Here is a 57,918-nt window from a genome sequence, read left to right as displayed (position 1 = left end):
GTGTTCTTTGGAAAGTGGTGAAATACGCAGTGGGGAGGGTGTGTGAGAAGAACCTGGTACCTGAGGGTCCTTCCCAGGGGGTGCCGGGAGACCCACCCCTTCAAGTTGAAGATAAGACACCTGTATGGGAGCAAGATATGTTTTCTTCTTCATGTATTTCCTGTTTTTCTTTGCAGAAAAAAGTACATGGATGCTAAAACAGATAACCAGCAGATGCAATCAACCCGAGTGCAAAGGTGTGGCAGGTTTCCACCCTGAGAAAGCACCAGGAGCTTCAAGGTTGATGGACTAGTACGGTCGTGTACCCACCTCTTGTTTGACAGACAGGGCCCTTGACCAATGAAATGCCTTGGATCAGAGAAGTTTCTAGGCCACTGCCATAAATGAGCCCAACTCAGCTGATCCCAGTTGAGTTAATCATGGTCTGAGTGACGGCTCTGCAGTGGAAGAGGTTCCTCCTTAGATGAGAACGCTCTCTAGGGATGGAGACACCTTGCTGAACTGGTGAGTCTATGTTGAGAGTGGATAGGTGCACATTTTGTGAATCATCGTTTTGGGAATCATCACTCTCGAGTTTTGGGATCCCTTGAGTCTGACTCAGCTTTGCAGCAATTAAACTGGTGCCTGAGTGTTTATAATGTTGGAGTGCTGAATAATTTTGGGTAAACCCTTTTTAGTTAGAACAAAGTCTGTTTGGAGCTTACCACTTGGCTAGATTAATTTTTGGGGTGCTTTCATGAGATGTGGATTGGTGCCAAAAAATGGAGGAATTAGATGGGGGGGGGGGCAGGACACAAATCGCTGGTTCGATCCCGGCGTGATCGCGACCGCAGAAATGTCCATAAGCAACGGGAAAAAGGGGAATTTTGAGAATTCTGAGAGATAATGCGGGTAAAGGTAGAATTTAAAGCGAGGGGGGGCGGACACGTGCGCTGGAACAAAGGGTCGCGATCGCACCGCCCCCGTGTCCCCCCGTGGTGTTGAGTTTGGGTGCGAATCCCGAGGGATCGGGACGGCGAAATCTGGGGAAACCCCGGCGAAAACAGCACCGAAAAGGGAGGATTTAGGAGGAAAAACGTGCGGCCGGGAAACCCCCGGCTATTGTCTGTGCGGTCCCGAGTTTAGTGAATTGCGAACTAAGTTTAGGCGCAGATCGGGAGAAGCGGAGCCTGTTAGGACGAGCCGGGGGGTGCGGGGGGCCCGGAGGGCCCTGCCCGCAACTGTAACCTGATCCTTTCCGCCGACTGAGGCGTTAATTAATTAGTTTTCGGGCCCCCCCTCCCGGGGAAACAAAGGAAGCGCCGCCATCCGGCGCTGGGGGCCCGAACTCCCCACCCCGGGGGTCGAATTTCCCATCCAGGGGGGGATTTGCTGGAGGGGAAAAGCGGTTTGGCAAGTGCAACCCCCCCCCTCCCGCTTTAAGGGGGAAACTTGACCCTTCCGTGCCTCTGCGGGGGGAGCGAAGTGAGTTAAAACAAGTAAAAGCCGCGGTTTGGGGCATAGGCCGCCAGCCCGGGTGGTGAATTAATGCCAATGGTCCACTGAGAACCTTCTATGCATACTTGTCTGTGTTAAAAGTGGGTAAACTGAGTGTTTTTTTCATTAATAGGGGAGCGGTGGGGTGGGCTGTGGTGCTAGTTGGGAGGATTTATGTTGGTCAGCCTATGTATTTGTGGGTGAAGCTGTTGCCTTTTCATGCCTTCCTGGGGGGGGGTTTGGGGACTGTGCAGAGCGGCAGCAGACTAGACTTGGTTTTTGCTGGTCTGAGCTTGCAGAGAACCTCTAAGAACCCTGCAACAGCACCAACCCGTACTGACAGGTGTGCAAGAATCCTCAAAATCCTCATTTTTCCTTGTATCTCTGAGCTGTGATGGGCACTGTCCCTCTGGGGTTCCTTGCTCTTTGGTGCAGCATTGCACTGCATAATACAGAAAGGTGTGCGATGCTCTTTCTGTCCTTGCAAATCCTTAAAACACAGCTCTCTACAACTGTCCGAAAAGAGGTTGGAGTGTGGAGGGGGTTGGTCTGTTCATCCAAGGAACAAGCGCTAGGAGCAGAGGAAACGTCCTCAAGTTGCGCCAGGGGAGGTTGAGGTTGGATGTGGGGAACAATTTCTTCCCCAAAGGGCTGTGGGGCATTGGAACAGGCTGCCCAGGGCAGTGCTGGAGTCACCATCCCTGGAGGGTTGGACAGACGGACATGAGGTTCTCAGGACATGGGGCAGCGCCAGGGGTGGGTTATGGTTGGACTCGATGAGCTTGAGGGGCTTTTCCAACCAGAATGGTTCTGTGGAGACCATGGGAGGTTCTTGCCTAATTTAATGTGTCTGTTTCCCTGGCAGATCTACAGGCACAGGGTGTTCTGCAGCCTGGTGCGGTCTGTCCATTCCTGTTGTGTTCCTCAGTCTCTGGCGTGGGGATGTGATCGCTTCTAGTGTCAAACACAGGTGGTTTTTTTAGGGGGAATGGTGCTGAGTAAGCGCTCCCTTGTATTTATCACCCCATTTTCCGTGTCTGATGAGGGCAGTGGGAGAAGGGGGTGCGAAGGAGTGAAAGGCGTTCCTGAGCCATAGCCGTTCATACTCCGGCACGTCAGCCAGACAGGCGTGCACGCTCCCCCAGCCTCCTGATCGCGTTATTATATTACACCTGACATTCCTTTCTTCCACTAATATGTTATTTTTGTTCTGACAGCTTTATGAAGGAGAGAAGAGAAACGGAGAGAGACACACGCACCGGGACAGATACAGACAGTATTCATGCCTTATCAGGGAGGAACGGGTCTGACTCAGACACGAGAGATATGCTGGTGGAAACATCTGGCTGTCTCCAGCAGCTCCCGATCTGCCATGGAAAGGAGGTTCCCAGAGCACGCAGAGAGGAAGGGACAGGATCAGGTCCTCTGGGGATGTCACCTTCCTGAGATGCTCCCTGGACTTTCCTTTCTTTAGTTGTGGTCAATGGGGCAGAGTCCAGTTGAGGCCTGGATCCAGTGCAGTGCCTCAGGGGTCAGTACTGGGGCTGGTATTATTCAATATATTCATCAGTGACTTGGATGAGGGAATAGAGTGACTGTCAGCAGGTTTGCTGATGGAGGAGTGGCTGACACTGGAAGCTGTGCTGCCATCAGAGACCTGGACAGGCTGGAGAACTGGGTGGGGAGAAATAGAACAAGGGCAAGTGTAGAGTCTTGAATCTGGGCAGGAACAACCCCAGGTTCCAGTGTAAGTTGGGGAATGAGCTATTAGAGAGCAGTGTAGGGGAAAGGAACCTGGGGGTCCTGGGGACAGCAGGGTGAGCATGAGCCAGCACTGGGCCCTTGTGGCCGGGAAGGCCAATGGTACCTGGGGTGGGTTAGAAGGGGGTGGTCAGTAGGTCAGAGAGGTTCTCCTGCCCCTCTGCTCTGCCCTGGGGAGACCACACCTGGAATATTGTGTCCAGTTGTGGCCCCTCAGCTCCAGAAGGACAGGGAACTGCTGGAGAGAGTCCAGCGCAGCCACCAAGATGCTGAAGGGAGTGGAGCATCTCCCGTGTGAGGAAAGGCTGAGGGAGCTGGGGCTCTGGAGCTGGAGAAGAGGAGACTGAGGGGGGACTCATTCATGGGGATCAATATGGAAAGGGGCAGTGTCAGGAGCATGGAGCCAGGCTCTTCTCGGTGACAGCCAGTGACAGGACAAGGGGCAGTGGGTACAAACTAAGCACAAGAGGTTCCACTTAAATATGAGAAGAAACTTGTTCCCGGTGAGGGTGTCAGAGCCTGGCCCAGGCTGCCCAGGGAGGTTGTGGAGTCTCCTTCTGTGCAGACATTCAAACCCGCCTGGACACCTTCCTGTGGAACCTCAGCTGGGTGTTCCTGCTCCATGGGGGGATTGCACTGGATGAGCTTTCCAGGGCCCTTCCAGTCCCTGACGTTCTGGGATTTTGTGGGATAGCTGGTTTGTGGTAGAAACCAGGCTCCTGCCTATCTTGAGATGTTGCCAGATGTGGCGAGAAGTTGGTTATCTGGTTGCCCACGTTGTCACTTTTAGTCCCAGGTTCTTGTGTCGGGTAGAGAAGGTTCCACAGGCACTTACGGTTCATGGAGAGATGTCCACTCTGCCTGGGGTAAAGGTTGGTGGACAAGCGGTGACCCCAGGGTGTTGGGAGGCCTGGTGCTGGTTTCATTTTGCAGAGAGGAAGAGGGGAAATGAAAAAGCGCGTGTGTGGGAAATGCCGTGTCAGACACGGCTGCTGGTTATTGTGTTCCGTTCAAAGGCCAGCGGGCAGAAGGAAGCGTGTGTGGGAAGTGGGAGAGGCAGGGACGAAACCTGGATTGTGAAAGTGGAAAAAAAAGGCGCCTGAGACAAGCAGGAGTTCATTTGAGCTGTGGGTTTGCTGGCAAAATGTAAAAAGGAAAAAAAACCCGGGGTTGAAAGTGAGGGGAAAAAATGTTCTAATATGAAAATAACGCTGATGCCATGTCTGCTCTTCATCCCGTGATTCACCAGGTGAACTGGAAAAGCCACAGTGTCCATTCTCATGGCTGGAGAGGTGACGGGCCCCCATAGGCCAGCGGTCAGTAGGGGGTGACCCCTGGCACCAGGTCCTTTTGGGTGCACCGATCCTGGAGGGCAGCCATCAGCTGGAAAAAGAAGTAAAACACCAACCTGGTATCCTATACATTATATGCTTCTCTGCCTTTGGCCTGTATGCTTTTGCCAGGATGCCGAAGCTCTCTGAACACCTTCTGCAACAATATTTGCATTGTGCTGTCCCCAGAATAGCCCGTTTTGCTGGCTGCACGCTGGACTGTGTTCATCTGCCAGGGAGAAGCCGCTTCAAGCCTCTCCGTTCCCACATTGCAGCAGAAACATCTCCTTCCCAAGCATTGTGGGAGAAAGGCCGATCAAACAGAGCAATTAATTCAACAAACAATACAATTAAGCCACGATCCCAGTGTAGTTTCCACCCAGAAACAGAATAAACAGCCTTCCCAGCATGGATAAATAAACTCGCAGATGGAGGCTTTTGCGAGTGGCGAAGTTTTCCCTCCGCAGCCTTCTGGAGAGCACATAAAAACCGCAGAGTACATAAATCTCTGGCTCTCCATCCTCCGGCTCTCGAGGAGGGAGCGTCATGCCAGCTGTGGGACAGATGTGCGCTGGCTGGAGAGCCAGGGCAGGGACCTGGGGACACTGAGGCGTGTGCAGGGAGGCTGCTGGCAAACAGCTGCCTCCCGGTGTCCCCTGAGTCCTGTTCTCATCGCAGCCCTGACAAAAAATGCATGGTGCAAAAAGCCGTGAAGGAGGAGGGCGACCTGCTTCACACTTGGCTGCACTCACTTGTTACTGTGGGAGCTGATGGAAATCCCCTTTTTTGAATCCCAGAATGTCAGGGACTGGAAGGGCCCTGGAAAGCTCATCCAGTGCAATCCCCCATGGAGCAGGAACACCCAGCTGAGGTTCCACAGGAAGGTGTCCAGGCGGGTTTGAATGTCTGCAGAGGAGACTCCACAACCTCCCTGGGCAGCCTGGGCCAGGCTCTGCCACCCTCACCAGGAACAAGTTTCTTCTCATCTTTCAATGGAACCTCCTGTGTTCCAGTTTGCACCCATTGCCCCTTGTCCTGTCACTGGTTGTCACCGAGAAGAGCCTGGCTCCATCCTCCTGACACTGCCCCTTTCCATACTGATCCCCAGGAATGAGTCCCCCCTCAGTCTCCTCTTCTCCGGCTCCAGAGCCCCAGCTCCCTCAGCCTTTCCTCACACGGGAGATGCTCCACTCCCTTCAGCATCTTGGTGGCTGCGCTGGACTCTCTGCAGCAGTTCCCTGTCCTTCTGGAACTGAGGGGCCACAACTGGACACAATATTCCAGGTGTGGTCTCCCCAGGGCGGAGCAGAGGGGCAGGAGAACCTCTCTGACCTACTGACCACCCCCTTCTAACCCACCCCAGGTACCATTGGCCTTCCTGGCCACAAGGGCCCAGTGTCTTTTTGAACCGGGTTTTGAAGCTGGTGGTGGAAAAACGTGTTTGCAGAGTTGGTACTCGAAAACAACCAAGTGAGTTGTTTACCCAAGGAAAAGGGAAATAAATGTTCCCAGGGATGCCACTGGCTGTGTGGAGATGATGGGATCCAGGCCGGCTGCTCTGACCTTTTCTAAAATCGGCTGGAGGCTTCTGGGAAAGGCTTTTCCGTGACAAATCAGCCTTTTTGCTGAGCTATGGGAGCCAGTGAGGTGTTCCCCCCTGTGACAGCAGGATGGTCATGGCACCCTGGCGTAGGAGGTGATGAGAATTTGGGCTGGACACCTGTGGGAAGAGCAGCTGGAGAGGAGATGCTTGGCTGGCACCAGGGGTGGAAAGGATGGAAAGGGCAGCCTGAGGTTATATTGCAGCTTGTACTGTATTTGGGCTCATTTCTTTCAGAAGCAGCCAAGACGGAAGCAGGAGGGAATTGCGCCGTTTCAGAGAGGTGTGAAAAGCCTGTGCCGTGACCCTGTGGTGAGCAGTTGTGGCAGTCTGGACAGACAAAGGCTTTTTTTCCCCCGAGAGGAGCTTATGTGGTTCCGTATGGTCATTGTTCTGCTGGGGAGGGCTGGTTGGAGACCAGGGAGGAGATGGGAGCTGCAGGTGAGCTCCAGCTCTGCAGAATCCCCTCTGCTCAGTGGTTTGGGGCTGGGGACTCACCCAGCAAAACTCCCCGAAAAAAGAGCTGGAGCCAAATTCTCTCATTTTTCCTGCTAGAGGATGTTTCTGTTGTTCTTTCCCTCCTGTTCCTGGATGCGTTACTCATGAACTTGTCGAACACCCAGATGGTTTGATTTAGCGTACAGGGTCCCCGAGCAGGGACTTGAGGCAGCAAACCTGGCATCTGTCGCTGCTGTTGGAGCCTTGGCACGCTGCCGTGCTAATGATGAAATTAGCTGGGGAAATTATTTCCAGCCTCAAATCGGGTCAGTGGGAAGAGTTGTGCCAAAGCGGTTCAAGTTTTGGGAATGTCCAGTGTATGGCACACGGAGCTGAGCGCCTGCAGGTTGGTGCAGAAGCAGGTTTGAGTCCATTAATGCTGTAAAAGTTGTACAGATGTTGTGCATCAGCTCCTGTGTTCACGCCAAGGAGGTCCTTTCACACCGAAGGCCACAGTCTGGCTTTAGGGAGCTGCCTTTCAAACACAACTGGTGGATTCTCAAAAGCCTTCAGATGGTTCGTTAAGCACAAGTCCAATGATGATGGTGTGTGTGCTGTCACCCAGCCAGGGGTTTCCTGGAGGTGTTTGCTTGGACTGATGGTATTAATGTGTTTTCTGGAACCGACCCTGCTGTGGCTTCACATTTGATGTTGCTTTTGTATTGCTGTTAGCTGTTACGCAGTGGTTTTGATGGTAGCACAGCAGATTTTCCAAGCCTACGTGTACCCTAGGTCGGGTTTTGACTTGGAAGAAGAAGAGGGAAAACATTACTTTGGTCCTGATGAGTGACTCGCGTGGGCTGAGACCAGAGCTCTTCCACTTCCAAATAGGAAACGGCTGCCGTGGTGTTGGTTCTCCAAGAGCTCCCAGCACTGGCCGCCCTCCAGTTTCCTGCAGGAGCACCCCAGTGTGAACTGGGAGGCCACAGCTGGTCCAGCTGCTGTGACCCTGCCCTGTCCCCAAGCCCAGCGCTGACACCGCCAAATCCTGGGACGGAGGACAAGAAACTCAACGTTAGAGGCGTAAACCACATCTGGTTTGAGAGATTTAGCAAGGGAGCAGCCACGTCAGATTTTCAAGGCAGATGCGTGATCGTGCTCTGAGCTGGCCAGGAAAAAACGTCCTCGTGGCTACAGTTCTGTGGTGCTGAGCTAACTAAGCTAAACCTACACCGAGTTTAACCAAGAAGCCAAGTACGTGGCTTGTGCTCGGCAGGACTCCAGTTTGACTGCGTGACTTGCGGCCATCTCCAAGTGACCTCAGGGAAAAGTCACGAGGCTGTGCTGAGTCCTACGGAAAAGGCCAAGGGACTTGTTCTTCAGCACCATCCTGGCTGCTAAAGCTCCATGGGAGGCGTCTCCATACAGCGTGGGTCTCGCTGTATACAGGCAAACGGGCTCCAAACCCAGAATATGTTTGTTTTTTTGCACTGTGGCTGGAAGCCTGGGATGCAGCTGATGATGCTGACCCGGATCTGTCCTCTCGGTATTAGAACTAAGGTGGGAACCCACCTTCCATAAGCTGGAAAGGCTCTGGCTGAGAAAGAAGCTGCTCTGGCCACTCTGTGGACATCAGTTTAGTTGGTACTTCAGCTTCTGCGTGGAGCACCAGGCTCTCTAATAAAGTCCTAAAAGGTGGCCTTGCTCTTAGTGAGGTGTTAGTGTTGTTAAGTGCTCGGTGCTATTCTGGACGATACCTGGTCAGAAGTGCTGCTGGATGATGGGACGTGGTCTGCACTGGTGTACAGAAGCCCCAGAGGTGTTGGTTTGTCCCTGTTTGGCAGGTGAGCCCTGGCGGAGCTGTGTCCCCTGACCCTCAGTCCTTGCCATTACCTTTCTGTTGTCACTTATAAATCCCGGGCCCCCTTTCAGCAAATACTGTCACCTTCCTATTGTCATTTACAAATTCTGGGGCCCCTTTCAGTACATACCATCAGTGCTCCGTGACAAAGCGCGTTCCTCTCCTTGGCATCCCTTTTCTGTTGGACAGACTGTTTGTACTCATTGACATGAAACACGCTCAGCTGGATTGGAATCGTTTGTAAGAGTCAAGGAGAGGATTTGGATATTAGCGGTTCGTTTCCTGCCACATTCACCAGGCTGCAATTAACAGCGACCTGAAAGATTTCACAGTTCCACTTGTCCTGTTTGTTCTCTTTCATCCCTTGCTTCCTTTTTCCTTCCTCATTTCCTTCCCTTCCGTGCTGGACATATTGTATGTCTCTATTTTGACGTTTTTTTTCTTTTTTTCTCTGGTTATTTAATTGTGTTTTACTTTCTTCCCTTCTCGTCATGCTTTCTGTTTCTTTGCTTACCTCATCCTTTGTGTTCTTTTCTTTCTCTTGCTTTATTCTCCCTCTACACTTAAACCCAGGCAAAAACAAATTATTTATGAAGGGCTGTAATTCATGATGCGTTCTTAATGCCTTGGAAGACACAGATAATTTATTTAATGAGTGAAGACATGATAATTCACAGATGATGATTCCAGTCAGAAAATTAGTTTCATTAATTTGCTGTAAATTCTCTGCCTTGATTTAGTGCAGAAGGAGTTCCTGACACCCAGTGCAGGTCTTTGCCACGGTGATTTTTGTCATCACTGAACAAGTGTGCTGGTTTCCCTACCCCTCGCTGTCTCCGTTGCACTCCTGCTTGTGTCCTACCAAAAGCAAAACACGGTTAGAAACCTGTTTTATTCATTTGCAGTGTGCGTGGTTTGGAGGCTGGGAGAAAACAGGGATGGAGGTGGCATTCCCCTTCCAGGAGACGATAAAACACGTAGGACGGTCTCGGTGCTTCAAAAATGCTGTTCCCTGAGCTTTTACCTGGTAAGTTCAACTCTAAGAATAAAAAAGTCGGTTTGCTTTTCTTTAATAGAGTGTAAAAGGTACTTTTTCAAATAAATTTCAAGGTAGATGATTTTACAGTAGAGTCTTGCTGATAACTGCAGTCTATATAAATATTATAGGAAACCTATAGAAGTGATTCATGGCGTGCTATTGATCTAATCAGACTTAACTATGTGTTTGCATCGTGCCTTATTAATCACAGATAACAGGGCTCCAAGGACACCTTGCAGAATCAGGGCTTTGCTCTTCCTGTGGCTTTATCATGCTTGGAGCACTGTAGTGCATGGATGTTCCCCAGGGGTGAGATTCCTTACCTGTATTTCACATTTTTTTTTAAACAGGTGTGTCAGTGGTGCTCTAAACCACCTTATTAGGGACACTGTTGTTCTAAGTGATGTCAGGGTAGGAAGGTTTTCGTCCCCTTGTGCTAGGCACTGGGGAGGCCAGACCTCGAATCCTGGGGCAGTTTTGGGCCCCTCACGCCAAGAAAGCCCTTGAGGTGCTGGAGCGAGTTGAGGGAAGGGAACGGAGCTGGTGAGGGGCTGGAGCACAAGTGTGATGGGAGCGGCTGAGGGACCTGGGGTGTAGAGGAGGTTGAGGTTGGATGTGGGGAACAATTTCTTCCCCAAAGGGCTGTGGGGCATTGGAACAGGCTGCCCAGGGCAGTGCTGGAGTCACCATCCCTGGAGGGCTGGACAGACGGACATGAGGTTCTCAGGACATGGGGCAGTGCCAGGGCTGGGGGAATGGTTGGACTCAATCTTGAGGGTCCCTTCCAACCTAAATGATTCTGTGATAGTGGACACTATTGAAAGGCATTTATAGAACAGTGTGATCAGGCAAAGTCAGCATGGCTTCACAAATGGAAAGTCCTGTCCACGTCCATCTTTGTCAGTGATCTGGATGAAGCACTATTAGCAAGTTTGCTGAGGATACTCAAGTAGGAGATGCTGTTGCTTGCCTTGAGGGATGGGAGAACTTAAAGTTCTAATTACAAATGGGGAGAGGAGGGGCTGGAGGACAGCCCTGCAAGATGGGACCTGGGGGTGCTGGTCGGCAGCAGCTCAGCAGAGCCAGCGCTGAGCCCAGGCACCACCAGGGCAATTAGTGTTGGTCTTACCTCACCTTGATTGCTGTGCACAACTCTGGGCCCCACCATTTAAAAAAGGATGTTCAGGTACTTGAATATGGGTGGTCAAACACTGTATCAAGCCTCCTAGAGAGGTGGTTGATGCCCTGAGCCTCTGAGTGTCCCAGAGGCATTTGGACAATGCCCTTAATAAAACGTGTTAACTTTTGGGCAGCCCTGAAGTGGTCAGTTGGATGAGATGATGGGTTTAGGTCCCTCCCAACTGGATGGTTTGTAGCCCCATCCCTGTGGAGGAGTCCAATAGCAAACAGGTATTATCGGTGCTGGTGGTGCTGCACGTAACAGAAAACTGAGCTCAGGGTGGGATTCAATTTCCTCTGTACAGGCTGGGAATAGGCTTGTTCTGGGATGGATGTTTTGAGTATCTAATCTCTGTGGACTATAATACACAATTCCAGGACAAACTGTGTCACATGCGGCTGTTGGCACTCGCTGGCTGCCTGCCTGATTGAAGTGAGTTACAGTTCTCCTTGGTTTTGCCCTGTGGCTTGTGTGTTTTGATAACCACAGCTGAGTTGACGTAAGCAGGTCTTGAAGAGATGTTTTAGAAGGTTATGAATATGCTTCAGACTGGGAGATCCGTTCCCCTCCCCAAACGCACTCTTGGTGCCTATGAAATCTTGAACAGAGGATTGCTCAGGGCTGTGCTTTGTGGAAGGTGAAAATTCACCCTTCTGCTGGGGCGGTTAGTGTGAAGTGAAAGCCTCCAGGAATTACAGAAAATGCTTGGAAAGCGGGGGATCAAAATGGTATTAAATGTCCAGACCCTTCTGAAAAACAAGCGCTGTCGCTGAGATTTGATTGTGCAGCTCTGCCAGGCTCCTCTGATCAGCTCAATCAGCAGGGGCAGCTGATGAAGAGAGTTGCGAAGGGCGATTCCTTTCAGTACAAGGTCCTGGGGGTCTGTCACCTATTTGCTGCCTGGTCTGGTGCATCTTGAGCTTGGAATTGCTTTTTTCCTTGCTTGTATTGTGTGAGCCCGACCCTTGTTCACCGTGAGGGCGGTCTCCCCTGGGTTTTTGCACTGCGTGAGCGCTGAAGCAGCCATTGCTGTTTAGCAGGGGCTCTGCTGGAGTCAGGGCTGTGCGGGTCAAGGCCTTAGCTGCTTTGGACATGTCTGATGCTTGAGCCTTTTTTTGGTGAGTCTTTGAGCCAAAATGGTTCAGTTTTGGCCTAGCAGAGCCTTTCATGACTTCAGTTGCTTCTCGGGGAGTGTGCACCCGTGGCTGACCCCATCTTGCTTCCTGAGGTGCTCTGAGCACTGAGCTGGGCGTTCAGATGAGCCACGGTGTGTCCTTTGGAACAGGCACTTTCACAGCTTGAAGTGTCCTCAGACCACCACCTCGAGGTTATTTCCTAACAGGAGAGCAGTCTTCACATCGTTTCCAAAACTGGTTCATTTGGAAGGAGATTTGGGCTTCCCTGTGCTAGAGGGACCTTGTGTGGATGGGTTGTGTGGCCTGTGTGCTGGGCAGCAGAGAGGGGTAGGACACAAAGACATCCATCTGAATTCACACCTTGAACCTCTGTGTAAGGGACCTACATCCATCTGAATTCACACCTTGAACCTCTGTGTAAGGGACCTACATCCATCTGAATTCACACCTTGAACCTCTGTGTAAGGGATCTGTGCACTGTGTTTCAGATTTGCTTGTTTGCAGTTCAGGCCTTGGAAGGCCTGGCGTTTGCGGGGCCTCAGTGGCAGGAGCGTTCAGGGTGAAGGTCACTGTTGCCTGGGGCAGGTTGTGGGTTTAAAGGCTGCTCATGGCCTGGGACAGCGTGATTTTATTGTGCTTGGCTCCGCTGCCGGCCGTGGCTCAATCATCCTTTACTAGCAGTCATCACAACGTGGCCCGATCGCATTGTTCTGTACAAGGAGCAAGAGCTGCATCTTGGCAGAATTTGTCTTCCCTCCCACACGCAGGGATGAGGCTCCACAGGTGCTGTCTCAAGTGTGCACTTGAGCGCTGGAAACCTCTGCTCAGAGCTCGGCGGATGAGGAATGAATATCCCGTGCAAAAATGTCTCGCCTTCCCCCGCGGCAGCGGTTGAGCAGCACGTTGGGCCCAGCTGTACAAACACAGGAGCACGGCGCAGCCATGAGCACGTTGCTCGGCTGTCCTCCTTCCTCCCCGACACGTCCCCTCCATCTCTGCTCCTTTCTGAGGCTCCAAGTTGGTACATCAGGTCTTCAGGTTGGTGATACGGCCCCTGCCTGTGGCCGGGGTGAATGACTGGTGGTGTTGCCCATCCCAGAAGCAGTGGCTGCCCCATCTTGAAGCAGAAGTATTCCTGACTTCATCCCTCCATACAGCTTTAGAGAGCTTGACGTATGGCTTGGATACTTTGGGTTTGGTAATAGGCCAGCTGCTCTTCACAGAGGTCAACAGGGGTACTGTATATGAGTTTTCTGCAGAAAACAGGATTAAATGCTTCCCTCTCTGCACCTGTCTGTGACATGGCCCGTTGGCCACATCCAAAAGCAGCGGGGTTTGTCTGCTGTCTGCTGAACGTCATGCACCGCCGCTCCTGCCTCGACAAGGTCTCCGTCCTGTTGCTCCCGAGCTGTGGCCATATGGAGCTGCTTCAGCCGAGCGGGAGAGAGGAGGGCTTGTCCTTCAGCTGCTTTTGTGCTGTTCTTGGTCTCCTTCAAGCTCTCAGATAAATTCACCTTTTTCCTACCAGCAGCACAGAGCGCAATCCTGCTGCTTCGCTGGTCATCCCTCGGGTGTCTGCCCCTGAGCAGCATCTCTTTGTCCCTTGTCCCACGGTGGTGCCTTGGCCATCGTTCTCGCTGCAGGACACAGGCTGCCAAGGGCTGTCCCTGCAGGGTAACACTCATTATTCCCTTTCCTGCCTTCTTTTATTTGTTTTTCCTAGCTGTTTCAAAATCTCCTTTCTCGTGGTGGCATGATGCAGCCTTTGGTGGTTGTGCCAGTGTCCTCAGCAGTTTCCTGGGCTTCTTCCATTTGGAGGAATCTCCTCTCTTCCCCGTGGATCCCACTGCAGCTGTCGCCCTGCAGAAACATCCCACCCCACCAGTCAGGTCTGGTGACCTTTCTTTCGGGTGGCTATTGCTTTTTTGACTGTTGCAGCAGAAACTAGTGCAGAAATTGCTTTTTGTAGCTGCACATACACACCCCCCCTGCCTTACTAGAGTCTTGGCTGGAAGTGGGGTTGTTGGCTTGCAGAGGGGTCCACCACCTCCTCCTGAAGGTGTCAAGCTGCCCTGGGAGTTGGGAAGACGAATCCCCGAGGCTGTCGTGGTCCCAAACGGAGCAGATGATCAGACAGGCTCTCCGGGAAAGGTTGTGGCGCGCCCGGATCCCAGGCGGGGAAGAAATGGGTCTCGCAGAGCGGCTCGGGCTGCCTGCTAAATGCAAGTTCACGTCCCAAGACCCTTTTCAAAGCAGGCAGAGGAATGTCTGCCTGGGGATGTCACTGAGTGGCGAGTCTACAAAGCAGTCTGTCTGTGTTAATCTCGCATGGTGCAGAATAATAGCGCTTGGCCAGAGCTAAGTGCTGGGCAAATATTGGTGTCTTTTTAAATTTTTGATTTAACTTGTTGCAGAAACTGGAGCTTGTCATGCTCAGCTACAGCGTCCGTCCCTGCGGGAGGGCTGGCAGGAGCCTGGCTTTCCTCCTGGAGCACCTCAGGACAACATGTTGCAGAGGGGTAAGTGGGAACCTCATTCTTATTTGCATTTTGGACTTCTGACTCCCCCTTCCCTGACTCCAGCATTAAAGGCTGGCCTGGTTAGCTGCTCCCCACACCTTCTACCCATAAAAATCCCCCTGCAGAGACTCACGGGGGGGATAACCTCATGCCAGGAGTTAAGCAGGGTGCAGCACGCTGGATTTGCATCTGTTTGGGTGTCGCTGCTCGTTTTCTGTGAGCTCCAGCAAATGCCAGGCTGCTCATTACCGTTGCGCTGCTCCCTATGTAATGAGGTAAAATAAAAACAACATTTTTTTTCCGCTGCAGCTATGCGATCTGGGAACTCGTAAAGGCTAAAAGCGCTTTTAATTATGAGCTTGTTCTGATTATGCCCAGGCTTTCTGTTTCCTCCCACAGAGCGGGCCAGCCCGCTGAGGTCAAGATGAACTTCAGCTACAGAACTTCTGGCACGTGCAGTTTGGAAAGCTGGAGAGTTTCCCCCTCCTAAAACCAGGCACCTGCAATGTGTGATCTGTTGTCCCCCGGAGACCTGTTCTCCTGGCTATAGCATTGCTGAAAGCAGAACAAACACATTTATTTCTGGATGTTAAAAAAGCTTTTTCTGTGGCTCCGCAGTGCAGCAGGAGCCCCGTGTTCTCCTCCCAGCTGCGCGGTGGCTGAGTCTAATGAAGCAAGAGGCCACAGCCTTTAGGTAGTTCAAACTTCTCGCTCCTGGGCTTGAAGTGGAGATTTCCTAAGCTAGACTCACTCCCTGCAGCCTGAACTTGAGCTGATGTGAGGATGAACTCTGAGCCCTCTCTGGAGGGTCTGCAAGCAGAGCTTTAATCTGGGAGACCCCTTCAGTCCCCCATTCCTGCAAAAGGACAGGTCAGGTCCCAGGGGCCGTGTACAAGGGGTCTCTACCAGCACTGCGAGGGCAAGAAGCATTTTATTCTGGTTTGAAGCAGAAACTTGCAGCGTTACTGCATCTCTGTGTAAGCACTGTTGCCCTGTGTCTTGCTGGATGCCAGTACAGCTGGAACGGTTATGGGCAATTAATTAGAACCGCTTCCCCTTGGTTTTCCCCTTATAAATCACTTCCTTTTTAGTTGGCCTGCAGAGAAAACGAAGAGCGAAATAAGTCTGAAGTAAAATATGAACCTCCCTTTTATTCCATATTTCAGACAATAGCAGCCTGCGGGACACCCGGGGCAGAGGCTTTCTGAGCCAGCGCTCCGTGAATTCATGCTCTCTTTATGAGCCTCTTCAGCCTGTAAAGTGAAGTTTTTAATGGCTGTGGCTGTTCCTTTTGAACGGCTGTGAAACCCAGGTCATTGCAGAGCAGAGTGAATTCACCTCCTCTCCAGTGCCATCACAATTAGCTTTATCTGACCTGCAAAGCCTGATGAGGGCGGGTCGGCTCGGACCTTGTCTGTGATGAGGAAGGAAGGGTGGGGTGTGCTTTTTTTTGGTGTGTTTTGCTTGTTTTAAAGACTCTCAAGAAATTGTCTTTGGCCAGACATAGGTAGGATGCTCTGCCACTGCCTAGAGGTGGGTCCTCTCCGTTCTCCATGCAAAAAGGACCAGGCTCTATGTGTAGCTGTGCTTGGGTGGGATAAGTCTGGTTCTGAATATTAAGCTGGTTGGAAGGTTTGTGTGATCTTGGCTTGGCCTCTTTACTATCCCAACTGAGGACTCTCATCTGTGTGCGCCTCCCTATCAGAAGTCACGGGTCTAAATGTGATTTTATGTAAAGCTGGCAACATGAGGTGGGTGTTGGTGTCTCACATGGCAGTGTGATGGATGGACAGGATGCTGAGCATCCTTTGAGTGGGCAAAGGGGGAAAAAATAACCCAGCTCTGCTTTCCAGATGTCTTTGATAAGATCCCAAGTGCACAGGATTGCTGAATAATTGCAAAGCTGAGTTACACACAGAATCACACACAGAGTTGACTGGGTTGGAAAAGACTTCAGAGATCATCAAGTCCAACCCTTGGTCCAACTCCAGTCCATTACTAGATCATGACACTAAGTGTCATGTCCAATCTCAATTTAAAAACCTCCAGGGCCGGTGAGTCCCCCACCTCCCTGGGCAGCCATTCCAATGCCTGACCACTCTCTCTGCACAGAATTGCTTTCTAATCTCCAGCCTCAGTTTCCCCTGGCAGAGTTGAAGCCCATGCCCCCTTGTCCTATTGCTGACTGCCTGGGAGAAGAGACCAATCCCCTCCTGGCTAGAACTGCCCTTCAGGTAGTTCTAGAGAGTGCTGAGCTCAACTCTAAACCTCTTCTCCAGACTAAACAAGCCCAGCTCCCTCAGCCTCTCCCCACAGGGCTTGTGTTCAAGTCCCTTCCCCAGTCTTGTTGCTCTTCTCTGGACCCTCTCCAGCACTTCAATCTCTTTCCTGACCTGAGGGGCCCAGAACTGAACACAATACTCCAGGTGTGGCCTCCCCAGTGCAGAATACAGGGGAAGGATCACTGTCCTTGTCCTGTTGACCATGCTATTTTGGATGCAGGACAGGATCCCATTGGCCTTCTTGGCCATCTGGGCACACTGTTGGCTCATGTTGAGCTTCCTGTCCATTAGTCCCCCCAGGTCCCTTTCTGCCTGACTGCTCTCCAGCCACTCTGTGCCCAGCCTGGAGTCCTGCAGGGGGTAGTTGTGGCCGAAGCGCAGGACCCGGCACTTGGCCTTGTTGAACTTCATCCCATTGGAATCAGCCCATTTTTCCAGTCTATCCAGCTCCCTCTGCAGAGCCCTCCTGCCTTCCAGCAGGTCCACACTCCCTCCAAACTTGGTGTCATCAGCAGATTTGCTGATGATGGTCTCAATGCCCTCATCTAAATCATCAATCAAGATGTTAAACAGGGCTGGACCCAACACTGACCCCTGGGGACAGCACTAGTGACTGACCGCCAGCTACATGCGGCCCCATTCACCAGCGTTCTCTGGTTCTGCCGTTGTCCTTTGGTTCCATATCATTCTCCTGCAGGTTCATCCTTCAGTACACGGGTCAGTGGTCCAGTGCCGTGAAGCTCATGACATCTCTTGATTTTAGAGGGAAGCTGGAAGCTGCAGAAACGCGGGTAAGCCTGAAGAACACGTGTCTCAGCGACAGGTCTTGGGTCTTCTCGTGTGGAACTCAGTTTCTCTTTTATCCAAAATTCAGCAAACTTAAACGGAATAGCCCCTTGGCATTGTTCCTAGGAAACTGCTCGCCAGGCAGTGGGAAATAATCATACAGATAATTCACTTGAACGCTGCCGATGTGCACATTTTAGTCTTCTTTTTCTATTTCAAAGGAAATTGGAAAGAGGGATAGTGTTACTGTCTTTAGAGATATAATAGAGGCAGAGGATTATGCAGGCAGCGATTCTTAAATTTCTTTTGTGCCGTTAAGGGAAAGTTCTTAAAAAACCCCACCTGACCTGCAAGTAGCAGTAAGTAAATGAATTCTCTTCTTTCTTAGTATAGAACAAAGTTAATTGATATTTTTTCTTCTCTAAAAGTATCCAAGGGCTATTTGGAGTTCTAATGAGGTATCTGCTTAGGCTCTTGTTTTGAAGAGGGATCACCAGAAGTTTGTGAGGGAAGCAGATTCTGGCTGACATGGTTGTATTGTTGTAATCTTCTCCCCCTCCCTAAGTTTTCATCTTCCAAAACTACAGATTTTAATTAAAAAAAATAAAGGGGGAAAAATCTCGGCCTTTCAGCTCGGCAGCACATACAGACAAATAAATTAAAAAGTAGGAGAAGTGGAACTAACCCAATAATCCGTGAAAACCTAATTTCCCTCACAAGCGTCGCTGACGCAAGCGTCTCCCCTCTCCCTTCCCCTTCTCCAGTTCAGGGGCAGTGATTGGAGAAATTGGCTAACAAGATCAGAAAATTTAATTACTGTTCTGCCTCCCCTTCCGAAGTAATTGGATGTCACACTTCCTTGTAGCCTGGTTTTAAGATGTGGCGTAGCTGCTTTTCACGTGATTTGAACCTGACTCCCTACGTCTCCCCATTTCCCATGGAAATGTCCACCCAACACAGCTGATCCTTGGGAGAGGTGAGAGAGACCTGGGCTGTATTGAAAGCTGTACTAAAACTCTGGCCTAAATAGAGCTGGTTTTGGTTCCTCGATCCAATTTCTTCCCCAAAGGGCTGTGGGGCATTGGAACAGGCTGCCCAGGGCAGTGCTGGAGTCACCATCCCTGGAGGGTTGGACGGACGGACATGAGGTTCTCAGGACATGGGGCAGTGCCAGGAGTGGGTTAATGGTTGGACTCGATGAGCTTGAGGTTCTATTCCAACCCAAGTGATTTTGGGATTCTGTTTCAAAGGGGATGGGATGCACATGGAGCATTGTCTTGAGGTGCTCCCCATCTCTGCATTTCATGCTCTAGCAGGCAAAAGGAGAGGACAGGGCTGGGAGAGCTTTGGATTTTGCGTTGCTCCTCTGGTGTTATGTCCGGGCCACAGGCAGCACAAGTAGGAGTTTTCCTGTCTATTCAAGCTGCAGGTCTCAGATCTGTGCTCTCTCTTTTTCCTCCTTGCTCCCAGGCTGAGGCTTTTGTGGGGACCCTGTGGGTACCGCAGAGCAGAGGCTGTTTGTGCTGGGCTGTCGCAAGGGTCTGGGCAGGGCAGAGATGAATGCGGTGCAGAAGAGAGGAAACATGGTTTGCTTTGTAATGTCACTTCTGTCATTGGAAGGGATCTCAGACGTGTAATTAGCTAAAAAAGAGGCTGTTGTGCATAACACAAGGCTGTTGTATCCAGCTCAGCAGGCCCGATGACCCAGGCTTTGGTCTCCTTGCTGGCTGTGTCACCAGCGTCCCCTGGTAGCAGAGCAGCCTCGCTGGAGGCAGCTGCTCTATTTATTTTCCCATTTGTATTCCCAGCGTGTCCCGTGCTGTGCTAACTGTAAGCCGGGCTTAGAAATTCAGTGCAAGCACCTTATCAGATAATGAATAATGATTTATTGAACATACGGGTAAACAGCATAGATAAGGTATAAATACACTTTGAAAATGCGGTTGTATTTGTAAGAACGTATGCCAAATCAGCCCTGGGGCTTTGGGCTCTGTTTGCAGTTAAAAGGCATCGTCTGCACGGGCTGCCACGCGTCCCTGCGGGTCCCTGGCTCTGCGCACGTGCCCACAGGAGGAAACAGAGGACAAGGTGTGATGCCGGAGTCATCTGCCGAGAGAAACTCCTGTTTATTTGCTCTTGCTGTAGGAGCTGGTCTCGTGGGGGTTAAAGTGGCGTGAAGTGCATCCCCAGCAGGGAAATGCCGGTGCTGGGAGCAGCTGGATGCTGAATGAGGAGTGGGTTTGCAGAGCCTGCATTGAAGTCTTTGCTTCCATGGTTGTACACCTGCTGCAACTCAAGGAAAGTTATCCTCAAAAATGTATCTTGTACTTCTGAATGGGGCGTAAACATTATTTGAGCCGAAAGTTGGGTTTTGATTTGATTTTAAGCAAAGGTGGAGATTGTTCACCCACTTTTAAATGAATCACCGCTGTGGAAGCATCATTGCTTGCATCAGCTGGGGTCTGGGCTAAACCAGAATGAAATGTGGGTCACAGCTACTCTATGCACATGATGCAGGGACCTCCAGGCCAGCACATGGGGCAGTGTAAGGGCTGGTGCTGGGTTTTGGAGAATGGGTTCATGTCATTGAACCCTTGCATGTGCATAAACCCGCTCGCTGGGGTCCTTTGCCCCGCTCTGCCTCGTGTCGTTGTATGGTTCACAGAGGTTTGCTCCGGGTGTGTGGATACCCAGTTTTTGCAGGTAGCACTGTGACCGTCTCTGGAGGAAGACAGAATGCAGGATTCAGTCACTAAACAGACATATATATATGAACATGCAGTCATCAGGCAAAGTCAGCATGTGTTCACAAAGGCAAAGTCCTGTCCAGTTCTCTTCAATATTTTTATCAATGGTCTGGATGCAGGAGTCGAATGCACCAGTAATAAGTTTGCTGATGACACTAAACTGGGAGGTGCTGTTGACTGTGTTGAGGGAGAAGAGAACTTCCAGTTCTAATCATAAATGGGGAGAGGAGGGGCTGGAGAGCAGCCCTGCAGGATGGGACCTGGGGGTGCTGGTTGGCAGCAGCTCAGCAGAACCAGTGCTGAGCTGGGTCACCACCAGGGCAAATGCATCCTGGGGGCATCAAATGCAGCACCAGGGGAGGTTGAGGTTGGATGTGGGGAACAATTTCTTCCCCAAAGGGCTGTGGGGCATTGGAACAGGCTGCCCAGGGCAGTGCTGGAGTCACCATCCCTGGAGGGTTGGACAGACGGACATGAGGTTCTCAGGACGTGGGGCAGTGCCAGGGGTGGGGGAATGGATGGACTCAGTGATCTTGAGGGTCTCTTGCAACCAAGATGATTGTGTGATTCTCTGGAGACTGGTGCTGTTTGCAGTGCCCTAAGTGTAGAAAGGCTGATTTGCTTTCCCTTTTGAAGTAACTCATTCTCAGAAAATACCAGCTCGTGGCCTTGCTCAGCTGAACAATGCTGCCATGTGCTGCCTGTTGCTCCTGCCACATCTCTGTTGCCTTTGGGATCTTCTCCATCCCTTTTTGGCTGAGGGCCGTGCTGTCAGCCAGTAGTATTTGCACCCCCCTAAGGTCATGGATAAATGATAGCTGCAGTTTTCCCCTTTGCTTTAACCACCAGTCACAAAGGCAGTGGTGTTGGAATCCTTCAAACGAGAGACAAGTCAAACCTTGTGGGGTGGGTTGTTGGGCATCTGAGCAGTGGACGTTGCAGGGTTGTAAAACGAGGACATGGTTTAGTTGGGAGCCTGGCGTTTGGTTGTTGCGATCCCGGCTTTCAGAGCTGGGGGAGCAGATAGAGGCGATGCTGGGTTTTTTTCAGGCTAAGGTGATAATCCTTTAAGTCACGGAGGGGACATGGTTCAGGTCCTCTGAGATCATCCTTTGCGTGCAGTGAGTGTGGGAATGCAGCTAGTTGGGGTTTTCCAGCTTCAGTCCCACCACCTGCGAGTGTAAAAATGTATATATCTTTTTCATGTGCTCTACAATAGTGACTGTGACATTAGTCTCCCCGAGGCTTTTGTGAAGACTTGGGGTATCACTTTTTTTTTTAGCCTTACCATTTCTCAGTGTGTCACTGAGTAAATGCCTTCCTCTCGCTTCTTCTCCGTTTGTGCTCATCATCCCCTTGTTTTACCCCGGTTCATCATCGTGTGACTTCTAGGCTAAAAGGTAAATTACAAAAGCCTGGGGACCGAGAGCTTGATAAAGCTTTATGATCCACTCTGTTGGCAAATACAGCCGCAGAGAGAATTCGATTTGCATACATTTCCCACCCTGAATTCCTCCGGTGCTATTAGGAGTCACCATAGCTAACACAATCTCTGAACTGTGGGGCTTATACGCATGCAGGAGTACACCTATTTGCTTGCTTGGAAAGAGATTTACTGAAGCGTTTTTCATGTTATTGTCCACCCCCCTCCCTCCTTTTCCTCCCTATCAGAGGATTTTGTGCTGCTGTAGAGGCTCTTTGATCCGAGTTAATTCTTTGACGAAGCTTCACAAGACTATAGGAGAACTAAGCACTGCCCTGGGGAGAATCTTTCCTGCTCAAAATAAAGGTGGAAATCACTTGAAGTGGTGTAGCCCGAAGGCGAAGAGTCCTCTTGGCTGCTGTGGTGGTGAGCACCAAGCTGTGGGTGCTGCTCCGGCCAGGGGGAATATTTGGGAAAAAAAAATGGTTGCGTTGAGGGTTGTTTGTATTGACCTGGGGACTAATTAGGGCAAGTGATTATCAGAGCGACCATGGGGAGTTGCTCGGGTGGAAGGTTGTGGACCACGTGCGCTTTCCTTGCTCAGATGCTTTAGAGATCCAACCCCGTGGCCTCCCCTAGTTTTGGGTGAGATCTCTTCTATGGAGTGCTTCAAAAAAATAGACTCAACCTGTTACAATGACACAAAAATAGATGGATGGTTTAAGTTTTAGGAACCTTTCTATCAATGTTCTATGTTCCTCCTACCTGCCGTATAAGTTGTAAGAGTTTCATTCTTGGGCGGTTCATGGTTGCAGAGACCGGGTCCATCTTTTTGAAACACCCTGTATTTCAGCAGCACCTGTGGGGCTGCGTTTAAGCATCACGTCTGGAAGTTTTAAACCCGAGCTTTTCTTTTCCAGGGTCTCGCAGCTTTTACATACAAACCAGAGTGGTTGTAGCTATGAATTTATGTCCCACCATCTCAGACTCCTCTGGCTGGTCTTCACCTTGGTGAAGCATCCTCCAAACAAAGGTATGTTCATCATGGGCTCTGCGGGACTGGCTCCCGTGGGAAAGTTGGCGAGCTGTGTCTCGTTGGCCTCACGTTTCCTCCTTGTGCCCGGCTGCCTCGTTAATTGATTACTCCGCTGTTGGGCTCTTGCTCCTGGAGCTGAATGCGTCGAGTGAAAACCGCAGGAGCAGAGAAAGGGAACAGTGATTCCGAGCGCCGGGCTCGCATCTGAAAGATTACGGCACAATCTAATGAGCTCATTAATTTCATTTCATTAACCAAACAGTGCTCGTGGAGAATGGCAAATATTTAAAGAAGCCCAGCAGGGTCAGCAACACATTTAATTAATGTTGTCACATGACACTGAGAACAGAAGGGGGGAATAAATCCTGGTGCTATATATTAACATCCATGGTGACTTCTCTTTTATATTTAATGAGGTTTTGGGGTAAAAGTCCGCTCGCTCTTGCGTGTCTGCCTGGCTCCTGTGATCACAGCTCCCCGATCTGAATGTGATTCCCCTTCCATGGAAATGGGGCAGCGCGTTATCCTGTTCTGAGGTTCCGCTCTGGGCAAGAGCAGAGGATCCAGCACCGCTGTGCCAAGGGCCCGTGGTGGATGATGCTGCTTTCTCCGTGGTCCTTTTCTTTGGTCAGCTGTGCCCGCTGTGATTATCACAGTTAATTAGGGACAATCCAAGCTCGTCAGCTTTTTGTTCATCCATGCCCCAGATGCCACAGAGTGAGTGAAATCAGAAACACGCACAGCCTATGGGGAGGAGAGAGGGTCAGATCCTTTCTCAGACCCTTTAAAGTCTGGTGCGCTTGGCCTGGCTGTTTGTAGAGCCTGGTGTGAGTCCCAGTGGTTGCAAAGCAGGTTCTCCCCTGTGTCTTAGAGAATTTGGATGTGGGGATTTTGGGCACGAACCAGCTGTGTATTCATTTGTCTGTTGTTGTTGAGTTGGGCTTTGCTAAAAACTCATTTTGATTTGGGGGGGGATATCTCATTTGTGGTTCTTGGGTTAGGTGTGCTGCGAGGCATCCGATGGAAAACTACATATATTGCTTTTCTGATTGTCCTGGTACACTCTGCTTCCTGGGGAAAATTGAATTAGGATGGATACCCGGAATGCACCTGAAAGTCAGGGTTTCTCACTGGCCAATTATTTCTGTGGTTTCTGGTTCAAGAAGCATCCCAGCTAAAACAATCTCAGAGGGAGTGGAATTGTGTTTTTACCCTGAAGTCTGCTGGTGTTCCTGCGTTGGTGCATGTACTACTTTGTGACATATTGGGACAGTATTAGCTCTGATAAAGGGCCCTGTTTTGAGAGGGGCAGGAGGTGGCTCTGGTCAAATGAGCTTGTTTGGGATGCTGATAGAGCCAAGCCTGCAGTACCATAAAAATCAGTGGGGCCAAGGAATTGTAAAACAACATTGGCTTTGCTGTTAGTGGTTAATTTGACAGAGTACTCAAAAGAAGCCGTGCGCTCCTGAATTGCTAGTAAGTCTTCATTTAAGTCAATGGATCACCCACTGCTGGGCAGGCGGGTGTGAATTGTTTTTAGTGAAGTGGTTGCAGATGCAGAGACCATCCTGCCAGCAAACGTCAGAATTTCACCTGTCCCATCGCAAACCCCCGCAGCCGAGCCATGCCAGAGGTGTGTGTAGGCAGGACCCTTTCATAAAACCAAATGCACTTGGCAATATTCCTTAGCGGTGATAACACCCACATTAAAGTAGTATCTGCTGCTAATGCAGTATTGATAGTGCGAGGAGTTCAAAGGAGTGATGGTTTCTGACCAGCCAGGTAGAGAGCAGGCAGAGGGGTTTGCTGCCATTAATTGCGGTAGCTGGAGGAAGAAACAGGGCTGAGAGGCCGAGCATAAATTGTGAAGCGCCTGTGAATTAGTCTTCCGGTGACAGCTTTGTCCGACAGCTTCCGTGGTGGCGTCTGGCACTGGCGCAGGCGGTGCGGAGTGGAGAGGGTCTTGTTTCGCTTGCTCTGTGGCAGATCACCCGTTAGCCCATCGCTCATCCCTTGGCTTGTCATCACTCAGTTCTTTATTACAGTAAAATGAAGCCGTGCTTGGGGTTCGTGAGTTCATCCTCCATTGTAGAGCACTAACCCATGTGGCTGGGGGCCAGGGGTCCCCCATGGCTCAGCAAAACCTGCTGCTGAGGAGCTGCAATGGATGGACAGATGGACCTGGCTGGTGCTGGGGGGGTCTCAGCACAGTTCTGTAGGAGCTCATGGCCCCAGCGTGAGGCTGTGCCCATGGGATGAGGGGTTTGTCCCCCTTTGCTGGGGACTTGGCGGTGCGGGTGGCCTGGGTGACATCCCTCTAGGGACACTGAGGTTGCTGTGCTTGCTTCTGACAAGAGAGCACATGGTGTCGATCATTGTGTTAAGGTCGTAGCAAAAACATCTGCTGGAGTAAATTCATTTGGTTGTGAGCTTTCTCTTCACCTAGGCAGGACGTCTCTGCGATGGAGCCCGTGTCCTGGGCTGGCAGATGTTGTCTCGTGCTGAATGAGAATGTGATTAATGCCCACAAGGCAGATCCTAATTATTTCCACAGTGAGTTGGTTGGATGGTCCTTCCTGTTCTGACAGATGGGCCTTGGGCAGCTCCAGCTTGTACCTTCTGCTTGGGCGCATGGTCCCCATGTCCTGCCTGGCTTAGCAAGAGGCAAAATCCCTCCCTGCTGCGAAGGCCTCACCTTCCCTTGGGAAAAGCAATTAGGAAAGGTCCCTCCGGGTCCAGCACAGCCAAGAAATGTCCTTGTCTGGGCCAAAGTCCTGGCCTAGAGCAGGAGGTTTGAACCGTGGGGAGCTTGGTAGGGCTTAGGCGATGCTGCCAAGCGTTTGCGATGCTGGAGGCCGATGGCGTTTCTGTGCTCTCGGTGACATGCGGTGCCCTTTCTCAGGAGGTTTTTGTCCTGGCCTTGGAGCTGGCGAGTGAGCCGCCCACTGCATCCTGCTCATCTGCTTCTCGTGCCTGGGAAAAAGGAATAAAAGAAAAAAAAGACAATTCCATCTTACTGCATCACAGGGACAAAAACCTCCGGTGGCCGAGGAAGCAGCTGTGCCGTTCGGACGGTGGGTTTGCTGTATTGCCGTTTGCACACATTAAAACAGAGCATCCCCATTGCTTCCTGGCTCCCGAAAAAGCCAGGTCACACTGGGGGTGATGTGACAGATCGGCCGGTGACCTGGAAGGACATCAAATGGAAGGATTGAGCTCCTGGAGGGGGCTCGTCCGGCGAACTCGTGGGTGGAGAAACAAAGGGCTTTCCAAATACCAATGCTGTCTGTTCTGCTGCTGCTCAGAGGGAGAAATTGGAGCGAAAGAGCGTCTGACAGCAGAATGCTCCGGAACTGCAGCTTCTGCGCATAATTCCCATTCCCAGCCTCTTTGAGTAAGTGTTTGACTGTCTTCAAAGGTGTTTTCTAGTTCATTGGTGTCATCCGTGAAGAGATTTTCTTGCCCTGCTCTCTGAGATTTGGACCATGGCCAGAAGTTTGTTTACCCCTTTTGTGCTCAAAACACTGGGATGCCTGTCAGCCCACCAGCTTCTGGAAGCGGAACAAACTTTGATTTCAAACCTTCCCAGCCATATTGCAAAATCAGAGTATTTATGTGATCGGGAAGAGCTTTGCCAATAGAAAACTTGAAAGGTAGAACATAAACCCAAACTTGTGGATTTCAACAGAAAATAATAGTGTTGTATAGGTTTTTTTGGTCTTTCCAGGGAGAGAAATACTCCCTGCTCGTGAGCTGAAAGGCAGAGATTTTCTCCCAGCTCTGGTAGTGGCACCTTCTGCTGTCAGAATTAATGGCTTTAGATTCTCTAGATACTTCAGGCTTCAATAGTTATGCTCCCTTAATTGAGGTATTACAGCTCTTACGGATTTTGTTTTTAGCACATCCTTTACTTTTTTGTTGTTTGCCACGGTTCGATGGTTGCATCTATGGGAGAACCTGGAGCTCTGTCCAGAAGGTAAACACAAATCCTTAAAAAAATACAACAGTAGGCGAGCCTAAATATAAAACCGTCGAAATCAGGCTTTTTCTCTGCACAGCATTAAAGAAAACCACTTGGTTGCTGGTATCTATGTCTGAACAGCGGGGGAACATCTTCCCATGGTGGTGCTCAATGTCCATCGTGGACGTGGAGATGGATGAAATGTGAAGAGAAACCGCATGTAAAGTCCTGTTTTTGCCGAAGTCTGGGGCAAAATCCCACAAACTTCCATGGATTTCACCCTTGAAGAAAAAGAAACAAAAGACAAAAGGCGGCTTCTTTGTCTCCAAGTTTAGCCCAAGCATTTACTTGAGTTATTGATTGCCAACAGTTTTGATTTTTAGAAGATGCCGAGTGCCCACCTCCAGGAAACCCAATTTCTTCACTCCTAAGAGATGTGCACCCGAAGGCACAGATTCGTGAAATTCTAGACCTTGTAGAAAGCCACAGAAAGTGGTTTCCTAACAATTTCTTGGTAGCCTGGCACTCGGTCCATGGAACACACTTTCCCTGCTCTGACTCTTCCGTCGCAGCTCTGGTTGGGTGCTCTGGTAGTCACTTCAGTCCATGATATGTTGGCCTGTGGCTGAAGTATTTTAGTTTTCACTTCTTTTTAAACTAAGGAAGAAAAAAATCTTTCTTATCGAGAAGTTTAGACAAAAAATGGTTTTCATTAGAAAATCCCACGGGGCAGGTCTAGGAGCTGAAATCCTGTTTTCTCACTAACTCTTGTTTCAAATACGGAGGCAGAGTGAATCTTTTATAAACCCTTTTAGAGGAGGGATTGTAAAGAGAATTGCCCATGAAAATGGAAAAAACGTCTTGCACAGCCTAAAAAGCGCCGGGCCATTGTTGTGCAGGGGTCGCTACTGCTCCACCTCCTCCCGTTAAATACGACTGCATTTAAGCAAAGCCTCCAGGCAAGCTTTCCATATTCATAAGGCAGCAGCTTTATCAGGAAAGGAGGCATTTTGGGGAAATGTCAATACGAATATTACAGTCTCTTTGCTCTTTGTATTGTCCCCTAAACCGTCAAAGTGACGTTGTAGGAGATAATGCGCAATTACGCTGTCACTGAAGTTTGGGGAGCTGTTTGCAGGAGGTGTTGAGAGAGATCCTACCGGCCATGGAGGGGCTGCATGTTCCCATCTATACCGTGCTTTAAAAATGGTCCAAAAACTGCATTTCAGTGCCTCTGTGTGGGTGACTTACTGGTTTTGGGAGTGAGGCCTTCTCACTGTCCTCTCCAGTGATGGAAGCGTGACAAATGCTGTATTTGGGGACAGCAGAGTGGAGGTGAGGTGGGCACGTTGCTTGTCTTGGCATTTTACAGCCTCGGGGACCAGGCTCACCTTGATTTTTGTGAGTGATGTCCCTGTTTAGGGAGAAATAATATTTTTCATTCTATTTATTATTTATTTGCCCCGTTTAATATTTAAACGTGCTCAATCTTTAAATCTTTGATGGTTGGAGCTGGGACATGCGGTGACCCAGAGGCAGCATCGATCAAACACGAGCATGGGCGAAGGGTGATGGAGAGCAGATGGGGAAGGAGTTTCACTCCCGTTGCTGCTGGGATATGAGAAAGTCTGTCTCGATGGCTGTTTCGGATGGAAAAAGGAAGGTGCTGAGTACCTGGTGCTGTAGTTTCCATGGCATTTATTTAGCATCCGTATAGCAAACAAAGTGGTTGGGCATGAGCGAGAGAAGTTGGAGGAACCCGGACAAGCAATGGGTAAGAAAAACCTTTCTGTTGCCAATGGAGTAGTTTTATTGCGAGCGTTAACAGTATTTACTGTGTTCTCCTAGAGCCCCAGAGCCAGGTTTCACGCAGCTCAGCTGTCACTAAGAAGCAAATGTACGTTTCTAGCCCTCTTGGCCTTGTTGACATGGTGGAAAATGAGATTCCTGAGCAAGAAAGAGCCAGCAGGCAAATACCCGCTTTCCAAAGCGCGTTGTCTTCAGCTCCTGGAGCAAAACCGGGCAGTTTGGGAGGCCGTGCTTGGGTTCCTCGATGCCGAACGTCTGCCCAAATTCTCTTTGACTTGTTAAGGCTGTTGCTGAGACCCACAAGGCTTGGCCTGAAAATGCGTTATTCAATGACGTTGATCTCAGAGGTAGTGAGCTGTTGTGTTTAATTGTTCTCTCTTTTGTTTCCTCGGGTGTTTTCATACGTATTTTGGCGTACAAGCCCGACACTGCTAGTTCAGCCTTATCAAGAGTGTCCCCCTGGTCTGGGGAGCATCTCTGGGGAGGCAGCATCCCTCTGTGGGTTGAGCAGCGATGTGTGTCCCAGGCTTTCTGTTTCCTGGTGGAGAAAAACCCATCGGGATGTGGCCTTTTCCCCAAGGGATGAGGAATGGGGGATGCCCAGGGAGCCTGAAATTGCTGCTGGACTTTTGACTGAGAAGACAGTGCCCGTTCTCCCTGCTACCTTCTTTTTTTCCCCTGTTAAGATGATTAAATGGGAGGTGGTGGTTGCGGGTGGGGGATGGAGAAGAGTCAGGCATCCCTCCCTGCGTGGGTCCTTGGTACTTCCTTCCTCCCAAAATGCCACCTCTGAGCGCGCGTCCGGTCACGTTCCCTTTATTTTTTTGTTTTGCTTTATTTATGAATAAATAATTGCCACGGCGGAGAATAAATCAAGCGGCTCTTGCTGTGCCGATGCGTGCAGCTCTGCCTTTATCCAGCTCTGAGTGATGATGCCTGGCGGACTCGGGAGCTTTCTCAGCCCTTTTCCCCATCTCTATTGTCCTCCCCACAGACCTGCCCCCCCGTTTAATGCCCCGCTGGGTGATTCCTCCCCAGCCCACACACGTGAAAGCGTTTCCGAGGCTGAACGAGCTTTCCCTGGGGTGGGCGAGTGGTGGAAATGGCACAACGGAGCCATTTATTATTCTGTACACAATCAGACGCTTGTGCTGGTCGGGGGAAAATTTACTCTGGGGTGGTTTTGTGTATTTTTCCTTGTAGTTCATCAAGTGTATTGAAAGTTGTTTGGTGCAGAAGGTGTGTGTGGGGGAACTCTGTAGCATATACAGGACTTGGGTAAGAACAGGTGTAGATTTACTGTCCTTGCTCCTTGTAAGCTTAACAGGTATCTGCAGGGAGCAATCTCCTATTTCGTATCAGGTAGAAATAAAATTGGAGGGCAGGGTTGCTTTGGGTGCATATGGAGTTGCTTTTTTGATGTAAATATGCCTTCTGACTGTGTTCGCCCAAACAGCAGAACTGCAGCCCCAGTTTTGGTCCAGGGTGTTGCTGCTAACATTGGGATAATATATAATATATAATATTACTGTAGTGCCTAATGGTGTGGGAGAAATCAATAGGGGTGGGAGAAGATGGAGGAAGGGAATGGGTTATGGATGTTCTTTGCCAACTGTACATGATCTCTTTGGGTTTATATGGACTGCTGGTGAGGGGTTAGCTCCCAAAATAGTCTGTAAGATTTCATAGAACAAAGGGTGGTGGTTTTTAAATTAAAGGAGGGAGATTCAGGCTGGATAAAGGGAAATTGTTGCCCCTGAGAGTGGTGAGAGCCTGGCCCAGGTTGGCCAGAGAGGTGGTGGATGAACCATCCCTGGAGACATCCCAGGCCAGGCTGGACGGGGCTCTGAGCAACCTGAGCTGGTGAAGATGTCCCTGCTCATGGCAGGGGGGGCACTTCAACCCAAACCATCCTGTGGTTCTCTGATTGGAGCTGAAAATGGATTGTGTAATGCCACAGCAAGCCCAGCCAGCTGTGTGCTGCTGGATGTTCCTCCCAGGGCATCTTCCCGGTGTAGCATCCTTTAGTGGGCTGGTGACAAGCAGTCATGGGATGTGTGGAACGAGAGCCAAGAAAAAAGCCCTGACACAGAGGAGAGGGCACATGGGGACTCGGGAATCAGCTGATCTGGTGCACACCGGTTGCAGGGATATTTAGCATTTTGTGGGAGGAGAGGTCACAGCAGCCAAAAAAATGCATAGGTCCGCACATCTCTCTGTTGGTGGGTACTTGGTAGCCAAACCAAACAAGGAACAGGTCTCCCCGAAACCCAAGCAAGCTCCTAAAGCTGTAACGCAGCTGCCTGCCGGGCTGGAACAGCAGGATGGAGATGACATGTGGCTTGTTGTGACTGGGTTTGTGGGTCAGGCCACATTTGCACCTTAATGTAGTAGCTTGTTGCACGTTTCCAAGGAGGAGGAGTGAGATACTCGTCCCTTATTCCTGGTCGAGGGACTTGGATGTAGTTTTTCAGTTCTGTATAAACTTCGTTATTGCTAAACGGGATTCTCTGGGAGCTACACCTAAACCTAGAAACACTCCGCATTTTCCTATTTCTTAAGTGCTGCTCCCATCAATTTTGGGTGCAGTTCTGTGCTGTGTTAGTCTCGAGCTTCAGGAAACGTGAGAAACACACGATGTCATCAGTTGTGCGCTGTCACGTGCTTTTAAAACGCTGTCAGACTCACTAAATATTCAATGTATACTCTGTCTCAGCAGACTGTGTTGGCTGAAACTGCTTATGCAGATGAAAAGCGGTACCCCTTTAATAGGTTATTACAAAGTGATGCTGAATAATTGGTGTTGAGCAGAGCAGTAAGTGGGAGAAGCCAGCAGAGGCAGTAATTAAGCAAGTGGCTTGATGTGTGGCCTGGGTGTGTGTCCCAGCAAAGCCTCTTGGAAGGCAGCACGGGCTCTTGTGTTCCTGCCATGATGCCTCTTCCATCCGCAGCTCCAGTTCTGCAGACCCCTTGTTTAGGTGTTGCCCGGTGACACCCAAGGGAAGCCTGTTAGGAAGTCTTTGTGTTCTGAGCCTCTTAGCGTGTATTTCTAAACTCCAGCTTATATGAATTCACAGCTGCTTTGTTCTCGTTTGTTCTTCGACTCAAATGGCTCTTTTTCACCCTTATTTCCTCCCTCCCTTTTTCCTCGCTCCAGTTCTCCGTGTATTTCTAGACCACAGCCTTGTCCCTTCTTGGCTTTTGTTTTGCCACACTAAGGGAGCTGAGCTCTTTTCATCTCCTCTCAAAAGGCAATGCTTTCTGTTTCTTATATCACCCTTTATTTCTTGCAGCTCTTTTTGATCTGGAGCGGACCCAGCCCCCTAAATCACAGCTTTGAAAGATGACAGGGCTGGGATGGTGGGTGCCAGAGCAAGGAACCCACTTTCTGGCCATGACCGAGAGACCCCAGAGAAAAGCAGCAGCAAAGAGCTTAATTTTGCACTCAGGCCAAATCCCCCGTAAAGCTGAGAATTTTTCCTGTTGTAAAAATGGGATATATGCAAAAAAATGTAGAATTGATTTATCTCGGTGGCTTGTTAAGAGTTAATCAATAAAATAACAGTCACCACCTTACTGCGAGAAACTAACTGATTAGAAACTTGATTAATGGGATGATTTTTCATGACTATAATTAAAGCTCTGCGTGGCTTCTCGTATAATTGATATTTAATGCTTACATGGCAAGCTAGTTGTCTATAAGAAACAGGGGTTTTTCAATTATTCACCTGTGGGTTGGGCAGAGGAGAGGCCGAGGGGCTCATCTAATACTGGGGAAGGAGGGAGAACAGGATGGGATGCAACCGGTCAGGGCCAGAAAGCAACATTAATTGCCAGAGAAAGGGGGGAAAATCAATGTTTCATAGCCATGCATGGGCTAAGACACCCGTATTGGGGTGTATATACAGGAGAGAGAACCAATAGAAAATCCAACCCAGAAACAGTACACCAGCTCCTGTCGGGGGGTGATACAGGAGCCGGGAGTCCAGAGGTGGTACCTCTGTGTCTAATTGTCCTGGAGGAACTTTCTTCATGGGCTTTGTAGAGTTTTGGACCATTTTCCAAGAGAGGCAGTGGAGCCTCCACAATGTTTGATGGCTTTTGCGGAAAGATTCTGAAATACTTGGCTCCAACCCCATCACCCCTATGGGAAAGACTCCCTGGCTTGTGTTCCCAGGGTGTAGTATCGTTGATCTTCCCTGGCTTTGAGGTCCATTAACTCTTTAGCTAAAATCAATGTATTGCATCTGGGTCCCTTTGCCTTGCAGATCCTCCAGCGTTGATAAAGACTTTGTCCAAAACCTGCGACAGGTCCTGTGCCAGCGTTAATGGTTTTTGGGTAAGTGTGAAGGACACGGAGACAGATGATGGAGATCCAGAGCTATGCCAAGTGTTCCACACAGGTTTTTAGACTGTAGCTCATATTGTGTTATATGATCTTAATTAGATTACTGGGACATGCTGTATGCATTTAACCACTAAACATGATGTTTGATTGTAACCACCATATTCTCCATCTCTTTTAATTAGCGTTAATCCAGATTTTCTTCCATGACAGAGGGAAACTGTAAACCAGCATAGGGGTGTGAAGCTCACTCCTTTCAAAAAACAAGTCTTTCCATTCCTATGTACCCCAAGTTTTATTGGTTAGTTTTGTCCCCTGTGCCCTTCTCCTCCCTGTCAATCTGTCCATCACCATCAGGATGGCGGTTTGCTTGGGGTGTGCATATGTGTAATGAATGTCGCACCACCCCAAGCGAATCTGCAAATCTAATAACAATCAAAACCGTCACTGATGCATTATTAACATTTTGTTTTGTTTTTCTTCCCTGCGAGCAAGAAGCTGAGTGTTTGGAGGTGGGTAGACGGTGCTAAATTGCATTTATTGCACGTCTGTTGAATATATAACGCGTCCGTGCGGCCTCCCTGAAGAGTTAGACAAGCGTTCGCGGAACATAATAATTCGCAAACACTTGGAAATGCAAATACTCTGGTGCAAGGAGGGGGATTTCAGACCTCACGTGCTGGGTGATGGATGCTGCTGGGGGCCCAGGTTTGCAAAAGACCACCTCTCTTTTTTTTGTTGTTTCCAGGAGCAAAACGTTAATGTGTTTTCCTGCAATGGCAAAGGATTCAGTGGGAGGTTTTAAAAAGCCATCGGGTCTGTCGGCTTTAGGGGGATGCTCTAGAAGTCCTTGAGGGCACAAGGCAATCCGCTGTCCCTTTTTTACGCTGTAGTCAGCCAAACGGCAAGAAATCTTAATCACAGAAAGTTTCCTTGTCATTTTTACTCTAAAGTAACACAATGGAGTGTGTGGGCTTTTCCTTTGGAAGCTGAGAGTGCATACAAATCTTAATTTTCTTTCCTAATTTTTAAAACATAAATGTTTTAACTCTGGCTTCAGATGACATTCTTTAAAAAGCAAACTCCACTGAGCAGACGTTTTTATTCTGAAGTATTGTCTCAAAGTGCTGACTTCTTATTTGGGTGGAAAATAGTTCATTGTCTCGCTGCAAGTCAGGAGATGGGCAGCATTTTTGAGGGTTGTGGTGTTTGGTTCAGAAAGGAGGCGTGTTCCAAAATGCCGTTTCTGGGAAGGGACGGAGCCTGGGGGAGAATTTTCCAAGTAGCTCCTGCAGCTTTTTCCATGGACAAATTGGGGAGTGAAGCTTGATTATTCTGTAATTGTATATAGCGTGGAGTTAATCCTGATGTAAAGATACCTATAGACTCCAGGGAGAAATAGATGCCTTGGACTGAAATGGGGTCTTGCGTAGGAGGTAGCGATGCGACTTTGGGCAGATTAGGTCTGCACATACTTAGAGTTGCTTGGGTTCTGTTGGTCTCTCCCTGGCTGGCGTCCTTACAAGAGCTTGGTTTTACTGGAGTGCTTTGACTTGTGTATCCCAGGGTTTGCTCTGCGGTTAATCGTGTTTGGATAGCTGGCAGATAGATCAGCAGTACCTGCCCTTGCCTCTGTTTGCTTTGCTAATAGCAGAACGATTCCGGTTGTTGCTTACTCTAGAGTTTGACAAGATCACACCGAAACAGGTCAGAATTCACATTTACCGAAGTCTGGCTTGGGAAAGTGGTTTCACAAGAGAAAAAACTTGGCTGAAATAGCCATGAGTGTAACCCGGGTTGTATAGGAATGTATATAAATGTGTCACCTATAAAACACCACATGCGCTGTGTGTGCAGCTGCCAAGTGATGGGTACACGAGTCTCCGGTGCTCGCGTGTAGGAGCCGAGCTGTGACCAGAGAAACCCTTGCTATGGAAAGCTTTACCAGGACAAACCTCCTGCCAGCTACCAGTTAATTAGTGACGGGAGACAGGGTCAGAGATCTCCCCGAAAAACTCCCCATGGGCTTGCATCTCCCACAGAAATGGGGGAGGCTGCGGGTGGACCGTATGTCGGGTGAGTAAGCTGAGCGGGTTGTCCAGGTTTCTGGTAGTCTTACTTATTGATGTGGTCTCCTCAAGAATGTGCTTGCTGCTGGGGAAAGGGCGGTTGTTAAAGTCTTTGGAAGGAGAAACCAGAGAGCTTACGAAGCCGGACTCAGAGTCTGTCTCCAAGGTGTGGTTTGCAGTGCTTGCAATGGTGCAAAGCCCAGCTGTCAAACAGCGGGTCTGTCACCCTGACGTGACCCAGCGGGCGGATCCAGGTTACTTGAGTTACGGCTGGGCAGTAAATCACCGCGAAGCACTCGGCAGCCGCCCCCATTTCCATGGAGCTTATTCAGCTTCCTCGGCTTGCGCGTGGCTCCGGGCAGCTCAGAACAACCTGGGCACGTGTTCCCATTGTCCTGCTGGGAGCGGGGACATGGGACGAGTGTGACAGGGACAGGACAGCCCCTGGCTCTGCTCTTCAGCACAGCCACACTCGCTTTGGCAACGGGAGGCAAATCACTCACTGATGACAAAGGGGACGGGAGGGAAGAATAAATTAATTAAAAAGATCTTTAAAAAAAATTCCAGCTACTTTTTAATTTTCCAAAGCGCCCATTTTCTTAACCGTTCCTCCAAATTATCATCTCATTAGATTTATTCTGTTTCCTCGATGATGTTGTTGTTCTATTTATCCCACGTCACTCGGCACACGTCTCCCGTCTCCTTCCAGCCAACTCGCACAATACATTACAATTACATAATTACGCCATTGTAATCAAATAATTAAGTTGCGCATTAAACACGCATTAGAGCTCGCGAAGGAGCTTCAGACGCGGGCGCGGAATAGGAGGGAGCGAGCCAGTCGGTGTTGGCGCTAATTGCGTCTTGCTTTTAATGACTGGAGGACTCCAGGTTTTTGGTCTCAGGTGGCAAAATGGGAGTGGGCTGAGGCTGCTGGGTTTTAAATAAGCAAGTAGGTTTAGCGAGCAGACTCCCCTGCAGAGAGAAACAAGGCTCGGTGACCAAAGGCGCAGAAAGGAAAAGGGAATAATTGTGAAACCTGTTGGCTTCGAGTCCGTTGAAATCCGCTTTAATTGAAGCTCAAAATGAGCTCTCTGAGGAGGAGGAGGAGACCTGCCCATTACCATCACGGGCCTCAAGCAGAAGGTTCTGGTGGCTTTGGGGTGTCATTATTTTAGCTGTGGTAGATGAGTCTGTAGGTAAGTTGTACATATGGGGTGTTTTCGCCCCCATTTTGTGTTTGATGATGGGGTAGAATAACACAAAGCAAATTCAGATCTGTATTTCGGCCTCATCCTGACTCATGGATGGGATTTTCTGTCCAGGGAACACCCAAGAGGCAAAAGCTGTGGTGCCGCTATTGAAAATTCAAACCCCGCAGGATTCCTGCGAGATGACCCTGGTCTAGCAGATTTCTGCTTTTTGATACAGTTTGGGGTGATTCTTTCAGAGGATCCTGTTGAATATTGGACAGAGCACCTCTGAATATCTCCTGGGTGAGGAGATGACATCAGGAGATGTCCTGATGTTTACCAGCGCTGGGACATGGACAGGTGACAAAGCCACGTCCCACCAAGGTGCAGAGGGCTGGAGAACAAGGTGCAGACTTAGCTTGCGTTCTCTAAGAACTTTTTCAATGGGTTCTTTAATCTTGCAATTAAAAGCCAAGGTTTGCACTAAATAATTGCTCAAAGGGGAAAAGGGGTGTTCTCTGATGCATGAATAAGCCTTAGAAGGAAAAAAAGTGTTTATAAGTGAGAAAACAGTTGCAGGCGCCTGCAAGTCACCCAGAGGATGGTGTGTCGGTCTTTGGCTCCTGGGAAGTGAACATGAGCCAAACCAATTTTCATGAACCCCTACTTAGAGCGTACGTACCCACGCTTAAAGAAAAGAAAAATGCTGAACTTTAGATAAAGAGCACTTTGCTGTATTAAATCTGATGTACTGGCTTCTCGTACCACATCTAGACTTCACCAGATGCAAATGGTGCAGATTAGATAAGCTGGTGTTTAAAAGGAAAAAAATGTCCAGCTATTGAAAGAAGATGCAATTTGATTAGCAGACCCAAGGCTGTAAGTGGAGATGGAATGGGCTATAAACAACTTAAGGCTTGGGAGAAGGCCAGGGCTGGCTGGGTGTTCATTTGTAGTCCCGTGTGCTGTTGCTCTAATGCACCAGGAGAAAGCGAGGAATGATTTTGGGGCAGAGTGAATCTTTCACACTGAGAGCTCATCACGTCGTCTTCAGTTCTGTCTAATATTGCACATGCACTTAAATGAAAACAAGTATATACATATATATATATATACACACACTAGAATGCCAGAGCTGTATACTTTTTCAGCCCTCCCACTCCTGTTGGTGTGTGCGTCTGTCTTGTTTAAATCTTGCGATTTGTGTTGTGTCCACATCCAGATGGATTGCAGGGAGCTATCGGCGCACCTCGCGGTGTTGCGGTTTAAGCGTGGTTTTAAAAACGATGCTTCCAATCTGCTGCTCGTCGTGATTTTTTCGCCTGCTCTTTCAGGATCTGCTCTAAGAATTTTTGGGCATTTTTCTGGGTGCATGAATACGTTTGGCTCCTTTGAGCATCCTGTGCTGCTGTCTGGAGAGGGATGCAAGGGGCTCTTATGAGAATTAGTGTTTTCTTACTGCACCATTGTGGGAATGGAGTGTTTATATAACTTGGATTGAAGGAAAAAGGGCTGCTGAGGGGGGGAAAAACAAGCTTGGGGGTGAAATTTGTATTGTGTTATGAAATCAGACCAGCCACTGTCCCCAGGCTTTGAGCAATGGGACTGGACTCCCGTGTGGTGGTTGTGGAGATGTCCATGGGGCAGATCTTAGGTCACCATTGCGATGTTCATGAGCTTCCGACTTTCTGAGAGTTTCCTTTTCAGGTAGGAAAGATCCCCAGCACATAATTGTCTGGCATGTGTGACCCCGGGCACTCTCTGCTGGGGGCAGTTTTGGGTTTTGTTTAACAATACCTACAAATCTAAAATCCCAGAAGCCTTTGCAGAGCAGAATTTCTGGTTGCTTGAATGGTTTTGAATCCCCTCTGTAAATCTGTCTGGACAGACATTTTTCTTGGCTGTTCTTTATTTTCTACCCTGATTACTAACCTGTCTCCTAATTTGTTTTATGTTCCTGTCCTTCCCGGGTGATGGCAACACTTCCTTAATCTCACCTGCTCTGCCAGTTCTATTATTTGCTCTTTCCTTCTTTTTCTTATTTGCCTTTTGCTTCTTTTTCCAGGTGGTTGATGAAGAGGTGACAAAAGGCAGGTCTGACAGTGATCTCCGCCGCACCACACCGGGCACATCTCCCCATCTTGACAAGCTGCCGTTCATCATTTTGCCTGGTTTATGGTTCCTCACTCGCTTTCTGAAGCACACGGCGTGTCCACCCCAGTCGGAACGGAGCATCAGATCTTCCGCGGGATGCCGGACCAAATGCCTTTTTCAGGTAAAATACAATTTTCTACTCGAGTTGGGTGGAGGACCAGAGGATGTTGACTAGATAGGGGCTGAAAAATCACTCTTCTTGTTCTGACAGGCCCTGTTGGGGTGTGGTTGCTATGGGCGAGGTGAGAGCAAGGCAATAAATTTCACATGAGAGGCTTGAAAAAGCAGCGTGCTTTGATTTTCCTGCCCTCCTGTGACTGGGACCAGGCTTGGTTCTCCTCCTTGGACCCAGCAGGATGTCCCAGCGTGCCCGTGCTCCACAACGGCCTCTGCTCATCACCGGGAGAACCGTGATTTACCTTACGTCATCCGATTATTTTTTCTCCCCTCCTCCCCTAATTGGCTCTGTTAATTTATTGCGGACAGGAGCTTGTTCTGCCAAGTGCTAATTGCAAAGGTTATTGTTTCTGCCCTTTCCAGAGTGCAGCAGGAAAACTTTCCATTCCACCACATGAAAAACACGACCAAAAAAGCCAGAAGTTTTTGGACTGGGTGTGAGCCCGTTTGCTGCGGAGCGTGCGCTGCTCTCCCGCTGCCTTCCCGAGGTTTGGGATCCTGTGCAGCAAAGCACCATCAGAATTAAACATGCTCTTGAGCAGAGGTGTCTTCATCCTCCGAGCTGTTCACCCTGGGATTTCGGAGCACCTACTCAGTGGGTGATGCACAAGTTAGTCTCAGTTTAGCTGAACTAGGCTAAACTCAGCTTAGCCCATCTCCTTTACTCTGGAGGAGTTTTCCTAGCTGGAGAAGTCGAGTACCTTGGGTGAAGTGGGATTACTCCAAAACCAGGCTTTGTCCTAGCATGGGAGGGAAAGAACAATATTTCTTGGCTGCTTTTTCTCTGTAGCTGCCATTTGCTGATGGGGCTCCAGCGTGTACCTGAGTTAAGCTGGATTTTATGGTAACCCCCAGCCATTTATCCCAGATTTGAAGGTGGCAAGCTCATTTGGAAAAACCCAGAGTCTTTCAAGGGAGTTCTGATATTGCTGAAAGCTCATCTTGGTCCTCCTGCTGGAGCTTTTCCTTGTCCATAGGTGTTCATGCCATGCAGGACAGTGTCCTTTCTTTCTGTTCTCTGTGGTCTCTGTCCCTTAGGGCTCTATATTCGCTGTCCCAGGCTTTGTTCTTGCTGCAGTGTTAAATGTGGCTTTTTTCCTGTCCCAAATCACCGCTAGAGTTTGGTTTTGTTCAGCAGCTCGGAAGCATTTGGAAGTGAGTGTTTATGAAGAGAGGGATGCTTGACGTGGCGTTTGGACCCACAGGAAATCAGCAGGTTCCAGTGATATTTTGTACTGATTATGGGGAGGATTTTGTGCTCCTGCTCTGCTCCCTGTCCCAGTATCCTTCTCATTTTTCATAAATGCTCCAAATTTCCCCCTCTCAACTCTTTCCCATCTCACTCCCAGCTGCTACCCAAGGCCAACCACCCTTCCTTGGGCAGGTTTGTTCAGAGCACCACGTTCATGCAACATTTTATTCCACTGTATTCTGCTCTAATGAAACTTATGATAAATCTACGAGCGCTATCCAATTTCCTCTATATGGGAATCCTGAATGGTGTCTGTGGGCAGCACCTTCACATGGAGCAAGCACAGTTACAATCTAGATTTCACTGAAGAAGTGCATATATCATATTTAAAGGAGCTTTTCTTGAGCTTACGGCATAAAGGAGAATTATATTTTATATTGTAAGTTTAATAGCAAAGGAGCTGTATCTGAAATTGCTTTACAAAGCAGCGAGGTAGACGGTGGCAGTTCAGGCAATATGTAGGGAAATGCGCCAGCCGTATGTGTGGCCGTATCTCACACGCAGCCTTGGAAGTCGTTTGTTTTTATTGAAGGGATGGATTTGCCAGGATGTGAAGCCTCGTGAAGAAGCGCCGTGCTTTAATCTACAAAGGTTTGTGACAGGAGGGAGGGAAGTGCTGCCTTGCCAGGTATCTCCTGATATTTTCCCCACTATTCTGTGTTTTGGTGAATGAGGCTGGGCTCAACTTCAGCCTTGTCTCTCTCCATAATGAAAATTCACTTTTTTTCCCTGCATATCAAGCATCTTTCCTTCTACATTCATGCTTTCCATCTGTCTTTCTGCCTAGCAGTCCTTCCTCACAAATTCACACAGCTGTTTTCTTCCCAAATTTTGGCTGAGTCTCGGTGTTTTCTGTGGTTTGTGCTTTTGTAAAGCCTCGTGCTAACGCCTGGCTGGGGTGAAAGCTTGACCATGTGTAGCTGCTTGTGAGAACCCAGCAATGCAGCGACTTTATCGTGTTGGCCAGAAGACAGACACCTACGTGTTTATCTTCACAGAATCCCAGAATGTCAGGGACTGGAAGGGACCTGGAAAGCTCATCCAGTGCAATCCCCCCATGGAGCAGGAACACCCAGCTGAGGTTCCACAGGAAGGTGTCCAGGCGGGTTTGAATGTCTGCACAGAAGGAGACTCCACAACCTCCCTGGGCAGCCTGGGCCAGGCTCTGACACCCTCACCCCGAACAAGTTTCTTCTCAAATTTAAGTGGAACCTCCTGTGTTCCGGTTTGCACCCATTGCCCCTTGTCCTGTCACTGGTTGTTACCCAGAAGAGCCTGGCTCCATCCTCCTGACACTGCCCCTTTCCATATTGATCCCCAGGAATGAGTCCCCCCTCAGTCTCCTCTTCTCCAGCTCCAGAGCCCCAGCTCCCTCAGCCTTTCCTCACACGGGAGATGCTCCACTCCCTTCAGCATCTTGGTGGCTGCGCTGGACTCTCTGCAGCAGTTCCCTGTCCTTCTGGAACTGAGGGGCCACAACTGGACACAATATTCCAGGTGTGGTCTCCCCAGGGCAGAGCAGAGGGGCAGGAGAACCTCTCTGACCTACTGACCACCCCCTTCTAACCCACCCCAGGTACCATTGGCCTTCCTGGCCACAAGGGCCCAGTGCTGGCTCATGGTCACCCTGCTGTCCCCAGGACCCCCAGGTCCCTTTCCCCTACACTGCTCTCTAATAGGTCATCTTCCCGATATATTAAAGGTGTGTTCTTTTCACATGCCTGAGATGGAGCAAAAAAATGTCGGTAGTGAAAAAAACGCCATTGCAAAGAAATCTTTCTTGGTTATCCAATTTGTGCAATATTTTATTATAGGGGGAAAAACAACTGTTTGCTGCCTTGTAAAGGTTAATATAATAATAAGCAGATACTGACTTCTATTGAGATGAACATGATGATTTATTGACCTGAGAGGTAAATATTCAGTGAAGCAAAGCCAGGGTCAATACTTACCATGAGGAGAATAAATCCTTATATTTTCTACGATGGGGAGACCATACAGACCAGTCACCACTAAAATGTCAGCTGCTTTGGCGTTGGCTGTTGCCATTTGTAGTGAGACAGCTAAATAGGGTAGACTACCAACAAGCACTTCACTTTCTTTTTACAGAAAATGTCAGTTTAGAAACATTTCCTTTGGATGTTTTTGTTCTTCTATTAAGTATTTAGAAGTACCTGCCTAAAACCCAGCCGAACAAAAAAAACACGGCAGTTTTGAATTGCTAGGTGTGTTCCTTGAGTAACCGCTCTGATTTTATTGCGTTTTGTTTTCCTTTATTAGAGAAGCACTCGGCTGCCAATTTGTAAGCCTGGCAACTTTGAAGTTATTTTCTGCGTGCGTATTCATTTTGATTGCGAAGCCACCGTTCATTTGAGAAACGCTTCAGCGCAGAAATGTCAAGCATCTCTTGTCGTTCCTGTACAAAGACAAGCTCTGACTGTTGTCACCCGCTTCTGCGCTGGACCGCGCTGGCGCCAGGTGGGTTTTTGGGAACGAGGATGCAGCGGGTCTGTGCATATGGATAACTTGAGTTTGGGCTGCGATGGGTGACGCTTTTCTAGGAAGGAATGTTAGGTGCGTTGTGCGGTTTGGCTGGGAATCGCAGCCGTTTTCTGGCTGGATGCGCCCAAAACGCGATGCTGCGAGGTGACACCTGTCGCCTGCTCTCACCTGGGTGAGAAATGTGAATTCCTGTCCCAGAACACATCAAGGGCTCGTTCCACTGGTGATGGGGATGTAGGAACCGTAATTACCCTTGGCACGGGGCGGGGAGAGGAATTGCACTATCTGTTATCCAACTTGAGCAAAGTGACACGAACAAGGATATTATTTTAGCAAGTTTATCTCCTTTTTGTATCTATGGTGACAAGATCCTTATCGGAGTAAGACAGACTCACAGGCTGGCTGCTCCTTGTTATCTTGGTGTAGGATGACAGTCTAAGTATCATGGCTGGAAATGTTATCTATCCGTTATTATTGCACTTGCGAGGGGCTAACAAGAGCGTTATCAGGGTGTTTACAATCAAAACACGTGCGGCTCAAGTGATAAAAGGGAGAACAGACATCTGATCTCCAAGGATATAAAAACAATGGAGCCTTGAGCGGGAGAAGATGGATCTTACGATTGAGGATGGTTTGGCAGGCTGGGAATGGACAAACAAACCCAGGCGACCGTTCGCATCGTCAGCTTGAGAGATGGGTTGTGGGGAGAGACACACACACGTGCACACGTGGGCTTGCAGAAAATGAAAAGGCGATCGTATCGACAGCACTCGCAGCTAAAAGAGAAATATTTTCCAATATGTTTTTTAATGATTTTTTTTTTCTTATGTACTCTGATCTCACTTGCAGTGGTGATGTGGAGAGCTGTTGGCACCAGCCGGTGGAGTAGAATTGCTTCAAGTCACAAGTGGAGAAAGCTCAGCCAGGCTGGGGGGGTGGCGAGCAGACAGCTGCCAAGGCTACTCATCTCAGAGTTCATTTAGATTAATTTCTTGTCTTGCTCGGGTCAGTGCTCTGTTAATTTAGGGGGTGCACAGACACAGGGCGAGTGGTGACCGTAAACCTTACCAAAATCTCCTTAGGGACAGAGGCTAAATCCCTAAAGGATTTAAAACTCTGACCCTGGGACCTTTCCATTGCTTTTAATTGAGAGGAGTTCAAAGATATCCTAGACATCAGATTCTCGTTAGTCTATAACGCAGGCAGACCAGGTGCAAAGTGGTGTCAAATTCTGATCGTCTTATCTGTTCAGCTGGAGAACAGGAGCTGAGGGGAGACCTGATCTCTGAACTGCCTGAAAGGAGCTTGGAGCCAGGGGGGTCGGGCTCTGCTCCCCAGGAACAAGCGCCAGGAGCAGAGGAAACGGCCTCAAGTTGCGCCAGGGGAGGTTGAGGTTGGATTTAGGAACAATTTCTTCCCCAAAGGGCTGTGGGGCATTGGAACAGGCTGCCCAGGGCAGTGCTGGAGTCACCATCCCTGGAGGATTGGACAGACGGACATGAGGTTCTCAGGACATGGGGAAGTGCCAGGGGTGGGGGAATGGTTGGACTCGATCTTGAGGGTCTCTTCCAACCAAAATGATTCTGTGATACAAATTAGCCTCAGTTGTTAAAGACGGGGCTGTGCAACGTTCCGTCCAAACCCCGGCCTTGCTCCTGGAGGACGTTGTGTTCTCTGCATAGAGTCCATCGGTTGGTTTTCTGTCGTAGTCAGTATGGCAGGGGACAGTTCATGTCTATTCCATTCTTGATACCGAAGTTTTCTAAGCCAGGCTTTGTGGCTTTTATCCCACAAAACATAATGTTTCTCTATCCTCTTCCCTCACTTGTGCTGTGACACAATGGGATGCGGAAGCTTGCGACGTTGGATGGGGAGCATCAGCAGGATCTGCGGTGGCCTCTGAGCCAGGAGAGGACCCAAGCTGAAGGCACAGACTACAGTACTAGGTGTCCCCCTGTCCCTTGAGAAGGAGACGGGGAGGGTGGAGAGTGTCTCTGTGGGACACACGTGTTGTGAGGGACAACAGAGGATGCAAACGGTGGCTCCTAGTGACATCCCCGTCTCTGAGCATCACTTGGTTTGACTTTAGGGCTGGCTGAAAATAGGGAGGTTTTTTAGATAGCAGGGAGGGAATTAACGTTAACTTTTTGCATGCAGCATCATTCTACATTAGACTGTCTCCTTAACTCCATATCATCATATTTTGGGTATCGTGTGAAGCTGTGTTCAACCTGTCTAAATGACTCTCACATCACTCTCTAATGGTTGTCATCTGCTGGTAACCCTTTGTCACCTTGTGGAGACCGGCAGCAACACCTCTGCCATGTTTATGAGAAATAATCACTGGTTGTAATACACGGTGGGGTCTATTTGCTTGAACCCTGAGCTTTGGAGGGCCGGTGGGGCCGTTTTGTACGGTAATAGGTGACCCATCGCTCCTCTCCTGCCCTTCATCTCTCACACCTTTAATTGCACTTGTGTTTCTGCAGCATATGGAATTCATTATTCAGCAAACAATGTCCTTTGCAACATCAGCCTTAATTAACTGCTCCCCTCTGTATTTTCTTGCTCTTATCCTCTCCAAGTCTGCGCACTGAGACGAGCTGACGGCCCCCCACATGCATCAGTGCCAGCCACTGAGCCATGACCAGATAAGAAGAAATGGAATTCCTTATCTCTTTTTTTTATAAATACATGCACATGCACACACAAACACACAGACCTGGAAAAGGTCAAGGTTACTGGGAAGGGAGAAGGCCCTTCAAGACAACAAAACCCCCTTGTTTTTTTAAGTCTCCATAGCAACTGGATGGAGCATCATGGGATGTCAGGATGAGAGAGGACTATTCTTTCCCTACAACACTCTTTCCACTTCATTAGACTCTTTATCAAGTATCTCTGCACTGGGCTGAGTGTATTTTTTTTGTGTCGGGGCGCAGCGCAGATGACTCAAAAGCACGCTGACCTTTTCAGTGGGACGTGGGGAGTTCCTTGGGGGACTTGCATCCTCTCCCCTCGCCTTCCTCCCCCACAGCCCCCTTGTCTCCAGTTCGCATGACCCCTCTCATCAAAACCCCGTGGCCGGTGAGGTATGAAGGGTTGCTTTAAAAAGAGAAAAGGGGGAGGAAAAAAACAAGAGAAAAGTATGAGAATGTCCTTCGCTGGCACTGGAGGTGTCAAGACCTCAGCTGTCAGAGCTGGGTATCTGTGGGGAAGATTAATGACTGTGCTTAGAGGAAATCCAAATAAAATAGAAGGGAATAAATACCGAGTGACTGTGTGGGTGAGGAGGGGAAGGGTGAGGAAGGAGCAGGGGAGTGTGACGGCACAGAAGAAGGTATTCCTCGGCCTCTGAAGTGTTTAAGTTCCCCTTGGAAGAGCAAGTCAGCGTAGGAAAGCTCTTTAGATTTAGTCCTGTGGTCTTGAATGCGGCTGTGTATTGGTCTGTGGGCCAGCTTAGAAAGCACTAGTTGTACTAAGGTACAAACACCGTCTTTTTATTTTAGTTTCCCTGGGAAGGCATCCACCATAGGGAAACCTTTTGTTTTCGGCTTCTCACCGCATAGCCTGCCGTGTCCTCAAGGTCTCTTGAATTGCACTGGTTGTTCTTAGGAAGCGTCAATACCTGTTTTAAGTTGGGCCGGGGCACGTAATGCAGCTCGGAGGTGGGTTTGGTTCTGTGGCGGGTACAAAGCGAGGAAAGCCTTGCTATGGGTGGTGAGATCGCAGTTACTGCACCACAGCTGAGTTGGAACTTGGACCTTGGACCTGGTCTTCTGGGCAGAACCAGCGCATTCCTACTGCCTTTAGCTTTTAAGATGATCCTGTGGATTTTCACTTCTTCCGTGGAGCTGTGACGTGATGGTTTGCAGCTTAATTTGAGGAGACTTCACCCCATGAGAACCCAGATGAACATCGTAGCACAACAGCTCGCCGTGTAGAACTCCGTGTGTTTGGAACCATATGAGTCGGGCAAGGAGAGGGGCTCGTTAACAGAGATGACTGATGAGGCCAAAGTCATTTAAATAAGTGTTTGTAAAAAGCCTTGAACCTGGACACACTTAGGCTGTGTGCTTCTAGCTAGAAGATTTACATGGGTGTTTTTATGGGGGAAAATCATTAGGAAAAAAAAAAATACTCTGCACTTACAGAGGGAGTCAGGGTTATGAATATCCCAGTCCAGCTGCTTCAATCCTCACAGGAGTAATTTTGAAGTGGGAAATCCCATTAAATCATAATAGGGCTCTTAAGTAGTTCCCTCTGATGAATTTGTGGCACTCTGCAAGTCCCATAACTCCCAATATACAGATGAGGGAGCTGAGGTTAAGTGACTTAGCCAAGGTCACGTAGCAAATCAATAACCACTCCAGCCCGCTCAGGCAGCACCTCTCATTGACTTCACGTGGCTCTGGCTTCAGTGAGCACATTGTCGGTACTTGCAAATGGGAATAACCATCCCCACCGCTGTCCCAGTCCTGGCCATGGAAACCCAGGGTTTGAAATGTTATGTTGCTAAATCTGTGTCCAGGCATAGCTGGGCCATGGCAGCAGCCAGGGGGTTTCTTCCTGCGGCTCTGTGCATGGAGACGTCCCTGGTTCCTTACGTTGCTCCCTATGAGCAGCCAGGCTCGGGGCAGTGGGACAGCTGGGACCAACCTCCATCATCACATCTTGCTCCTGTGCATGGCTGAATATGAGCCAGCATGTGCCCAAGTGGCCAAAAAGGCCACCAGCATCTTGGCTTGTGTCAGTACAAGTGTGGCCAGCAGGCCCAGGGCAGTGACCGTCCCTGTGCTGGCCACTGGGGAGGGCAAACTGCAAATCCTGGGGTCAGTTTTGGGCCCCTCACGGCAAGAAAGCCCTTGAGATGCTGGAGCGAGTTGAGAGAAGGGAACGGAGCTGGTGAGGGGCTGGAGCACAAGTGTGGTGGGAGTGGCTGAGGGACCTGGGGTGTAGGGGAGGTTTAAGTTGGATGTGGGGAACAATTTCTTCCCCAGAGGGCTGTGGGGCATTGGAACAGGCTGCCCAGGGCAGTGCTGGAGTCACCATCCCTGGAGGGTTGGACAGATGGACATGAGGTTCTCAGGACGTGGGGCAGTGCCAGGGCTGGGGGAACGGTTGGACTCGGTGAGAGTCTTTTCCAGTCAAAATGATTCTGTTACTCTATGGGTGGGAAGTTGGGTGCACTTTCCATTGAGGTGTCACAGCTCAGCTGCCTTCACGGCTCTGTGGAAGTTCTCTTCATGGCTGTGTGGAAGCTCTCTAAGAAAAATGCTTTTAACATCTCGCACCCCAAACAGAGCAACGTTGCTTAACTATCCCTGACAGGTTTTGTCTTGTTCTCTTGATCCTCAAATACAGAAACTCCACAGTCTGCTGGTCCCCCCGCTGTCCGGGTTTATCCCAGCGCCCTGTGCCATCTGTCCCAGCACCGTTGCTTTGCTGCGGCACGGCAGGCGGGAGCTGGAACCCCGAGTGCTCCATCTGTGCGAGGCGCTCTGGTTGCTCTTCACAGCGTGTGTCTTGTCACCTGCGGTGTTCGCAGGGGGAGCGTCTCGCTTGCAGGTGGTGCCATGTTGGGACAGGAGCATCGTCCCTGCGGTGGAAGGAAGTTGTCGCACGTGGCACCTGTCGGTTGTGACAGCCTCTGCCAGCATCTGTGGGAGACCTGTCAACCTGTTCTTCTTCCTCTGTTCGGCTGTTACCACCCGTGTTTCAGCTTCCACTACTAATTTCTTTTGTCTTAGGATCGTGAAGGAGAACGTACCAGTAGTTTGGGGTATCTCAGGAGTGGGGATTTGTGTGTTCTACCTCAGCTTGCTTGCCGTGGGTTCCTGGTCTCAAGGAAAAAGGTGTTTTTTCCCAGGATCCGGCAGGTTGTAGTTCTGGGACCTGAGGCTGCTTTTTGCGGTAACACTGATGATCACTTACACGTCGTTTTTATCTCGTTACTCTTCCCAGTATGGAGTCACACAGGAGTGAGAGATGCTGGATGCAGACCTATTGCATGGCCCAAGCAGGAGCACTGGCTTGCATCCCTGTTCTTTTTCTCCTGCTTTCCTTTAGCTAATTGATAGCTATTTGAATTACTGGTTTCTACTCTTGCTGTTGCCCACTGTTAATGATCTGTCTCTGTTTCCTTTCCCAGGTAAATGGTACAAAAGCACAGCAAGTAACGTGGAGCGTGTGGTGGGATTAACCTGCTGCCAAGTGGCTTCACTGTGTTTTCTGTAGAGCCTCCCACAGCCCTATCGGACAGTCCTCTGGAAGGCTGAAGGGCTGAGGTTAATGATAAGGTGTGTTCTTAATGCCAGGATCCTTCCTGCTTTGCTGTAAGGTCTCTTAAGGCTGGTATGTATTTCGTAGAATCATTTTGGTTGAAAAGACCCTCAAGATCATTGAGTCCAACCATAACCCAACCCCTGGCACTAACCTACGTTGATATTTTTCATGTCTCGGGGCTGTTTTCTGAACTCCTTATTGGGTGAAGATCTCAGCATCCCTGTGAAGAAAACCCTCCCTTCTGCAGCACGTGGCAAAGCACCAGTATCTAAGATGGAGTGGGAAGCACAGGAGATATTTGGACTACAAACTGTGGCTTTAAAAGAAACGCACTCAGCAGTGGTTTGAGGTTTCCTTCGTGAAGCCTTACTGATTTTGAATATATATTGCGTCTCTTTTTGTATGCGGGCTCTAGAGCAAGACAGACTTGTTCCAGGGATTATTATAACCGCAGGTGTTAGCTGTTTTATATGAGATGACTTAGGCCCCTGTTCCCTGCTGCCAAGTGGTTTGATTTCACCTTCACGTCGTGGCATTTCTGAAAAAGCTGCTTGTTTTACGTCGCAGGTGTGTTGTCTTAATGCAGCTGTAATGCGTGTTTGTCCAGGCATGGCCTTTGGGGGACAGCAGGGCTGGGAGGATGTTTTATTAGATCCTTCACAAGTCTTAATAATCTCCGAGTCGCTCTAATATCTTCGCGTGTCAGCTGTTCTGCTCTCGCTTTGTGGGATGGGGTTGTAACCTGAAGATGGGAAATTGCTTGTGTGTGATGTTCTGTCTCGGTTTTAGCTCTCCCTTTCTGGCTCTTGTCAGCAGTCAGGAATTAGTCCAGACCTTAAACCATCTATGGGAGATCAAACGGAGGATCCTGTGCAGCTTGCTGGTGGCACTGGGGATCCTGCCCTGCAGACTGGATCCCTGGAGCGTCCCTGTCCCCTCCCCTCCGCCTGCCAGCATTGGGATGACGGGTAAGGCTGCAGTTTCCCGGCTCCGAGGCGCACGGTTTGTGTGTGCTTGGCTTCCAGAGCTGAGCTTTGCTGGGTCCTTCGGCTGGAAGAATTAGTGTTTCCTCAGTCGCTTGTATTTGGATGTGGTTTGATTAGTTCAGTGGCATGCAAATATTTTAATTTTTGTTTTCCAAGGCTCTTCTGCCATGCTGTTTGTTTGGTGATGGTGACTTTTCTGGACCAGAAATAACTATTACTCTCATAATGATTTTCTTTCAGTACAGTGTATTCCCCCTATATATTGCTTTTGTAGTGTATTGCTGTATTGCTTTTACCCAGTTGTGATTGTAGTGTGCTTGAGAGCCATCCCACTCCTTCAGATACCATCTGATATTCTCTCTTGCAGAGATGATGTGGGGATTGTGGAGGTCACTCCCTCTTTCCATTCCTTGCTGCATGTGCATCTTCTTTTATATTCATTTCCTGCAGCTTTTGCCTGGCAGCTTCACGGATCAAGTTGTATTTTAGGCTCAGGTAGCAGCTCCTGCACTGGCTGTACTGCTGAGTATTTCAGTCTCTTGTAGTTTGCCTGGCCATTCAGCTCATGACTTGCATTGTCTTCATGGTGCTGTGACTGGTAGAGTCGTTTTAATTTGGCTGTATTCAGTTACATCTTTGTTTCTTTCCTTTGGGAAGGTCTTTGCTGTCCAGCTTCACCCTCTCTTTGCCTCCTTGTTTGTGAACTGCTGATTTTGTTAAACTCAGCCTGGAAAGGGATGCAGACGTTATCCTTGGGCTGTTGCAGTCCATGTTCACAGCAAGGATGTGCATGGTCCAGGCAGCTTCTTGCCCCTTTATTAGGCTGCTTTTTGTATTGCAGTTGTATTTGCAGTGTTCAGTGTAATGCATAGGGGGGTTTTGTGTTGCTCAGTTATTTCTTACAAGTCTGCATTCAGGGAACTTCTTGCTACTTTTTACTTGATTGCATTTACTTCAGTTGCCTGAAATGCCACCTAAAGTTGGGCATCGTGGATCTGAACACACACCAATGTAGGGAATGGATGTGATCCAGACAGGTGTGACCCCAGATTAGGGTCATCCCCCCTTACAGCTCTGAGCCAGGCTTTGAGCTGAGCCTACTATACACAAAACAAAGGGCACCTTGTTTTGAGGTTTATTCCTGTGGTGGGTTCATTGGGCTGTTGCAGCACAAAGGCACATTTGGCATCAGGTCCACGTGAACAGAGATGACACCTTTTGTATTTTGAGGTCCACTCGGGTCAAAAATGGCTTGTGGAGCTTTCACAGCATTTTGTGTGTTTTATTCTGTTTGCTGCTGATGTGACCAGAGGCTCTGGAACATGAAGCCGCCTTTTCCCGCTGCACCTTAAGCATGTTTGCTGTCGCTTTCCTCCTTTATCCAACCCCTCTTGTAATTTCTACGAGCTAAAGAGCGTCCTGGTGCTGAACGCAACCCCTTTCACCTGCTCAGGGGTTGGGTATGAGCAGCTTCCCCTGTTTATTTGGATTCTCTTCCTTGCCACATTCACACCTTTCCGCTTTCATGTACCTGCAGGAACCGACTTGCTTCTGACACCGAGTTGAGTCTCCAAACATAAAAAGAAGAGGAAGTCAGGACAGAAAGACATTCAGGCTTTCTTCTTCCCTCCACACCCGCTGTTCTCACTCGTCAAGCACTTCCTAAGGGTAGAGTTCTCCAAGTTCCTAGTCATTACCCTTTATATAAGCATAATACAGTTCTGTAACACTCCCCACGGGGAAGCTATCTATTGTAGCAATCTGTAAAACAAAAGCTGGATTGATCCTTCTCCCATTGCTTCCAGAAGAGAGAAAAAAAAAGCCGCATGCTGTTCCTCAAATGGAAAGTCTGAAAGCCTTCATCAGAGGGTAGTTCATTTTTACACGACACTTTTACACTCAAGCAAAACTGAAAGCAAGGCATAATTTGAAACAGCTAAGCTGGCCGTTAGAGCAGAACCACACAAATAAAATGCCTGGGATGATGGAGCTGACTGCGTTGCAGTTAGAAAAATGACAGTGTACTAGGAATGAGCAGAACTAGGCAGATGAATGGGAATTAGTCAGGAGCAGATTTTCAAGGCAGAAAAATAAATTGAGAGCATAGATGGTTATATTCAAAAGAATCAGGTAAGAAGTACACTAAATTATACCTTAAATGGCAAAACAAGTGCCTCCGCCTCCAGGCAGAGTGGATGGAGCAGCGTGGGACCCAGATGACCTGACTCCCAGTCGTGTCCTTGTCACTGGGCTTGGTGGCCTTGCTGGGATCACTGTGTGTCCTTGTGTGTTCGCTTCTGTGCTTGTGAGATGGGGCAGGCACCTGATGACAGAGATGCAGGTCCTGTTTGACCAACCTGATGTCCCTTCTACAACAAGGTGAGCCACCTAGTAGATGAGGGAAAAGCTGTGGATGTTGTGTTCTTCAACTTCAGCAAAGCCTTCGACACCATATCCCACAGCATCTCCTGGAGAAGCTGCAGCTCATGGCCTGGATGTTGTATCGGCGATGGATGAAGAACTGGTTGGAGGAACAAGCCCAAAGAGCTGTGGTAAACGGAGCCAAATCCAGTTGGTGGCTGGTCATGAGTGATGTCCCCAGGGCTCATTCTTGGGGCCAGTTCTGTTAAATCCCTTTATCAGTGGTCTGAATAAGGGGATTGAGTGCATCCTAAGTTTGCAGATGACACCAAGTTGGGTGGGAGTGTTGATCTACTGGAGGGTAGGATGGCTGTACAGAGGGATCTGGCCAGGCTGGATGATTGGGCTGAGGCCAGTTGTATGAAGTTCAACAAGGCCAAGTGCCGGATCCTGCACTGGGGTCACAACAACCCCATGAACGCTGCAGGCTGGGGAAGAGTGGCTGGAAAGTGCCTGGTGGAAAAGGACCTGGGGGTGTTGATTGACAGTGTTTGAACATGAGCCAGCGTGTGGCCAGGTGGCCAGAAAGGCCACCAGCATCCTGGCTTGTATCAGGAATAGTGTGGCCAGCAGGACTAGAGAAGTGATTGTGCCAATGTGCTTGGCACTGGTGAGGCCAAACCTTGAATACTCTGTTCAGTTTTGGGCCCCTCATCATAAGAAGGACATTGAGGGACTGGAGCGAGTTGAGAGAAGGGAACGGAGCTGGTGAGGGGCTGGCGCACAAGTGTGATGGGAGCGGCTGAGGGACCTGGGGCGTTCAGCTGGAGAACAGGAGCTGAGGGGAGACCTTCTGATCTCTGAACTGCCTGAAAGGAGCTTGGAGCCAGGGGGGTCGGGCTCTGCTCCCCAGGAACAAGCGCCAGGAGCAGAGGAAACGGCCTCAAGTTGCGCCAGGGGAGGTTGAGGTTGGATCTGGGAACAATTTCTTCCCCAAAGGGCCGTGGGGCATTGGAACAGGCTGCCCAGGGCAGTGCTGGAGTCACCAGCCCTGGAGGGGTTTAAAAGGCGTTTAGTTGAGGTTCTCAGGGACATGGGGCAGTGCCAGAGTCAGGTTGGACTCGATGATCCTGAGGGTCTCTTCCAACTGGAATGGTTCTATGATGCTGTGCTTTTTAAGATGTGCAGTTGGGACTAGTTCCAGAAGAGGTAACCGGAGGTCCTTTGTGTCTGGAGTGTCTTGCCACCTGCCAGGGATATCACTGATGATAGTAAGTTGTTATATAGGTGAATGGTCTTCTTGGAGCTTCACTGGATCCAAGTTCAATTAGTATAGCTGCATACAAAATTTGCTATAAGTTCTTAACGTCTTGAACAGTCCCCAGTAACATGGGAGCTTGGGTACTTTTTAATCATTAAAAAGAAAAACAAACCAAAAAACTATAATTGAATATAATTAATCAATAAAAAGATAAATTAAACTAGTGATCACCAGTCTTAAAAGCTAGGATGTGCCAGTGCTGAGGGAGTCGTGACTTGGCCATGTCCAGATAAATGCACTCACAACACTGACTGGAAGCCAGTTTGTCTCGGCGTCTTGGGTGCACTGGCATCATCTGCAGCTGCTCCTCTCCTGGGGCTCTGGCTGCCTCAGCTGGGCTCAGCTCTGTTAGGCTGCAGCTCAAGCTTTGCCCAGGCTGCCATGCAGAAGCTGCAGTTAGGATCAGGTTTTTGCTCTTGAGCCATCCTGCCTGGCCAGATCCCACGTCAGAAGTGAAGCGAGATTGGCCGTAGCCATTTCTGCCCAGTCTCAAGGGAACCAGGGTTCATCTGACATCTCTACAGCTCTCAGCTGCTGTTCCGATCCGGTTCCCCCAAGCTAAATATTCGATCTGGGTATGGACGGAGTGAGTTTCATCCAAATGAGTAACTTGCTAAATGGTCTTTTCCCTTGTTATTTCGCAGCTTTGCCAAGCTTTCCTCTCGCTTTGCTGATCTCTGGCAGATGTGAATTGAAGAAACAAATTCCCTTGGATGCGGGATGGAGGACTTGGAGAAGAAATGGGTGCCAGTCTGGAAAATAGCTCTGAAGGCAGATTGGAAAACTAGTGAATTATCCCAGAACTTTAATGTTCTCTGTGACCGTCCCAGCTCTTGATGTTCCATCTGGTAGAGCTGTAGCCCCCGGTCACGCTTTCCAGCTGCATGGCAGGTGAAGGATGTCCCATTTGCTCCTTGCTGGATGCGACCAGCGCTTTGTGTTTTCCAGACAACTTTATTTTTGAAGGTCTTTTAAATCTGCTTGGGACTGTGTAGATCCCTGATGTACCAACCATACTTAGAGGAGGAAAAACCACCTTATCCTCTACCGTGGTCAACTGGTTCATCCTTCTTTTACTAATTTAACACTACTTGTTTTTCTTTATAATTCTGGAGGACCCTTCTGCCCTTCATTCTTTAATATTCTGGGGGTGTTGATTTATTTATTTTTGAAATCAAAGGCTTTAGTGCTGAAGATGTTGAGCGTGTCCAGGGACTTCCACTTCACTTAGCAGCCTCCCAGATTTAAACCTGCTATCGCACCCATCGCAGCTTGTTTGCCACAGAAGGTGTTATAGAGCCTGTTTGGTTGACAAATCTGTGATGTGGCTTCATGCAGCAGCTCTTAAGAAAACCTTTGCACATTCTTTATTTTTAATGGGTGCTCCGGCTGCTGTAAATGCTAGTTAATCTGAGCAAGGAGCTGGTGCTTTACTGTCGTCTCTCAACAATTTTGGTCTCTGGTGATGTTTATAGATGCGTTTCCTCTTGTTTTTTCTAGGTATACTTTAGCGTTTGGTCATTTGCTTTGTGACAACTTGCTGCTGGTTTTTGGAAGAGCTTTGCAGTGAATTAACTCGGGAGTTAATACCAACCTCTTTCCTTGGCTTTAGCAGCCGCTTGTGCCGTGGACGCTGATGCCGGAATGAATTTCTGTCGATGCTTTGCAGTCGATACGTTTGGCTTTTGCTGTATGTCACTCATTTGTGGTGCAAGATTCCCTGTGATGTTCTGAGATGAAACTTGCATCTGCAGAAGTGCTTGGTTTGGGTCCTGGGGAGAGGAGAAGACTCAGCCCGTGGGGTTTGCTCGCGACACCGAACCTGTGTTCTCTCATTTCTGAGCCGTCCCAGGAGACCACTTCACCTTTTGCAGGATGATTTGGGAGGATGTGCTGTTCAGGATTCCCGTTCTAGTGTTATTTATTGGTTTTGTAGTATCTCCCGGGCTGCTTTCTTCAGTGCCGTGCTGGTTCTCTGGGGACAAAGGAAACAAAGGAAGGAAAATGCTCGCAGGAGTGATAAAACAGGAGTATGACTGATATCTTCTCTCTCTCTCCGTAGTGTTTTTTCACAGATCAAAAATCAATTAAGGGCGAATTTCATTGGGAACTCTTTAAACAATGTAATATTTCATGAGAGATTATTGCTGGCTCTTTCACATTAGCGGCCCAGGTGTGAATTACGAAATTAGCATGATTCTTTTGATCATCTCCTCGGAGGTAACACCACTCCGAGCACCCTGTGCTTAGCGCAAGCTGTGCAGCTGCTGTTGGAAAGGGTGTATTTAGTGTATTTATTGTCTCCCCCCGCATCCCGATAGAGGTGCAAGGCTGAAAGGGTGGGTTTTGCAGTGCAACGGCCGCCTGGCTGGGTGCAGGGAGACGATAATTGAAGAAAATAAGAGTCTTGATTTTATAGGAGAACTAGACAGGGACTTTGAGATGAGTGGATTTGGCTTTTTTCCAGTCTCTACTTGAGCTGTCTGTTACTGCCACAAACCTTGAGCAGTGCAAAGCGTCCGTGTTTCTGTAACTCACCATCTCCTGCGTTCCTGGCTCTGTCCCTGCCGCCACTCAACCCCATGACGCTGAAAAATAGAAGGACTTTGGTTGTGCAAGAGCATTTTCACTGGCGTCTGGATTCCTGACTGCCTTGGCTCCTCTGGACATGGCTGTCCCTCCAAAATTTTCCATTCCTGAAGACATGTAGAGCCAAGCAGCGTCTTCTCTGCTCAAACTCCCCCTCTCCATCATTAGTCCTCCCTAGAACTTGGCCTTTTCAGTATCCATTTGCTACGCGGTCCATCTTTCCTTATTCACAGCCTGGTTATTGATTCTTATTTGGGTGTCATCTGTCTTACTGAGACTTGGGGAGGCGAGATTTGGAAAGGAGAGGTAGCAGCTTTTGTAAGTTGCAGTGTGACGTAGTTGGGTGAGAGCAAAATAGGTGAGATTTTGGGGTGCTTGAGAGTTGTTCTCAGTTTGATACAGGGTGTTTGCACATCCCGAAGGCTGGCTGCTTTCCCCACCCGAGCAGGTACCTTACTTGAAGGTGGTACCTTTGCCTTTGAACTTCACCTCGCTTCTGACACCATCCCAGCTACAACAGCCCAACTACAACTGCTCAGCCCTCACTTGAAATCAGTAAAACCTGGATTAGAGCGGTAAGACCAACCATATACATCTGTGTTCACCTCTGTTTCCCTTTTTCCGTGTCTTGTCCCCTGACATCGGTTCATTTCTCTGCATTTTCTTCTGCAGGAGAGCATTGAGGGTTGGATTGGTCAGGTTGGTACCTCATGCTGTAGGGAGGAACCAGTAAAGGCTGTTGCTAAAAACCCCACCAAAAATCTCTACAGAAACCCACTGGCCATAGTTGCTTTCTTAGAGAACAGTCAGAAGAGCCAAGCTGTTATGATACTTTCCTTGAGTGCTCTCTTGGGCTCTAATTATTTCCAGCTCAGGCTATTTTCTGTGTCTGATATGACCTGTCTGTCTAATAACCCTTGCTGGATCTTCCTTCTAGGTACTTACCCAGCCTTACCTTGCACCCCTGTAAACTTCCTGCACCCCATCTCTTTGCAAGCATCTACTGCCTTGGATTTGCTGTGGGCCTGGTTGATGACTTTCCTTTCATTCCTGGGCTGGACAAGATGGTTTAACAAGTTTTCCCCACCTTTCCAGTGCACTCAAAGTTTTGTAAACCTCTTTAAAATCCCCCTTGCCTGCCTCTTCTCTACGCTGAAGCATCCCAACCCGTTGGGCTGGATTTTATGAAGAAGCCATTATATTGTATTTGTTGTGCTTGGTGAACCTTTCCCTGCTGTATTCCTTCTGCCTTTTACCGCTGTAGCTCTGCGGTGACACTGTCCGTGGGGTTTTGGGGCACTTTGTATTGCTGGAATGACCAGAATTAGCTGCGTGTTTTGGAGAAGCCGGCCCTTATTTGCAAAGGCTTTTATTACGTGAACCTTTTCAGCGAAACGGCAATCATTATGAATCCTGAAAGTGGACCCTCTGCAGCTTCCAATTACAATCCTGCCTGCATCCCATTTGAATGTTGTTTGCTACTTAGGGAACGTTTGAAAATGCATTTTGGGTGGTGTTTTTTCATTTCATTTATAGCGGCTAGCATTATTTCTAACGCTAAAGGAAATTAAAAAGCGCTTCCTGCTTAGAATCAATTAGGTTTAATGAAAAAAATGACAGGTTGCTGTACACTGGCCACACCGTAGCTTTGCCGTAGAGAGAAGAAACCAAAGTACGGGCTGATGAGGTCTTGTGCTGTTTATTCTCTTCACCTGTTGGAAGTTCAGCGAAGAGCAAGGGGGTAAAGGCTCGTGACAGTTTGGGTTTGGGATCTTCTGGTTAACCCAGCCATGTGCATTTTATTTCCTCTCTGTTGAATTATTCGTATCTCATGACACAAACGTGGTGTTGACCTGTCACAAAACCTGATTTGAGCCTGACCTTGGGTCAGCACCTTGTGTCCCATGCAAGGGACACTAGGACAGAAGTCACGGTGCAGAAGATCCCTGGCAGTGCTTTTAATGTGTTTGCATTTACACCTTCCTGCTTGGAAACGCGCACACATGGGTCATAAAAAGTGGTCTAGTGAATTCCAACATTAAGTCAAGTGACTATTGGATTTTTTCCAAGGGCTCACCCAACTCTGCTAAAAAGCGAGTTGTTACGTGTTGGTCTGGAGCCCTTTTGTTCAGCCTCACCTGGTTTTATTCCCTTGATGGTATTTACTGATAGAACAAGAAGAACTCACGGTGGCATCGTGCAAAAATAAGAGTGCTACATTTTGGCTTTTTCTTGAATGCAACTGTGATGCTTTCCCCTTTTTAAGTCAATTATTGGTTTAGAAGACTAGAAAGTAAAAGAA

At 49.1% G+C, this 57,918-nt stretch overlaps 1 protein-coding gene across 1 annotated transcript; it reads left to right on the top strand.

The window, feature by feature from the left end:
- The first annotated feature begins 408 nt into the window (after window positions 1-408).
- On the top strand, window positions 409-42,047 carry LOC139825438 (uncharacterized). The gene is made up of 7 exons (XM_071812308.1): window positions 409-504; window positions 2,694-2,896; window positions 9,373-9,494; window positions 14,237-14,341; window positions 38,058-38,267; window positions 38,687-38,918; window positions 41,856-42,047. The coding sequence occupies exons 1-6, from the start codon at window positions 464-466 to the stop codon at window positions 38,762-38,764; spliced, it is 759 nt and encodes a 252-aa protein (XP_071668409.1). The 5' UTR covers window positions 409-463; the 3' UTR covers window positions 38,765-38,918; window positions 41,856-42,047.
- The last annotated feature ends 15,871 nt before the right edge of the window (window positions 42,048-57,918 follow it).

Source organism: Patagioenas fasciata, chromosome 9 (genome assembly GCF_037038585.1).
Source record: "Patagioenas fasciata isolate bPatFas1 chromosome 9, bPatFas1.hap1, whole genome shotgun sequence".
In the NCBI taxonomy this organism is placed as follows: Eukaryota; Metazoa; Chordata; class Aves; order Columbiformes; family Columbidae; genus Patagioenas; species Patagioenas fasciata.
Note: the sequence above shows the minus strand (reverse complement) of the source record. Positions and strands in the feature narration are given on the sequence as shown.

Bases quoted from the DNA above. Each gene is read 5' to 3' on its own strand.
- LOC139825438 (XM_071812308.1), top strand. From the start codon at position 464: ATGAGAACGCTCTCTAGGGATGGAGACACCTTGCTGAACTG. The intron at 9,495-14,236 runs GTAAGTTCAACT...AACTTGTTGCAG, and splicing joins GTTCCCTGAGCTTTTACCTG to AAACTGGAGCTTGTCATGCT. The intron at 14,342-38,057 runs GTAAGTGGGAAC...TTCTTTTTCCAG, and splicing joins GGACAACATGTTGCAGAGGG to GTGGTTGATGAAGAGGTGAC.